Raw genomic sequence first — 52232 nt, 5'->3', positions numbered from 1 at the left:
AAAGAGTCCCAGGCTTTACTGACTGAGCCAGCCAGGTGCTCTGAGAGAATTTTTTTCTCTAATTCATTCAATCAATCATTCATTTATACATTCATTCATTCTTACATCCATTCAAAAAGCATTTATTGAGAATCCAATATATACCAGGCTCTCTGCTAGTCACTGGGGACACAAAAATGGCAGTCCTCGTTCTCAAAGAGCTCCCAGTCACATCCAAGAGATACACAAAGAATTACAATACAATCTGATATGTAGCTCAGATGAGAGCTAGAAGAAGGGTGGTCATGGAAGGAAGCCTTCCTGAAGGAAGGGGCTCTGTCATGGCAAGGACCGGTATAGCAGTTCTACTGTTAAAGTCGCCAAGAATAAATGAATAAATTAATGGGTGAATGAATTCAATTCAGTTCAACAAGCACTTCATAGAAGATCTTACTGTCCAAGGCATTGCACTCTGAACAGGGAGTGTGCAGATGAAGAAGGGGCAGCTCAGGCCCATAATGAGCTTCTAGTTTTACTGGCAGATACAAACATCTATAAAGAGATGTTCTAGGGGCACCTGGGTGGCTCAGTCGTTAAGCGCCTGCATTCGGCTCAGGTCATGATCCCAGAGTCCTGGGATCGAGCCCCGCATCGGCTCCCTGCTCTGCGGGAAGCCTGCTTCTCCCTCTCCCACTCCCCCTGCTTCTGTTCCCTCTCTCGCCGTGTCTCTCTCTGTCAAATAAATAGATAAAAAATCTTAAAAAAAAGAGAGATGTTCTAATAGAATGTAGAGAATTCTATGGGGTACCCAAGCTACTTGGACAATAAGAAGATAGAGGGGGCTCTGCGCTCTATTAGTGGATGAAGGGGGGCTCTAAGGTATATTAGTGTAGGCTTCCTGGAATGAACTCCTTGAGTCTTGGATATATATTCCACAAGTGGATGGAAGTCATTGACAGCTTCTTTTTTTTTTTTTTAAAGATTTTATTTATTCATTTGACAGAGAGAGAGAGAACACAAGTAGGCATAGTGGCAGGCAGAGGGAGAGGGAGAAGCAGGCTCTCCGCCGAGCAGGGAGCCAGAGGTGGGGCTCGATCCCAAGACCCCAGGATCATGACCCGAGCCAAAGGCAGCCGCCCAACCGACTGAGCCACCCAGGCGCCCCTCATTGACAGCTTCTAATCAGGATTAATATGGTCAAATTTGTATCTGTTGGTAGAATGGGGGATGCAAATGGGGAAGGAAGGCTAAAATCAACGCCACCACTAAGGAGGCTGAATTATGAACAGGAGGCTTGAGGTAGACGTTTGATCTGGAGATAGAAATTGAAAGTGGTTGCAATTACTCAGGGAGAGTATGTAGAGGGAAAAGGGGATTGGTGGACTCCTTGGAACCCACAATCTTTAAGTAGCTGGCAGAGAAAAAGCAACCCTGGAAGGACACCTAAAGATTAGAGTCGGGAGCAGAACTAGGAAAGGCTGTGTCCCGGGAGTCGGATGAATAAAGAGAAGGAGGAGACAAGGAGGACCAGGAAGGAGGACCTAGTTGTGTCCAGCGCTGTGTAGAGGTTCCAAAGCATCCCTTTGATCTGGCCTAGGTGACCTTTGCCAGAGCAGTTTCCGTGGTAGTGGTGCAGGCGGGAGTGAATGAGGGAGTAGAAACAGTGAAGTGAGTACGTGAATGAATAAATCAAGAGCTGTGCCCTCACTTGCCCTGGGAATTTCCAGGGCCAACGTCGGGAGCCGGTGCGGAGGCAGGGCCTTCCCGACAGAGTTCTGGGTGCCGCCCGGGAAGCCTGTCAGCCTCGCAGCACTCAGGTAGGCGCGGCTCCAAGGTCAGGGTCACCTCGGGCCTTCAGGCAACCCGTCACCCCGACGACCAACTGAAAAAAAAAAAAAAAAACAAGACGGAAAGGGCGGAAGCATTCAGATCATCTCGCGATATCTGGCAGGCCGGGGCCGGCCTTCCGGGCCTGGAACCCGCGGCCGGCTCTCGCGAGACTTGCCTGGAGTCGGAGCTGGGGGCCCGACCTTAAGAAAAGCGGGAGCTGCGGGTGGGGAACATGTCGGATTCAGAGCTCGGCAGGAAGTGGGACCGATGCATGGCGGATGCGGTCGTGAAGATAGGTAAGGGGCTTCTCGCCCCTGGCAGGCCCCGGCGGGAGCCGAGCGGCCGGCTCCAGACCCCGCTGACCAGGCGGGAGGAAGGGAAGCTCCGGGGGAGGTCAGGCCGACCGCCCTGATCCAGCCTCTCGGGCCAGGGCGAGCTGCCCGAACCGGGCGGGAGGTCACTTGGGCGGCGGCGGCGGGGGCGGGGGCACGGGGCCGACGGAGCCTGGGCCCCTGCGCGAGGTGGGAGGGGAGGAGTCGCAGTTCCGGGGGCGGGGGGGGGGTTGGGCTGGCAGGTGGCAGAGCTCCTCGAGTAGAAAGCGGTCTGCAGGGCACAACCTCGTGCCAGAGGCTGGTCATTCTCTTCCCCGGTGCCACATTGCCCGCAGGGGGCGTGGAGCCCGATCAGGGGTCACAGTACTCGCCCCCTGAAACGAGTGCCTTCTAAAGAAGATCATGGGGAGCGTTTTGTAGACACTGCCAGGCTCTAACGAGCGTCTCTGTCATTCCCGAGTCGTAACCCGATTTATTGGCATCAGAGTAGTCTGCGGCCTGAAATTGGAGACATAGTGATCTGGAACGAGAATTGCCCTGAGAAGTAAGAGACTGGAGACTTTCTGGTCCTTGGTGTAACTCCGCGGAGCCTTTTAACACGTGCTCAGTGACGACACAAATTACGAAGTCACTGCACGGAGGGGAGGGGAAAGATGGAAGCTCATTTATTGAGCGTATACTAAGTGCCAGACACTGTGCTAGGTGTGCAACTCAATACATTATCTCATACAGGTCGTGAAGTTGAGAGTCAGGTGAACGGATTTGTCCAGGGTCGAATAAGTGACAAAGTTGCTCATAAATGGCAAAGTTGGAAATATAACTCAGGTTTTCTGGCTTCGAGTCCCATGCTTTTTCTTTGATACTAATTCTTTTTTTTTTTAAGATTTTTTTTTTTTAATTTATTTAACAGAGATAGAGAGCATAAGTAGGCAGAGCGGCAGACAGAGGGAGAGGGAGAAGCAGGCTTCCCACCGAGCAGGGAGCCCGATGCGGGGCTCGATCCCAAGACCCCGGGACCACGACCTGAGCCGAAGGCAGCTGCTTAACCAACTGAGCCTCCCAGGCGCCCCTTTGATACTAATTCTTACCAAATTTGATACTTTTGTATGGAAAATGAGTATTTAAGAGGATTTAGGATTGTGCCCATTGAATGACGGTGTTGGAAAAGAATGAAGATTGTAAGCACCGTGAGAGCAGAGATACGTTCTGGTGTCACTGCTGTATCCCCAAGCCCTGTCTCGGTTTTCTTGTGCTTAATAAAAATTGTTGAGAAGGAGTTAATAAGAGGAGTACTTACTTGATCACAGCTGTCCCTTCACCCTTGAATTCATTTACCAGCTGTGTGATTTGGGGCAAGTTGTTGAACCCCTCCCTCCGTTTCCTCATTTGTAAATTGACAATAGTAATTATTATCTCACAGAGTTGTTAGGATTACGAGTTAGTTTAAGTAAAGGCTTGGGTATGAATCACTTATTAAGAATGGGTTATTCTGTAAATGAGCCAAGGAATACAGTTTTTCTTACTGTAAACAGCTCACATTTAGGAGAGAAGATTGAACATGTCGGTATTAGTAAGTACTAAGCAACACGATGGCAGTAGTTAAGAGTGGGAGGCAGACGGCTGAGTTTGAAGTCATCACTCTTGCTCTTCACCCCTGTCCTCACTAGCTTTGTAGCTTTGGGTAGGCTCTCTTCCGTCACTGTGAAATGGGGATAGAAAGACAGATTTACCTAAAAGGATTAGGAAGATTGAAGGATAGTAAAATACATAGGAAACTGAGCACAGTGCTTGGCGCTTACATAGTCAGCAAATGGTGGTCATAATAATTGTTGATATTAATACTGTGCCACTGAGGATCACCTGAGGGAGTAGCGTGGCTGTCATTTGTGAGTGGGACATTGGTAGGGGAGGGGTATACACAGGGGAAATAATTAAATGAGGCACAGCGATACATGATTACAGATAAAAGTTGAAGTGAGTGATTCAGGCTCCTTCTCTTGTAGAGCTGTTATAAATCCAGTCAGTGTGGTGATGGGCTGAGGTCATCCAGTGAGAGTTTGCAAGGAAAATGGGCCTTCATCTGACCTTTGGGGAATGACTTGGACTTGGATAGTCAGGGAGGGTGGGAAAACTGGAACAGAGGCCCAGCTGAACTTTTGTAGGGCAGGAGATTGAAGCATGGAGAGGTTAAGAAGCTAGACATGGAGGAGCAGGGGTTAGAACCCAGGCATTCTAAATCCAGTGCCCTTACTCCCTGAAGAAGGCTGGTTTGGCTGGGGTCAGAATTGTAAAATGTCTTAGAGAAATTCCACTTTATCTTAATGGCTCTTGAGTTGCCTTTGGCTTTTTCAGATTCATGGTGTGTATTCAACATGGCTGTCCTAAACACCTATCACTTTCTGCTTCTCGGGCTCATTAGGTCTGAGCTGGTGGGGAATCATGGGATTTTTTTTTTTTTTTATATTTTATTTATTTGACAGAGAGAGACACAGCGAGAGAGGGAACACAAGCAGGGGGAGTGGGAGAGGGAGAAGCAGGCTTCCTGCCGAGCAGGGAGCCCGATGTGGGGCTTGATCCCAGGACCCCGAGATCATGACCCGAGCCGAAGGCAGACGCCTAACGACTGAGCCACCCAGACGCCCCTCATGGCATGGTTTTAAGCAACAGATATTTATTGAATTGTGGGCCAGTCCGTGGGCAGATAGAGAAGCAGAAGGCATTTCACTTCCCTCAACAGGGAATTGATGTGATATAAATGGAATTTTGGTATGATTGTTCTGGCAGTGTTTTATACAGAACAGGTCAGCAGTCGAGAAGGCCAGTGGTGCTGTGAATGTGAAGTGATGAAAGCCTGCTCTGTTAGACCAGAGAGGAATGGGTGTATTTGAGAAACATCCAACTTTGGGCCCCATTTATAAAATGGAGATAGTAATTCCCACCTCCTAGGTTAGAACAGTGCCAAGTTCATAGTAGGAACTCAATAAATGCTATTTTCTTCATCTTTCTCTCCATCTGGTTAACTTTGCATCATTCCGTTTCTTACAAAGATGACTCCAAGGTTAGAATGTGGTTAAGGGGTGATTCAGTGAAGGGAACTTGGACATAAAACTGGAGGGGGGTATGTGCACCTCATTTACACCAAGTAAGGAAAGACTAGAAACTGATCATGGGGGATGGCAGGAGGAAGACCAATGAGAACAGTGATCATGATTTTGGTTGCTCTTCTGCTTACATGATTGAATGGTTTGAGAGTGATAATGAAGTTGAGTAGGGAGTTTTAATTTTGTGGGACAAGCTGAGTTCAGATTTGGAGGGCGTTGTCCCTTTAGTAATGGACTTAGAGAAGGGCATAAGAGCATTGAAGCACAGAAGAGTTACTCGGGGAGCCTGTAGTCTTAGAGGTCTTTGAGACGGTGAAGGGGAGCACACTCTGTAGTGAGCGTATTGGCAGTGAGGTTATGGGACTCTTCAAACCTCCTGGGCTGCTTGCTGCCTGGTCTTTGAGAATGGAGGTGGAGACTCAGAGTGGCCGCCCGCCAGAAGATAGAGGTTTTGTAGGAGATGTAGGCGGGGAAGAGGGGCCAACGCAGGCTTTCAGCTCTGTATTGGTAATTTCATGCTCTGGCTTGACAGAGACTGAAGGGAAGCCAAGGTGGATGGACAGCTCCCTTTGTGAGCGCTTCTCTGTGGTTGGCTGCCTTAAACCTGAAGGTTTTTTTGTTTTTTTTTTTTAAAGATTTTATTTATTTGACAGAGAGAGACAGCGAGAGAGGGAACACTAGCAGGGGGAGTGGGAGAGGGAGAAGCAGGCTTCCCGCAGAGCAGGGAGCCCGATGCGGGGCTCGATCCCAGGACCCTGGGATCATGACCTGAGCCGAAGGCAGGCGCTTAACCAACTGAGCCACCCAGGCGCCCCAAACCTGAAGGGTTTTTGTTCTTTTCACAATGGTTTGCTGAAAAATGACTATTTTCATTGCTCATGTTTAACCTAGATGTAGTACAGCCGAGTTAAAGAGCATATAAGCTTGTACTCAGACAGTAGTTCTTTAAAAAAACTGCTGTTCACGGATCTCTTGCTTTCTTGCTCTGAAGCTTGAGCAATGTCTAAACAGAAAATTCTGTGGTTTTATCCTGTAGAAAGAACTACATTTATTCATAAGTACCTTTTCCCTGCCCTTCACTGTCATAAGAAAAGCATTTGTATTTCCCTCATTAATTTTGGTTTTAAAATATCTATTTATTTTGTGTGTAATAGGAGCATGGTAGGATAGGTGGTTTCTAATACGGTTTGACCTAATATATCGAGCCCATGAATCAAACAAAACAAAACAAAACACATGCCTCCCTGTAATAGACACAATAGGCCATTGTTCTTACACATCTGTTTCTCTCTTTCAGCTCCTGTGCCTTTCCTTTCCTTTCCCCCGTCACACTTTTACCCTTCTCTTTGGCCTGTGTTCTTATTCCTGCTACTCATATGCATTGCCTAGTTCCTCCATAAAGTTTGAGCTTAATGTATCTTTTTTTAAAATAAACTTGTTAGCATTGAATAAGTTCCTAGGTGTTCTGTTTATTTTCCATCACATCACTAATTTTTTTTTTTTAAGATTTTATTTATTTGACAGAGAGAGATAAGCGAGAGAGGGAACACAAGCAGGGGGAGTGGAAGAGGGAGAAGCAGGCTTCCCGTGGAGCAGGGAGCCCGATGCGGGGCTCGATCCCAGGACCCTGGGATCATGACCTGAGCCGAAGGCAGACGCTTAACGACTGAGCCACCGAGGTGCCCCACATCACTAATTTTTAATAGCACATGGCACCCTCTGAAATTTGTGATTTCTTTCCTTTTTTTTTTAGATTATTTATTTATTCATTCATAAGAGTCTGAGAGAGAGAGAGGCAGAGGCAGAGGGAGAAACGGGCTCCCTGCGGGACTCGATCCCAGGACCCCAGGATCATGACCTGAGCCGAAGGCAGACACTTAACCATCTGAGCCACCCAGGCGCCCTGCAGTTTCTTTACTTGATTGTCCGTTCTCGCTAGAATGTGAACTCATGAGACCCAGAGACTTTTTTTGTTCACTGTTGATCCCCTAACCCCTGGCATAGAGGCGGCATACCATAATTGCTGTTAAATGAATGACACGTATTGCTGAGAATTTTGCAGACTACATTCTCTGCCTGTATTTGCTCTTCAGTGTGTATTTGTTAACTGAATGAACTAGCATTTAAATTAAAAAGTCAAGTCAGGTAGATTTCATGTGAATTTCTGCCAGTTCACATGTTTGATCATGTGTCCCTGTAATCTTGGGGCTTGTACCAACTTTTTATTTCATCTGGGGATGTAAGTTATTGTCAGTAGATCTTCATAATAAAGTAGTATTAGAAATGTTTGGGAGTAGTCAGCTAAGAAACATGAACCAGAGAGCACTTTTGTATTTAAACAAGTAGAGGGTGATGTTGGTTTAAGTGGTAGTGCCAAAGCCTTATTGCAGGAAATTAAAAAGGAGTGAAGAATATTACATTTTATGAATGGCATGTTGCGTTAGTTTTTATGTGAATGCGTCATTAATGGTTTTTTGCTAATTTTATGGGTATATTTTTAAGTTTTATCAGATTTATTGAATGCTCTGGTTTTCTTTCTGCACTCAGTTCACGGACTGTGCCGTTCATTTTCCTTGTACATACGGAGTAATTTGTCTTGTGTGTACCCACAGGAATAAATTACACCCTCTTGTTAATGAGAATAGAAGGCAAGGTATCTTGCCAAAATAGAGGGCTTAAAAGCTCTGGGACAGAGCTGGTGCCCTCAGCTTGTGCTTGTCACTCTGGACTGGATGGGCGGTTATATCTGTTTTCTGTTTCCCTGGAAAATAAGATTCCAGGAGATGAGAAAAACCCACTATGAGACTTCGGGAGGTGCTTCCCTGTGATTTGAGAATTTCTAAGCCCTGCAAGTGTGGGTCATGGAAGCACTGCCATTGTCCTCAGAGCCTTGTTATAACTCCCTCTTGAACGCTGGATGTCCATGCTGGCCAGCTGTGACCTCATGACCAAGTCAATGTCTGTATGACATTGGCCAGGGCCTCAGGGTTGCAGATTTGCCCGAGGAGGCTTGGAGGAAAATCTGATCCCAGTACTTCCTGGATTCATACCGAGGTCCTGGGATCCCTAAGTGACTTGCAAAGTTGTACAATGGACTGTGTCCCTTTCCCCTGCATTTCACTCCCACTGGGAGGCCAGAGTCCAGAATATCTGGTCTTACTAACTTGTGAATTGGCCAGAAGATCCAAAAGAGGGGAAGGAGATGTCATGGTTGGGGCAGGGTTTGCCCAAGGCTGTGGTGCTTTCCTGAAAAAGGCTGTCTCTGCAAGCCAGGTATATTCAGCACAGCAGGGTTTTTCATTTTCTTGGTAACAAGGAAAAGTGCAAGGTGTGAGCATTGGGAAGCCGCCCTAGAGTGTGATGCATTCAGTGGACTCTGGGACATTCACGGTCCTGTCCTTTTCTTTTCCCTGGCTCAGTTGGTAGAGTGTGCGACTCTTCATCTTGGGGTCCTGAGTTTGAGCCCCACATGGGGCGTAGAGTTTACTTGAATGAATGAATGAATGAATGAAAAAGAAAGGAAGAAAGAAAGAAGCACCTCTCTGTGCCTCAGTTTCCTCATTTATAGAATGGTAGTATATTCCTCAGGGGGTTGTTACAAGTAAGGATAAAATGAGATATTCTCTATAGAGCAATTAGGATATTACCTTTACTTGATAAATATTAGCTGCAGGCATGTGAATGAAAGATAGCAGTCATAAGTTAAAATAATTACATTTGCTTTTATCTTGCTGCTGTGGGTAGTATGGAAGCCGGATGATCAGTATTCCAGTTTATATATGTAATAGTAATCATTAATGTATGCTCCCCCCCCCAAAATTTAATGCCAGGCATTGTGGAAAGTCTGGGGGGTGCAGTGTACAGATAATCGGCACCAGCCTTACCCTGGAGGGGCTTACCTTCTGGAGGAATGTGCAAAGAAGGTGGTGACATTGGAGTTCCACCTTGGAGAATATGTAGGCATTTAGTAGGTGGACCAGGTAGAGGACTGCATTCTAGGCCTTGGATACTGTCCAGGTGGTGTCCCAGAGGACAGAGAGGCTTTGGCTTCTGCAGGGAATGCTGATAGTGGCTGCCATTTATCGACCACTTAGTGTGTGCTCCCAGATACTGGCATTTTCCATTTTATATACATTATCACATTTAAGCCTTATAGCCTTATGGGGTATTTCCCCCTTTTTTCCCCAATTTTTTTTGTGATAAAATACACATAACAATTTACCATCTGAACTTGTAAAACTGAAACTCTGTACCCATTTAACACTAACTTCCCATTCCTGGCCCCCTCCCCTCCCCCAGCCACTGGCAACCTCTGATCTACTTTCTGTCTCTCTGATTTTGAATTCTCTAAGTACCTCCTGGAAGTAGAATCCTACAGTCCTTGTCTTTTTGAAACTGACTTATTTCACTTTGGGTAATGCCCTCAAGGTTCGTAAGTGTGTAGCATATATCAGAATTTCCTCCTTTTTAAATCTGAATAAGATTCCATTGTGTGTGTATGTGTGTTTGTAACACATTTTGCTTATTCATTCACCTGTGGGTGGATGGACACTACTGTGAATAATGCTGCTATGAACATGGGTAGACACCGGTCTTTTGGAGACCTTGCCTCCAGTTCTTTTGGATACATACCCAGAAGTGGCATTGTTGGATCATATTGTAAATCAACTTTTAACGTTTTGAGGCTCTGCCACACTGTTTTCCGCAGCCGCTGGACCATTTTACATTCCCACCTGGAGTGCACCAGAGTCCTCACCAACAATTGTTACTTCCTTCATGCCTTTTTTTGATAGTAGCCATCCTAATGGGTATCAGCTAGTATCTCATTGTAGTTTTGATTTGCATTTCCCTAATGATTAGTGATGTTGAACATCTTTTCATGTGCTCACTGGCGATTTGTATATCTTCTTTGGAGAAATGTCTGTTCAAGTCCTTTGTCCATTTTTGACTTGGTTTATTGTTGTGTTTTAGGAGTTCTCTCTATATTCTGGATATTAACCCCTTATCAGATACATGTTTCATTTATTTATTTGAGAGAGAGAGAGAGCAAGGGGAGAGGCAGAGGGAGAGGGAGAGAGAGAATTCCAAGTAGACCTAGGGAGCCCAATGCTGGATTTGATCCTATGATGCTGAGATCATGACCTGAGCTGAAACCAAGAGTCGGACACCTAACCAACTGAGCCACCCAGGCTCCCTATCGTGGGATTTTGGTAAGGATTGCACTGAATTTGTAGTTTGTTTTGGGTAGTATTGACATGTATTAACAAATAGAATACTATTTATTAGTTTTTAATGCTATTTATATTAATGATTTATATTAATACTGTTAGTATTAATACCATTTATTCTGTTACCGTAGAATACTATGATATGGATATACCACATTTTGTTTATCCATTTACTAGTTGATGGACATTTAGGTTGTTTGTAGTGTTTTTGTTTTTTTTTTTAAGATTTTATTTATTTTGGGGCGCCTGGGTGGCTCAGTTGTTAAGCGTCTGCCTTCGGCTAAGGTCATGATCCCAGGGTCCTGGGATCGAGCCCTGTATCGGGCTCCCTGCTCTGCGGGAAGCCTGCTTCTCCCTCTGCCCCTTCCCCTGCTTGTGTTTGCTCTCTCGCTGTGTCTCTCTCTGTCAGATAAATAAATAAAATCTTAAAAAAAAATATTTATTTTTGTGAGAGAGAGCATGGGGGTGGGGAGGGCAGATCCCAGGACCCTAGGATCATGACCTGAGCCAAAGGCAGATGTGTAACCAACTGAGTCACCCAGGCACCCAGTTGTTTGTACTTTTTGGCTATTACGAATAATGCTGCTGTGATCAAATATACAAGTTTTTATGTGGAGGCCTGTTTTCATTTCTGTTTGGGTATGTATGTATCTAGGGGTGGAATTGCTGGGTTGTGTGGCAACTCTTTGGGTAGCATTGAGAAAAACCATGGGATGTGAAGGTGAAGAGTGACATGGTTGGATTTCTGACTTCAGAAAGATCACTGAATTAGCACGAGGAGAATGAATTAGAAAGGACCAAGATGGAGGCAGGGAGATTGATAGTATGTGACTGCAAATTCGTGCTGAAGATGAGGTGATCTGATTAGAGGAAACCAAAACTAAGATGGGGACAGAGGAGTGGAATGGAGAGATCCGTCATGGCGCTGTGCAGCGGTCCTACTTACGGAACTTGAAATGCTCACAAGCGGGAGGAGTGGGGATGATGCCACATCGATATGAGTGGAGAATGGTGTTGCCCTTGACAAACAGGAGAGGCAGGAGGGGAGCCCAAGGAACGTTTTGCAGTTTATTAATTTCTGGTACGTCTTGGGATAGGTCACTGGATATATGCAGCTCATTCAACTGAGATGAAATTGCTTTGCCATGCGTTCATTTTCATGAAAAGAAAGGGTTTGCCTTGTTTCATCCTTGTTAAGAAAGTAGGACAGTAAATGACTTAGCAGGTGACCTGCCTTAGAATTAACCAGCAGATTTTGTGTATTCATCCAATAATCAATTAAGGGTAGTTAAATTAATTGTGAAGGCCATTTTCGTGTCAAAAAAATACTATACGAGAAGAGGCCATTGAATAAGGTCATGGAAAAAGAAAGCAAATTATTGTTTGTCTTTAAATTTCAGTTCATCTGATAAATGTGGGTTACCACAAAGTATTGGTGGCTCACCAAAATTGCCTTTTGGTAGCCTGAGTTTGCAAACTGATCTGTCTCCATTTCATAGAGTGATATCACTTAGGCTAAACTAAAATACTTCAAAGGTTTTTGGCTGTTTATAGGTTTCAGGTTTCAAATTAGTACGTTAATTGTTGAATTAGTAGCCATATTTTGTTTGTTATATGTATTTCTAAACAGTTTCTGAGACCAAAAATACTCTTTCCATTTGCGGCAGCATTATGAATAATGGAACATTGTGATCTTGCTAGAGGAGAATTTTGTGTTAGTATTATAGAATAATGTAATTAGGCACGATATGGAACTTGCAAACATATTTAAATTTTTGTTCTGGCTGTGGTTTCATGCTTTCCTGAAATGTGGCCTGAAACAGTTTATTAGCAAATATGCTGAATTGCTTTCTCTGGCAAGTGCATTTCAGTATTGAATCCAAGTGAAAATACAAATATTTACTTATAAAAGTCTTTTTGGTGTGGTAATATTTTTACTGTGGCCATTGACCCACTAGTAAAATGTGAGGGCATTGCTAGATTGGATCTTGTTTACTTAAAGACCAAGAGAGGGAAAGAGAGAGGAAGCTAACTTTAAGTGAATGCCTGGTATCTGCCACCACCGTACTTGGTAGACTAACATATTATCCCCTTTTACCCTCCTAGCAACTTAGTGAGGAAGTTTATATTCTCTCTCTTTTTCTAGCAAGAAAAATAATGCTCAGAGATATTTATAGAAATTGAGAAGCTGCTTTTTATTTTTATTTTTTAAGATTTTATTAATCTGACAAGAGAGAGACAGAGAGGGAACACAAGCAGGGGGAGTGGGAGAAGCAGGCTTCCCGCCGAGCAGGAAGCCCGATGCGGGGCTCGATCCCAGGACCCTGAGATCATGACCTGAGCCGAAGGCAGACGCTTCACCGACTGAGCCACCCAGGCGTCCCGAGAAGCTGCTTTTTAAATCTGTATTCAAGTGTAAACAATCCAAAGTCACCAGAGCAGTTTTTAAAATGAAAAATAAAGTTGGAAAAGTAACATTACCTGACATCAAGACTTACTGTAAAGCTACAGTAAATGAGACAGTGGTATTGGAGAAGGGAGACACATCTAGATTGGTGTCCAGAAATAGTCAATAGTCAGTCAGAGATGCCAAGGCAGTTTAACGGGGAATGGAAAATCTTTCCAACAAATTGTGCTAGAATAGCTGGGTATCCATATAGAGAAAAAAAAGTGAGCTTCATTATCGTGCATAAAAATTAACTCAAAAGAATTACAGACCTAAATGTAAAAGCTAAAACTGTAAAACTCCAGAAGAAAACATAGGAGAAAAATCTCTGTGACCTTGAGTTCAGAAAAGATTTCTTAGGTCACAACAAAAGTCACAAAGAAAAAAATTGATACACGGGATTTGATCAAAATCTAAAACTTCTGCTCTTTGAAAGACACCATTAAAAGCACAAAAAGGCAAGCCACAGAATGGGAGAAAATATTTGCAGTACATATATCTGACAAAGGACTTGTTCCATAATAAATAAGGAACTCTTGGGGCACCTGGGTGGCTCAGTCGGTTGAGCATCTGCCTTGCGCTCAGGTCGTGATCCCAGGATCCTGGGATCAAGCCCTGTGTCAGGCTTCCTGCTCAGTGGGGAGTCTCATTCTTCCTCTGCTTCTGCCCTTCCCCCCACCCCTCAACCCCCTTGTGCTCTCTCATGCATGCTCTCTCTTTCTCTCTCAAATAAATAAATAAAATCTTATAAAAAAAATAAAGAACTCTTAAATTTAATGATAAGAAGACAAACCACCCATTTGAGAAAATGGGTAAGGGCACCTGGGTGGCTCAGTGGGTTAAGCATTTGCCTTCAGCTCAGGTCATGATCCCAATATCCTGGGATGGAGCCCGAGTCTGGCTCCCTGCTCAGCGGGGAGTCTGCTTCTCCCTCTCCTTCTACCCCTTCTCCCTGCTCATGTTCTCTCTCTCAGATAAATAAAATCTTAAAAAAAAAAAAAAAAGAAAATGGGTAAAATGATAAGATTCTTCACAAAAGAAATTATACTAATGGCAAAGAAGCACATGAAAGGATGTTCAGTATCATTGGTCATTAGGGAAATGCAAAATTCAGTCATCATGCGAATACCCCTCCACACCCATTAAATAGTTAAAAAGACTGACCACACTAAAGTCTGACTAGGATGTGGAGCAGCTGGAGTCCTGGGGAGCTGTTGGTGGGGTTGTAGAATAGTACAACCACTTGTAAAACTGTTGGGTAGTTTTTTATAAATATACCATCTAGTCATTCTCGTAGGTATTTACCCCCCAAGAGAAACGAAAACATTTGTTCACATCAAGTCTTATATATGAATATTCATAGCAGCTTTGCTCATAATGCCCCCAAACTGGGAAGAACCCCGAAGTCCATCAACAGGTGAATGGATAAACAAAATACAGACTGTCCATAAAGGGGGCTATTCATTAATAAAAGGAGCAAATACTAATACATACAACAATATCTATACATTTCACAGTCATTATGTTGAGTAATGAGCTAGACATACAAGAGTGTATACTGTATTTCATTTAAAAAAGTGTTTTTTTTTTTTTTAAAGTAGGCTCAACGCCCAATGTGGGGCTTGAACTCACAACCCTGAAATTAAGAGTCGCGTGCTCTACCAACGGAGTCAGCCAGGCGCCCCTACTGTATTCCATTTATATGATGCCATTTGTATGTAAAATTCTAGAAAATGCAAACCAATCTGTAATGACAAAGTAGAGAAGTGGTTGCCTGGGGCAAAGGGTGGAGGGAAGCGTGGACTGCAAAGGGACATAAGGAAAGTTCTAGAGCTGACAGCCGTGTTCTGTCTCACGATTGGAGTGGTGGTGTCACAGGTATATACGCTTGTCAACACTGCAAGTGGCTGCAGTTTATTCTACAGAAATTACACCTCCAAGAGTTATTTAAAACCGGAAAGATGAAAAATACCCCGTGCTGGTGAGGATAAAGGCAACCAGAAGCCTCAGACTGCCTATGGGAGTATTAATCGGTGAACCACTTTGGAAAACTGGCAGTATCCGCTAAAGCTAACCATAGGTATATACCCTGTGACACAACGATTTCATGCCTAGGTATCTACCCAGCAGACGCGCACCCATGTGTTCACCAGGTGACTCTCACTGAAATGTTCATAGAACACTGTTCAGAATAGCCCCGACTGGAAACTACCCAAATGCCCATCAGCAGAGAATGGATAAGTAAATTGTGGTACACTGAGGTGACGGAGTACTCTTTGGCAGTGATAATGAACGACCTACAACTGTTCACAGTGTTAGACTAACATACTCACTGTGTGATTCCATTTATAGAAGTTTAGAAACAGGCAAAACTATACTTATAGAAGTCAGAATATGATTGCCCTCGGATGGAGAGCTTTGAATAAGGGAGCCCAAGACAGGCTTCTGAGGATGTTGGTAATCTTCCGTGCCTTACTCTGGGTGCTGGTATCTTGGGTGTTTTTAGTCTGAAAATACATCCTGTGGTACACCTGATTGTGCAGCTTTCTACCCATATGTTGTATTTCAGTAAAAAGCTTTTGAAAGACATGTGCTGTCGGGGCGCCTGGGTGGCTCAGTTGGTTAAGTGTCCGCCTCTTGATTTCGGCTTAGGTCATGGTCTCACGGTCATGGGATCAATCCCTTGTAGGGCTCCGCACGCAGTGGGTAATCTGCTTGGGGTTCTCCCTCTCTCTTTCTCTTTCCCTCTGCTCCTGCTCATGTTCTCTCTCGGCGTGCACACACTCTCTCTCTCTCAAATAATAAATAAGTAAATCTTAGAAAAAAAGATGTACTGTTACAGAATGGTGTCCTTGATAATTATAAAGTGAGAAAAGCAAGTTGTAAAACATCATGCATGGGGGCGCCTGGGTGGCTCAGTTGGTTAAGCGACTGCCTTCGGCTCAGGTCATGATCCTGGAGTCCCTGGGTCGAGTCCCGCATCGGGCTCCCTGCTCAGCAGGGGGTCTGCTTCTCCCTCTGACCCTCTTCCCTCTCGTGCTCTCTGTCTCTTATTCTCTCTCTCTCAAATAAATAAATAAAATCTTTAAAAAAACAAAACAAAACATCATGCATGATGTGTGATCCCATTTATATAAATGGAATGATAAACTTAATCCAAATTATCTCTTGGGAGTGATGGTGATGCTAGGTGGAGAGGATCGTTAACTTTGCTGGTTTTATAATGTAAGCACATAAACACATAAGAACAGTTTCTGTTTAAAAAAAACAACAACATTATTTAGGGGTGCCTGGCTGCTCAGTTGGTGGAGCATGAGACTCTTGATCTCGGGGTTGTAAGTTTGAGCCCCATGTTGGGTGTAGAGGTTACTTAAAAAGAAAATCTTAAAAAAATTTTTTTTAAGTTATTTATGGAGTCCATTTGGTTCTTGTAGTTGAGGATTATGAATAATCTTCAAATGAGTATATTAGGTCTAGTTTTGTTATTTAACAGGTTAGCACTTTAAAGTGAAATCTTTGAGGGCGCCTGGGTGGCTCAGTTGGTTGGGCGACTGCCTTCGGCTCAGGTCATGATCCCAGGGTCCTGGGATCGAGTCCCACATCGGGCTCCTGGCTCGGCGGGAAGCCTGCTTCTCCCTCTCCCACTCCCCCTGCTTGTGTTCCTGCTCTCGCTGTCTCTGTCTAAAAAAAAAAAATAAAGTGAAATCTTTGAAGCTTTTTGCCAACTTTGAAATTATATTTGTGTCTGTTCATGGAGTTTCTCATTGGGTGACCTGTTAATGGGTTTGCTTTTGGTGGATGTGATGGCCCATTGTTGCCTTGGAAGACCCCAGTCGAATAACCCCCATGAATTCGTAAACTTAAGAGTGAGGAAGCTGAGGGCCTTTAGCTGGAGAAGCAGTGTGGGCTAGTGAAAAGCCAAATGGGCTTGGGACAGTTACTGGCTCTCTCTGAGCCTCAATTTCCTAGTCTGTAGGAAATTGGTTGCCTTTTTTTTTTTTTTTTTTTAAAGTAAGCTACATGCCCATTGTGGGGCTCCAAACTCAGGACCCTGAGGTCAAGAGTCATATGCTCTACCTACTGACCGAGCTAGATGCCCCTCTTCATCTGTACACTTGGGGTGCTAGTCCCTACATGGTTTTGATGAGGCTTAGGATAAGATAATAATCTAAGTGGATGTGAAAGCACTTTATAAATTGTAAACCCCTAGACGGGTGGTTCTCCACTGGGAGGGGTTTACCACTACCTCCTACCCCTGGGGACATCTGGCAATGTCTGGCGACTTGTGTGGTTGCCATATAGGGGATAGGGGAGTGGGAGCGCTACTGACATCTGGTAAGTAGGGCACAGGGATGCTGTCAAACACCCTACAATGCGCAGAACAGCACCAAAGAATTGTACACCCTAAATGTCAGTAATCGAGGTTGAGAAACCTTGCCCCAGGCTTATGTAACTTCCCTAAACTTCTTACTCTCTATGGCTCCCCTGCCACAGCCTTTCAGACTAATACTCACACGACACGGTTCATACATTCATATACCTGTATGCACATACTTTTTCAGCAACTGAAATCGAGGGGGGAAATGAATTAAAAAAAGGAATAAACAGAATAATTAGAATGATTTTAAGGAAAGCATAGCCCATTATTTCTAGGGCCTTTAAAAAAAAAACACCACATGTATGCATATGAGAAGGATATGGGATATGAGAATATGAGTCAATATTAACAAATGATGACAGGGAGCCAAGTAGCAAAATGGTGTGAGGCACAGCTGGGAGAGCGGGCAGATCGTGGTGCTTTTTTTAAAGAACTATACAGACTTTCTAGGGGCGCCTTGGTGGCTCAGTCGTTAAGCGTCTGCCTTCGGCTCAGGTCATGATCCCAGGGTCCTGGGATCAAGCCCCGCATCGGGCTCTCCCTGCTCTGCGGGAAGTCTGCTTCTCCCTCTTCTACTCCCCCTGCTCGTGTTCCCTCTCTCGCTGTCTCTCTCTCTCTCTGTCAAATAAATAAATAAAATCATTAAAAAAAAAATTAAAAAAAAATAAAAAACTATACAGACTTTCCAAAGTCGTTTCAGTTGGATATCTTCAGGTAGAATTTAGAACTATTTGATTAATAGTTAACAGTGTATATGGGGAGGAATTGAAATCCAGTGTGTTTATGTCAAGTTTCTTTATCCAACCTAAAGCTGCATTAGAATGCTTAGGATAATTTATAATTATTGTAACACTCTGACATAATTGTTGACAGATTTCTAGACTTACTTCGACAAATGTTTATGAGTCAGAACAAATGTTTCTGATTGTCAGAACCTGCACATGTAAACCACTCGAAATTTCTGTCTGATAGATTTTAAATGATTAACTAAAGCGAATGATTTAAGCAACATAATTCACCTTTGACTAGGAAGCAGTCCTAAGAAGGCTGCTACTTTCTTGGCATCATCTCAAATGATTAAATTGAAATCCATTAGTTGGAGATTTTTTTTTTTTAACCATTTTGGTACAGGCCTATATGTGACAAACCCTGAACTCGTGAGCTCATAAATATCCCATTCTGACTAGAAGCAAAAATAGAGTATTTTATTTATTCCTGCTCTAGTCATACATCGTCTTAACATTAGAATATGTGCTACCAGTCTTACGAATTCCCAGAAAAGATTGGCTGTGACCATCAAAAACGCACACTTATTTTTTTCTTGTTCCCACTACAACTTGAAATTCATTTTATTTCAGCTCATAGCTGCTGTTTTAGAAGACTTTTTTTTCTTTACTCAGTTTATGAAAATTGAATTCTTGGTTTCTTCTTTTTTTTTTTTATTTGACGAGAGAGAGAGGGGGAGAGAGAGAGAGGGAGGCAGCTAGAGAGGGAACACGAGCAGGGGGAGTGGGAGAGGGAGAAGTAGGCTTCCCGCCGAGCAGGGAGCCCAATGTGGGGCTCGATCCCAGGACCCTGGGATCATGACCTGAGCCGAAGGCAGATGCTTAATAACTGAGCCACCCAGGCGCCCTGAATTCTTGGTTTCTTTATGTATACAAGTCCAGTGATTTGGAGAGTTTTATTTATGGGGCTTTGTAGAATAATGATGCCTTTTAAGAAAGACTGTGGACTACTACCGGAATATAAAGTCAGCTGGGTGCTGTTGGCTGTCTTGGGCCCCTTATTAATAAGAGCCAGATTTGAGTAGCAGAGAAAAAGTTGCTTGCTCACAGAAGGCCCTGAAATTCAGGTGAATTCTTCCAACACCTTTGCAAATGCTGATTTGGGATATCCCCCATTTGCTCCAATAATACCTTAAATGTAGAACCATTGGTATATTTTGCAAATATTTGAGCCCCTTTTCCATCTCTGTTTACCTTTGTCCATGACTGTGTCTTAAGGATCCCTTATGTATTAAGAGTCATGACTGAGTGTGGTCACTCCCACTGCTCAGAAGTTCCTCAGCCCTGACCAGAGTCCTGCTGTAACCTGTCCTGTTCACCTCCAGTACCGTCCTTTTCAGTTCTGCCTAGCAGGGGGGACGGGGGAGGCAAAGGCCACAGTATGTAAGATACCATTTTCCAGTCAGATGGGCAGAGGAGAGTCTGTGGTCGGACCTGGCTCCCACTTGGGCTGCTGTGATGGCTTTCTCCTCGCGGTACCCCCATCTCTGATGGGGGCCTCTTCACATCTGTCCCCATTGCTGCAGAGCAGGCCTGTTGTCTATTGTGTGCTCATTGGATATGTTGTTTCCCCCGCTTAATTCTCTTTATTGCTTCCCTCCCGCTTACAGTAGAGGCCGAGGGGCCTTAGTGTGGCATGAAAGACTTGCTCCGTCGACCTCACACCGGATGATTTGGCAACAAGGAGCTCCCTTACCTTCTCTGCCCCCCAGAATGGCTTGGGTGTCCTCCTCAGTGCTTTTTGTGCGTTGTACCTGCTTCTGTCGTTGTACCCTGCACCTCAAGTTTCTAATTACAGTTGGCTCCAGCCCTGGACCGTGAGCTTACCGATCGCAGGGCCTGGCGTGGCAGCCAGCACACAGTAGGTGCTCAGTTTGTATGATTAAGGAAATGCTCACACATAGTGTTGGCCAGGACGAATTTGGAAAGCTATTTCATTTACTTTAGGGAGTCAAAATTATGATAATAGCTTTGTGTATCTGTGAGGGGGCAGTCAAGGACCAGGCCTCTGGAGTCAGGCTGCCTGGGTTTAGATCCCAGATGTGTGACCTGGGGCAAGTTACTTACCCTTTCTGTGTCTCCGTTTCTTGGCCTGTAAGATGGGGCTAATAAAAGAAGTTTATCATGAGGATTTTTTTTAAAGATTTTATTTATTTATTTGAGAGAGAGAGCAGGAGAGAGAGTGAACATGGGGAGGGGCAGAGGGAGAGGGAGAAGCAGGCTCCCCGCTGAGCAGGGAGCCTGACATGGGGCTCGATCCCAGGACCCTAGAATCACGATCCGAGCCAAAGGCAGATGCTTAACCAACTGAGCCACCCAGGTGCCCCTATCATGAGGATTAAATGAGATAATGGGCTCCTGAGGCTTAAGTGCTTAGTGAATGCTTTTAATGTTATATAGTGTTCCCGAAAACATTGTAGATGTTCCTTTTTTTTTTTTTAAAGGATTTTATTTATTTGTTTTAGACAGCTTGAGTGGGGTGGGGAGCAGAGGGAGAGGGACAAGCAGAGTCCATACTGAGGGCAGAGCCCAACATTGGGCTCAATCCCACGACCCCGAGATCATGACCTGAGCCGAAATCAGAGTTTGACGCTCAACTGATGGAGCCACCCAGGCGCCCCTAGATGTTGCAGTTTTATAAACCCAGTTATATTTTAGATAAAGGGCATTTGGTATTTAAAAGGTTATTTGATGAATGTTATAAATGGTACCCCTGTTTTTCTAGTTATCCAGATAGCAGTTCTCGGCATTTTCTTACAGCCTGCCCCACCGCAGCCCCCAAACCCCAGACCCACATACACACACTTAATCAGTTGTTAAGCCTGTAAATTCTGCCAGCAAAATGTCTCTTCCTTTCCAAGTGATCCTACACACCTTAGTTAGATGAGTCTTACTAAAGCACAGCTTCAGTCATGTTACATATTTTAAAAAACTCTTTAGGCAGCCTCTTGCCCGCTAGATTAAGTGCCGTGATGTTTTGGGGCCCTCAGAATGGCCCTGATCCTTTTCTAGCCTTACCTGCTGCTCTCCAGGACAGGCCTCAGGCTTCAGGCAAGCTGCCCCCGCCCCCCGCCGCCCCAGTTTCCCTGCGCAGCCTTGGGTGGAGCACGTGCCCCTCGAACTCGGCTGTTAAATGTCTACTCCTTAAGACAACTCAAATGACACCTCTTTCTTGAGTATTTAAAAAAATCTTCCCAGCTAAGTGTGTTCCTCCCACCCTCTTCCTCTGGACCAGCAGAACATGGTCCCTCCCAGTTTTCTGGATACCGGACTCACTCTCCTTCCCCGATCACAAGCTCCCCAGGGAAGAGACTCTGTCTTACTTATTTCTGATCCGTGTCCTTCAGCACTCAGTAAGTATTTGAACTTTTGCTTTGTTCTTGAACAATCTTACCACCTTCTCCCCGCTCCCTTCTCTAACCCACCAGGATGGTTTGGCTGGTTGGGAAGGAAGGGAATGACAGTTAACTGTGTGTGGTGAGCCGTTGTTCCAGGCTTTTTACACATACTCTGCTGTGTCATCCTCATCATTCCCCAGTCGGGGACAGGTACTGTTAGTATTCCTGATTTCTGTATGAGGAAATGGATGCTGGGAGAAGTTCTATCATTTGCCCAAGGACTGAGACACACAACTAGTAAGTGACCTAACCTGTATTCTCCTTCGTGTTTAACCTGTCTTACCCCAAGTCCACACAACCTTATCACTGAAGTAGACCTCCATGTAACAATTCCCACCTTCAAAAAAGAAACACCTGTGCCTTCTACTTAATACATGCTCATAAATGTAGCTCAAGTAGATGTGTAAGGAAAGTAAATTATTGGTTTTTGTTTCTCCATTGAATTTTTCATTTGAATCAGGAGTAGATGACAACATAATCTCTGTAATGGTCCATGTCGGGTATCCTGAATCCCCGATTCTTACATTTCCTTTCCCAAAGGTAAGAATCCAGTTACTGTATTGATGGGGATGGGCGAGAGGGATGGGGGTTTTGGGAGGGAAGGGACTCACTGGAAGATACCCTTTTGAGCAGTTTGGATGAATTTGGATTCATCTGATCTCCAGCCGGTGCACAGAGGGCAGTACTTCCCCGCTTGAGTTGTCGACTCTCTTTCTCACTGATTCTGAGTAATTGCAGGTTTTTGTTGCCACTCCTAAAAAGTCAAACATCTGTGGTTTCTGTTGTTTTCTTGAGAGACTGAAGAGTCACATAGTCAGAAACTACCTGTCACAATGCAGAAAACACTTGGCTGTTAACGTAACGTTAGACCAGCTGCCCTGCTGTTCTGCTCAACCTTCCATGAAGTTTACCCCTGTGTATAGCAAAGAGCCATGACTTTGTGGAGTCAGACAGCCTGGCTTTGAATTCTCCTTTTTTAGTTGTGTGTACTTGGATAAGTCAGTTCCAATAAACTGTTTCCTCTTCTGGGAGACAGGATCATAGTACATCTTACAAGGTGGTTCTGTGGATCAAATGAAATAATACATAATAAAACAGTATCAGTGCCTGAAACTCTGTAAGTGTTAGTACCTCCAAAGCACCCTCCCCCCAAATAAGTGTAATGCATTGCGTCTTTTACTGTGTTTATTGAAACTTAGTAATTCTGCATTTTTTTCAGTCTCCCTTAAATTAGTCTTCAGAGCATTTTCTCATTTTCCTGCATGCTATGCCCACATGTGAATTTATTAGCTAATTATATGTTAGTAAAATGTGTACCAAACCTGTTTCTTCCTTTGTGCATTCTTGGAAAGTTGTATGGCTGTCAGAATTCCGAAGTTGGATCATGTGCCACACGCACTCATTTAAAAGGACCCTTTTAGTGAGTTTGGCTTTACTTGAAGCAGAGCACCCCAGTAATGACTTCCACATTTACCTTCCCTATCTTTACTGCTTTCTGCTGACTGGCTTGCTTGTTCTGATCAGGATCCCGGGAATTGATGTCCACCCGAGAAATTCCTGCCGATGTTCCAGCCTCCGTCTAGTCTGGATAGCTACAGAAGGTGGAGGTCTTGTACAAAAGCCACCTTCTTAGTCTGCTTCCTATCTGCCCTGCAGCGATGTTGACTTTTGAGAGGCTGGTTAACACAGACTGAATTTACCATCTCTGGGTCTTTGGTCCGGCCCACTTTCTTGGTTAATTCACACGACTTGGCATTTACACGTGGACACCTGGGACAGTGTGTCTTTGCCTCAGAGCATTAAGTAACACAGTTTGGAGCTGACTTAAAACTTTTTTTTTTCCCTCATAAATTGGGCCCTGAGCATCTTTCATAAATCAGGAATGTTTCTTGGAAATGTAATTCTCACTAAACTCAGTCCCAAGGGTGCTTCTCTATAAAAGCACATTCTTGTTTGGTCTGTCATAACAAATGCATTTGATGATTGTAATAACATTGATCGAAACATGATTGAACAGGAAAGCATGCCCATCATAAATAGATCAGTTTGATACTAATCCATGTTCAAAGCATAACTGGAGGTTTATGAAACACCAGATAGCTCTAGGAAAATTTTTATCATATTTTAAGCAAAATGTTCTAGTTAGCCATGAGTCTGAAGGAATCCCCTATTTTTTTTTAAAAAAATGTCTGTCAAAACCTGAGGTGTTCCTATAAAAAATTGCCGATACCCACGCAGAGTTGGGGTGGGGGAAGGTTGTGACTTTCAGCCGTGGCTCACCCACAGTGTGATCCTAGGCAAGCCAGTGGGTTGTATTTTAATAGAGGATTAACTCTTACATGACACTTTTGATCTGTGTTGAGTTTTATTAGAGAAGTAACAGAACTTACTACCACTTGTTGAGTTCTTTCCTGGATGCTGCCAGATACCTTATATTTCCCGGAAACAGCAACCCTGTGAGATTGTTTTTACTCTGTAGCCCAGTAGGTTGGGGCTAGGTGATGTTAGTGTAGGACGTGAGGTTAGGGAGCTAGCTGCTGAACAGTGGTTGACGTAGGCCCATCTCGTGATGGCACTAGTCCTCTTGCCGTGCCACTCAGCAGGAGACCAAAGCCCTCCTTGCTTTGGAACCTTTGTGTTTTCTTTCAGACATTTACGAATACAGTTGCTTGGCACGTGGCTTCTAGGGATCTGAAAAACTTGCTTGGAATTACTGAAGCTTCTCATACTCACTAAACTGCCAGTTGCAATGATACTTAAGTTTTTGCTCCTACATTTTGATATAAGTTATAGAAATTAAAATGGAGTTGCTTTGCAGGTTTACTTAATTTTTAGATACAGGTCAGATTTTAGCATTGATAGCTATACATTAGGCTTATGAATTTAGGAGCTTCGTTTAACATGTGAAATGTAAGTTTGCTTCTCATGATGAGCACTGAGGAATGTAGAAAATTGTCGAATCACTATATTGTGCACCTGAAACTAATATAACCCTGTCAACTATAGTGGAATTAAAATTAAAAACAATAAAAATGAGAAATCAAAAATAAATAAAAATAAAATGTTAAATGTAAACTGGAAGGAGAGCTTAATTATTGTATAATAAGTTATTGATAAATAAAATGGGCCCATGGTCTCCCCACCCCCCCGGGTCTTTCCTAGACATGTTTTCTAAGTGACTTAATGAGGATTTTTTTTTTCTTTTCTTGTGCCCCTCCAAACAATGAGTCCCTCCTCCTGGCCTAAAGTCTGTTGGCAAGTGCAGCTTTTTACCAGGTCGGTTCTGTGGGAGCATGGGTTGCTCCAGCTTGTTCTGTAGGGGCTCACATCCAAAGTACACTTCTACCCCAAGACTGCAATCCAATTGTGTAGCCTGCTTGTTACTTCTTGCTGATTATGCTTGCTTCTTAGTGATTTGCAGTGAAGTGAAGCTTTATGCTAGGTGGCATGGTGAGAGCAAAGATTTTTCTAAATAAAGTTGGAACCAGAAGTTGTCCACATGTCACAGTAATGGCTGTCAACATATATCTATGTCCTCCCCTTCTTACACAGAACGTGGCTTCAGGCATACACGGGTGTACTGCTCTGGGTTGTTATCCTTTTAAATCTGCTAAAAATCCGCTTGGGCATAAGATACAGCAATATTTTATATGTATTTTACATGTTGTTAGTGGGAGTGAGTTCTTTCTTGTTTTGTTATTAAAATAGTATCAGATGAACTGCTAAGGAATTGGTCCTTCCTAAAAATTTGTTTCTCTACTAGCAAGCTTTATGATGTCCATTTGGGCACTAAACATGCACTGAAGTGCAGGGCTAGATTGATTTGGAGTAATTTCTTTTTGAAAGAATTTGTGCCAATTCTTTTCTGGTTTTGGAGCATGGGCTCCTTGCCTAATGTCAATTCCATAAGGCTCCTCTGTGTGTGTGTGTGTGAGTGAGTGTGTTTGCCTTGCCCCCCTCCTTCCCCTCATAACTGGACTTTGTCACGAGGAAGATGTGTACCTATTATAATCAGGCATTTCTTTCCTTCGGAGGGTGATTTGTCATTCCAGACAGCACGGAGCAAAAGAACAGACTTGAGTGGGGGGAAGGCGAAGTTATATAAACTTTATTCATAGTTAAATATTTGCTTCCAGGGAAGGTGAAAAATGCTTTGTACTTTTTCCTTTGGCTTTTTTCCTCTAAGAGAGCTTGTCATGCAACAACAGAAAAAAGTGGCCAAAGGCAGAAAAAACTCTTCTCTTTTCCATGTTGGTTTGTTTTTATTGTAAGACGAACCTTTCATGTTTTATTGTTATGAAGTTTAAACGTGGCCTAGAGGTGCCAATCTTTAGTGGAAACAGCTGCAGAGTGGGTGTCCCCGGATCAGGTGGGACTTCTTTGAAGCACCATGTTGCCTTTTAAAAGAAATCCAGCATGTGAGAACTTGAGCCTGTAAAACTCATCAGCGGCCCCACCGTTGCTAATCTCTCAAGTAACCGAGATAGCTAAGTTTAAATCAGACATTGGCATTGAAAAAATCAGTTTCTGTATTATTTTTTTCTGAAGAGACGCGGTCTTGTTATTTTGTGTCTTAAAAATACAGAGACCGGGTGGGGGGGCGGGGGGAGTCACTCTTAAGAATGGAAGAGGTAGCAGCCCAATTGGAGACCATCTTTTGCTTAGTCCGAACTGGGATTTTGGTCTCAGACTTGCAGATAGGTGCCTTTGCTGGGAGCAGAACTAGGTGTTGGGCATATCCCTGAGCTTAAGTGTCTAGGGTAAAGATTTCCTGTGCTGTATTGATTGATATTGAGACGTTTCTCATCTCTGTGGTGAGTGATGCTGGTAGCCGTGGGTTACCATCATTCTTGGTCTACTATTTGGAAAAGTTGAGCATCTGAGAGCTTTCTTTCCTTGGGGAAAAATAGGAGAGACAGGCATGGAGTCAGAGGGACAAGAAAAATGCTGAAATATTTTCCTTTTGGGCTTTTGATTTGTTTGCCAAAAAATTGCCTTCCAGATGGAGAAGACCAAAAGCTCTGATTGTAAGCCATTATGTTTTTACTGGCCTACCTCCCCATCCCATTGCCTGGTTTGAAATCTGTAAGCCAGTCCAAATCCTTTACCTCATTTTCTAGTACCAATTTACTGTCTTACTCATCTTCCAGCTGCAAGGGGGTGAGGCAAGTTGCTTTGAAATTGAACCCAGTGCCATTTTATAAACCGGGCAACAGCAGATTCTCACCAAGGAGTATCAGTCGCGATAGCTCGCATTTCTCTGAAGCTCTTGAATCTCACCTACCAGGTGGACTTGTGTCTGTGACATGTGCGGTAGGATCAGTCTGGGAATGAATCTGAACAAGCCCTTTTGGCCTTGTGCAGACTTGTTACTGGCCTGGTTGCCGAGCATTCTGGGCTGTTGCGTGGGAAGCACAATTTGGTTTTTGGCTGTATCTTCACTGGCAGTAGAAATCTTGACACTCCAGCTTTCCCTCGGGAGGTAGTGATTGTGTTGGGGTTGAAATTGTAGGGGACTCCAGTGTCAAGACATAGTGGGTCGAGTGGCTTTGGAGTCTGGCAGACCTGGGCCCGGTTCACTGCTCTACCACTAACTAAACAGAGTACCCTTGAGCAAATTATTTTCTGCATCTGAAAAATGGGGGATAATACCGGATCAGGTTGTCATTTGGTTTGAAAGAGAATTTGGGGGCGGGGAGGGGGAGAAAATGGTGAGTACTCATGGGAAATACCAAAATGTTAGTTCCTTTTCTTTCAGATGATGTTAGCTTTGAACAGGTTTAACTAGTGTGGTCTGTAAGCTGCCTAGCTTTCCACCATATTATAAATTGTATGGACATTAGGGTGACATGAGTGATTTTCAGATACTGCATTTTAGGGGCACCTGGGTGGCTCAGTCGTTAAGCGTCTGCCTTCGGCTCAGGTCATGATCCCGGGGTCCTGGGATCGAGTCCCACATCGGGCTCCCTGCTCCGTGGGAAGCCGGCTTCTCCCTCTCCCACTCCCTGCTTGTGTTCCCTCTCTCGCTGTCTCTCTCTGTCAAATAAATAAATAAAATATAAAAAAAAAAGATACTGCATTATCATAAGAATAAAAAAAAAATTGTACGTAAAAAAAAAAAAAAAAAAAAAAGATACTGCATTTTAAAGTTGAGCACTAAACCTAATGCAGGGTCTGTTGGACAGGGGGCAAAGTCATGGTTTGTAATGAAAATTCATATTTGTATAGGATGCAGCCATATGAGAGGAACCTACACCATGGCCGCATGTATGTGGCACGAGAGAATGATAAGAAATCATTCTGAGTGAGTGGCATAAATACTTTCTTCACGCCACCATCCGCTGGGTGGTTGCATGGGTGGATGAAAACTGATGTGAATTAGCTTGCTTAGTTGTGCCGAAGTTCTGTGTTTAAAGCAGAGACGTCAGGCTGGTGACCAGGGAAGTACTTTGAGTGTTTACACTGCAGTAGCCTAAAATCATGGTTAGACAGAGAAGAATCTCTTAGAATTCCAACAGCCAAAATTGGAAAACTATTAAGGCAAAGTGAGAATCGGGACTTTTTTGTGGTGCTTAATTGTAAAGAGGTTGGTTGGGGGCTCAGTTGGACTCTGGAGTAGACACTTTGTAAAGAGCCTCAGAATACTCTGAAAGGTCTGAAAACAATTGTCAAGTCTGAAAAACAAATATAAAATCAGAGCTTGGCACTCTTCCTTGGTGTGTATAACTTTTTTGATAATGGAAAAATGAGTTTACTTCAATATTTGGGACATGTATTATTATAGTATGGGGGGTGATTCCCCCCCTAAAATGGTACCACAGACAAAAAAAAATTTCTTTTAATGGTTCTACATTCATTTTAACACATTTTTTAAAATGTGTTTGATTTATTTATTCATGAGAAGAGACACAGGGAGAGAGAGGCAGAGAGAGAAGCAGGCTCCCCGAGTAGCAGGGAGCCTAGTGCGGGACTCCACTCCAGGACCCTGGGATCATGACTTGAGCCGAAGGCAGACGCTTAACGACTGAGCCACCCAGGCGCTCCTCATTTTAACACATCTTATGAGAAAGATAAAACTAGCACTCAAAGCTATGATTACACCAATATTATTTAAGTTCAGGCCAAATTCATTTAACTAAATACGTGCATTGATTTTCTTAACTTTTCTTTTTTTTTAAACAAGTAATTGTGAAGGTAATGTAGATTTAGCAAAAATTGTGATGGCAGCACTAGAATGACCAAGGTTTGAGAAATACTGGTAAAAATGAGGATCTGGTCTTCTGGTCTTTTTCCCCCACAAGCTTAGATTCCTGTGAGGTTTGATTGAAAATTAGGTATTTAATTTTTTTTTTCTTCCAGACCATTAAAATAACCTTGCATTTGTTCTTTTATTTTGAAAGATAGTGGGTTGAAAATGCCCCATGAGTGAAAACAAGAGAAGGGGACTAATCTCCACATTCGGGGCTTTTGAGGAGACACTTTCCCTCTGTCTGAGGTCTCTGACTTGTGTCTGCCATGTGACAGCCTTTGGGAATGTTCTGGATCACTCCTTTCCCTATTCCTCAAAAAGTAGCCATCACTCAAAATGCTAAAATGACAAGGGGAGCTTCCAGTTGACATTGTCTACAGTCTGATGTTCTGGCTCAGGCAACCCTATGGAAGAGGACTAGGAGCGCCCAAGGTGCCAGACGTTGTTTGCAAGTGGGGCCCAGAGCGTCTGCTCAAGAACTGTCTCTTGGCTCATTCCCCTACCCCGCCAGACTTGTCTAGACAGAATTGGGAATAAAGTTTCTCTCCCCTGTTGTAGGCAGAAGGACCAAAGGCATCTGTAAAGCCTCTGACGATAAGGTTAGAAATGGGAAAGTCACCTCGGTACCAAATTATTTAAGAAAAAATTTGTTTTATAGATGTTTACATTTATGAAATGTTCATTTTGTTTTTGTTAAGTTACTGTTGTAAGATTTCACATGTTTTTCCTCCCTCTTTGTAGGTACTGGTTTTGGATTAGGACTTGTTTTCTCGCTTACCTTCTTTAAAAGTAAGTGTGACTTTTACTATTACCTTTTGAACATAATGTCCTTGTGCGCGTTTTCTCTGTCTCTCTCTCACACACACACACACGCACACACAGCAGGCACACTTCTGGAGGGCACAACTACGTGGTTGCCACCCCATCCGTTTATGGGTGTAGGTAGGCCACTGTCAAAGGTGCTAGACAGAGAATGTGGACTCAGAAGAGGTCCGAGTGGGTTGGGCACCTCCAGAGTTCCCCGTGGGCGTTGAGTCAGGGTGCCTGATATCTTCAATATGATATCATCTGAAAAGCCTGTACTTTATGCCAGTGAGTCACTTGGCCAAATCTGCATGCTCAAATATTTCTAATTAATTATAATTTTTTCTAAAGGAACTTGAAAATGAGTCTTGCTGGTCACAAAAACAAGTGTACCAAAAATACACATGCCTTTTGGCCAGAAATTCTCCTAAGCAAAGGGCAGACAATATCCCTTTCATTCTGTGGAAGAAATTCTGAAATTTGGTTATTGAATAGAAGCCAAAGGGGTCACTTTGACCGCTTTCCGTGAAGAATGGGTGGGGAATACATTACCAGGGAATTGTAATACACAGTGCTGATGCAAAATCATCACTTCATGGTATTGGCATAAATAAGCTTTATGACTTCAATCAAAATTCACCGACTCCATTTAAAATTCAAAGGTGGTATTTCTGTTAAGGTTAAGAAATTAGTTAAAATGAGCAAATGATTAGAACGTATATATAAAATTAAAAGGTTCGACTGTGTCCACTGTTTTCATATTGCACCACTTGTTAAGACCTTGAACCCTAGGGGCATAGGTACTTAATAAATATTTGCTGAATTGATAAATTCAGTAATAGACTCCCTTTCCTGGTTTTTAACCGTTGATTAAACATTGATAGAAACGTGTGGCATGTTGCAGTCATCAATAAGATGCATGTTGAATATTTATTGAACCCTAAGCAAATAAACGTATTGAAGCCGGAGAAGAAGCTTTATCTTCTCTTAATGGTTCCTTATTGGGATTTTCCTTTTTCTGCTCACTAGGAAGAATGTGGCCATTAGCCTTTGGTTCTGGCATGGGATTGGGAATGGCCTACTCCAACTGTCAGCATGATTTCCAGGCTCCATATCTTCTACACGGAAAATACGTCAAAGTAGGTATAGAACTGATATTTCTCTTTCTTTTAAAAACAATTTCTGGGCGCCTGGGTGGCTCAGTTGGTTGAGCGACTGCCTTCGGCTCGGGTCGTGATCCTGGAGTCCCGGGATCGAGTCCCGCATCGGGCTCCCTGCTCGGCGGGGAGTCTGCTTCTCCCTCTAACCCTTCCCCTCTTGCGCTCTCTCTCTCACTAATAAATAAATTAAAAAAAAAAAAAAACACACAATTTCTGCAGAGTCCCCGAAGAGTTCTTTGGAGCACATATAATTAATAAACGGTGTGTGTCATTGTGACACCACTGAGCTCCTAATTTGCTCTTCGGCCTTTAGTGATGTTGACACCACTTTGGTGCCTAAAGTCTGTCCTTTCCACTGTGGCTTGAGATACACCTGTGCATTCACGTATATAAGCTTATGTGAGCGAGTAGAATGGATGAACCTGCCTGGAAAAGTTTATCATCGCGGTACAGTAGATTTGTCTTAAATTATCTGTAAGTAGCACTTCTGTTCAAGATCTCAGAGTGCCCTGTCAACATCTCACACGTGCTCCAGCTAAACCTAAAGACAGCTGGGACTCAGCATTCTTTCACTTTTTGTTGAAGAGGGGAGGTTCTCCACTCTAAGTCCCATGTGATTCTGCTGAAGTCCTTGTCTACAGGTGGATTTTTAATAATGGGGACAGGATGAAAACCTGTGGCCTGCACCTCAGGAGGGAGAAGGTGGCACGTCTCCTGAGGTTCTTCCCATTGCCTTACTTTAGATGATTGGTTACTGTGGGGTTTGGGGGGAAAGGATCATGGGAGGCTGGGTGCTCAAGGACGGGGGTGGTATTTAGTTTTGTATCCCCAGGGCCTGGAACAAAGTAGACACTCAGATAAATAGGAAATGACTGAGTGAAGTAAACTGCATCTCCTATTAGATGTGTTTGTGGCCTCGGGCTTACTAAGGCACAGTCTTTGTAGCAACACCAGCTTCAGTGCAGAGTGTCCTGTTGCCTGGATGTGTAGATTCCTCTCCCTTCTGGGTTGCCCGTGAGCTAGAGTCGCTATGATCTGGGCAGCAGCAGGGGACGAGGGGGAAGAGCCCAGAAGCCAGGAGACCAGGGTGTGGGTCCTGGACCACCCACCGCTTGCTTCCTCTGTGATCTTGAGTTTTCACTTCTGTCTATAAAATGAGGGTAATAATTTCTACCTACATGGTTGCTGTGAGAATTCAGTGTGAAAATGATTTTAAGCTTGTGAGGTGCTGTATCAATAGGAATGTTGGGGGTAATAGTCGAGGCCGGCCCCGAAAGGGTGATTGACTTACCCCTTCTTCCTCCGAAATAACAAGTAGAGCGGAAAAGGTGGTACCGTCGAGTGTCCCGGTTCTGGTCAAAAGCTGGAGCCACAAGGGTCACCAAAGCTCAAAGGACAGTCCCCACCACAGCTCAGTAGCCTCTGTCTTAGAACCCGCAGACCACCCACTGCCTGCCGGGCCCCCAGCCCGCGCGTGCTCAGCCAGAGAACTGGGAGCAGTGTGAGCTGTCTGGCCAGGGAGCCTGGCCGCCCTCCGCCGCCCTCCAGGTTAGTGTCCTGTCCCTGCGCCAGAGCCCCGGGGAGATCCTCACAGGGACGAGAAGAAGTGCAGCTGCGTGGTACCAAAGCTGGCGACAGGCAGTTTCCACCGCTCCCTGACCCTTTGCTTTCTTGGCACCACAGCTGGATTTGGGGGAGAACAGAAAGGAGCCGGAGAGGAGCTTCAGGTCTTTTAATTGTTCAGAATGTTTTCGTGTTCCAGACCCAGTTGTCATGGATAGTGGCTCAGGGGTGATTATATGCGTATTATACATTTCATGGCTGGGAGCTACTGTGGAAAATATTGTTCCTTTTTAACAGCCTTGTGTGTACTGCTCCAAAATGGCCTTGTAACTGTATCTGGGCTTGAGTCTGTGCCTCTGGGTGGTCACCCTCCATTCTCTGCAGAGGCGGGCACAGCGCAGGGCTATTTCAAGGTAGTCACCTCACGGTCGGGGCCTGTTGAGGGCCCCTCCTGGATGCCTCGCCTTTCTGTTCTTTCTCGAGACCTCCCTCCCAGTAGGTTAGTGGGAGAGGTTTTCCTTGCCTTCCTTCAGCAGATGAGGAACTGCAGTCTTACTGTGGTTAAGAAAGTTGCCCGAGGTCCCATCGGTAGTCAGCTGTTCGATTCCAGAGCCGCGCTGCGTCCGCCCACCTCTGATGCAGCCCTCTGATGAGTGTGAGGAACAGCTGTGCGGGTACTGACTCTGGTCCCCCTGCCCCCGTCCTCCCACCAAGATTAGGGAGCCACTCTTGAGGCCCCAGGAGGGGTGTTAGTTCTCTTGGGAGAGTTTTGTAAAGCAAACCGGGTGTCAAGGCTTGGGGCCCATTGGTCCCTTGGGTCGGAGATGGTTGTCCAAATGCTGTCTGCACACTTCTAATCAGAGTGTCCTTACTTTCTAGGAGCAGGAGCAGTGACTTGCACCTGAGAACATCCCAGTGGGAGGAAAAGAGAAATCATGTTTATTCCTCAGGAATACTGAAGTGCCCTGGAGTAAGCTGACATTCTTCTGTAACAATGTTATCAGTAACGCTTTAAACTCCAGCACACTGTTTATGTATTTGAAACGAAGTCTGTTTCTTGTTTTGTATTTTCTCTCTGGAAATTGCAAGGAGGTGGTCTTAAAAGAAATAAATTAAAAATAGGCAGCCCAGTGCATCGCCTGCGTTTCTTTGCCTGTGGTCTTTGAGCCTCGGGCCGACTGTATTTGCGCTGCCAGCCGCTGTAACCTCCTGGTCCCCGCCACGCAGAGCCTTCCCGAAACCACAGCCGTTGTGCGTCCCACCCCCCTCGTCCCCTGACGGGTAGTGTTCGGAACTGCGTCCACCTCACTCGGTGCTTGGAGCGTCTGCTGACGATGACAGACGTCTTGAGGAGCCTCGCCTTTGCCGTAGCAGCTCCTTAGGATCCGTGTGTCCTTCTCACCAGTAGGCCCGGCGGGGCACGTTTCAGCCGCACCTGCTGCACGAGGGCAGGGCTTCTGTGGGGAAGGGTGTGCATGCGGGTGGCGTCCACGGCTTCCTCCATCCATGGCACGGTGTCTTGCAGCTTCGGGGAGCGGGGGGGTGTGTGCTTCGCCCTGGGGGGCGGGGTGAGCTCGTGGTGTACCCACCCGGCTCGAAGGCCACGTTTGGAGGTGATTTTATCTTCACACAGCAGCTGAAGGTTGAGGACAGAGGGGCTGCTTCTCATGCCCCTCAGTGAGTTTATTCCTTTGGTTTCACTTGAACCAGGGAGGCTGGACGCAGAAGTAGTATTGCGGCAATTTCTTCTAAAAATGTATAGAAACCCGGAGGGAGCTCCGTCTTTCCTATTGTGTTTCTCTCTCTACAATAAAATGAAGATGCACAGCGCTTGATCCCACTGGTCCCTTTATCCTGTATATATTTGGTGGTTTTTTTTTTTTTTTTTAAGATTTTTTAGTTTATTTGACAGAGAGAGACACAGTGAGAGAGGGAACACAAGCAAGGGGAGTGGGAGAGGGAGAAGCAGGCTCCCCGCAGAGCAGGGAGCCCGATGTGGGGCTCGATCCTAGGACCCCGGGATCATGACCTGAGCCGAAGGCAGACGCTTAACGACTGAGCCACCCAGGTGCCCCTATCCTGTATATGTTGATTGAGCATCTTGTGTGAGCCAGGCACTGTTCCAGGCCACAGAGATAGATGGAAAGGGAAGACATAAGATGCTTCGAGTGTGCTGGAAGGCTGGGCCTGCAGATTCTTGACCCTAAAGCGGAGGGGTGTAGGAGAAGTGCAGTGAGAACCAAGGAGAAGGAACAGCTGAGTGTCCTTCAGATGGCCTGGCGGAGGAGGGATACTGTGGGCTGGTACTTGAAGTGGACGTGGACATTCAAGCCAGAAGAGGAAGAGCAGGAGGGTGGCTTATGTGAAGGCGCGGAGTTACGCAGTGCATATGGTTGTTGGGGAATGACACGGAGGTCCGCAGGGGCCCGGAGAGGTGTGGAGGGTGAGGCCAGGCACCGGGGTAGAACTGGTGTCTGACGCCAGTTCTGGAACACAGGTTAGACGGTTCTTGCAAGTATCGCAATGAGTAGATTCAGGGTAGAAATACCCTCTCTTTTTTCCCTCCGTCATCCTTCACCCCACCCCCCTTTCCAGAAAGGGGTGCTAAGCTCTGGACCAGAACAGGAAGCAGTGGCTCTCTGCCCTGCAAACTGTCCAGACTCCTCTGCTCTCTGGGCCTTTTTGTTGATTTGAATCACTTAAAGCCCAAAGGGGGCCTGAGCCCAGGACTAGAAGTCATGGCCATGGCTAACCATAGCCGTTCTGCTGTTTTTCACTCTGCTCCTTTCATTCCATGATCAAAATAACCCATGTCACTAAAAGAAAAAATGCCTTTGCAACCTGTTTCATTCCTTACTCTTGTCTTCATATTTCCTTTAAAAGTTATTTCCCTCTAATTTTTCTGTCTTTATTCAGGCAGAGAAGAGTAACAGGTCCCTTTTCAAAAAAGAAGAAAACACAAAGCATGCCCACTGGTTCTCTGGATATTCAGAAGCATATGGAGTGGAAATGGACACTGGAAGCAGGCTTTCCTATCTTGCTTAAGTTATTGGCTTGGGCATGATATTTGGAGGGTCCCTTTGCCCAGCGTCTTTGAAACGCCACTTCTGTGTTTGAGAAACTGGCCAGCTCTGTGAGGGAATGATTCCGGGCAAAGGTCGGCCAAAGGAAGCATTGGCTGTTTGCTTTAATTCCAGAGCACTTCGTATTCCTGCCTTGGACCTCTTAGCAGAGACTGGCCTGAAGCACAGTGCTCAATTTTGTCCCCACTCCCTGCCCCCATCTCAAATCAACCTTCAGAAAGTTCCAGCTCGTTGGCAAAGGCACACATTCTGTTCTACTTTAAGTTTCATTAGAAATTCAAGTCCTCTGGGGCTCTTTTCCCTTGTGGGGCTATGAAACTTTGACTTTGCTTCTTGTCTGCCCTTCTGGAACCAAATACAAGGAAATTCATGGGTTTGGGGAGAGAGTGATGGGAACCCAACTGGGCACAGGATACTGGGATAAGGCTGTGGCGCCCCGAAAGTGGCCTGCTCTGCCAACATATATAAATTCATACAGTCTGAGCTTGACACTGTGTAATTTGGCCCAGAACAATATGTATTTTGAACTCATTTAGGTGAATGACTTTGGCATTCCAAGTACCCACTGGGGGAGCCTTTATCAGGCTGCATTTGCCTTATGCAGCAGTAGGCCTTTGTTCTGAGACATGGCCTCAGAACACACTCTTGTTGAGCTGTCTCCTTAAGCGAGTGTCATCCTCTCATCCATTTCAAAAGATCCCAGGACGAAGTCTTGAAATCGTGCTTGTAGGAAATGCCAAGACTGGGAACAGAGGAGAGATCTATGTAGATTTGCTTTTAGTTTTCCCAAGCCTCACTGTTTACATTTTTTTTTTCTTTTCTTTTTTTTTTTTATGTAACCAAGCCATAATTACATTTTACTTGTCGTGGTTCAATCTGATTGTATTGTTGAAGGACTATTTTTGAACCTGTCCAAATAAACTCTGCAAAGTATTTCCACAAGGATGTACTCCATGGGGCTGGAGCAGCCTTCCTCCTGAGTGGTCTGGAGACACAAACAAGTTTCCTGTTGCATGCTTTCTAATTACATAAACGCGAAGGGGTGGAAGAGAGAAAGTGGAAATTCTAAGTACCAAAAGGAATGTTAAGTTTAGAATAACAAGCTCATCTGGAAGCTATCACCACTTTTTTCTCTTAAGTGTGCTGCAAGCACCCCTTTGCCTCGGACACCAAAGGATGAGGTTGGTTGGGGTGAACACTGACCTGGGCAGGAGAAGGGCGGAGGTTCCCGTGTTCACTGAGCAGCGTCTGTGTGGAGCCAGGGTGAGAGTCCGTGATTGCCGTTAAAGCCGGAAAGATGTGGAGTCCGAGGAGCTGGGTCCAAGCTCCCATTCCATCACTTACTCGCCGAGTGACTCCCTTCGCTGTAAAGGGAGCAAAAAGAATTCCTACCTTATAGGCTTGGAGAGAGAAATACATGTGCTAACACGAGCATTAAAAAGAGGTTGTTGCTCTTTGAATCAGAATGGAGTACGGGGTATTACTAAGGGTGGGTAGGGGACTGTTCCCGAACAGAAAGGGCATAATCCTTGGGCTCAAGGAGTCCGGTTCTTAGAGTCGTAAACGAGCAAGATCTAAGAGAGAATGGATGTCTCAAGTGAGTTTCTCGTAATAAAGTAGTTAGAAAACACTGCATCTTCGTAAGTATTAAATATCATGTTTTCACTCTGTTCCATTGAGATACACATGAGTCCAGCCACTGTGGCGTCTCTTCTTCCGACATGACCCGAGCTAAAATTCAGTTAGTGGCTCAGCACGCGGTACGCTAGCGGGGGCAGGCAGACAGGGGACACTAAGGAAGTGGAATGGGAACCTGAGACCTCCTCACGGAGCTTCGGGCATGGTAGGAAACAGCACCTCGAGTGAACATTTGTATTCAGGGTAATTGGCTTCCATTGTGCGATCCTCACTTTGGAGCTCGGAGCCAGCCAGGAGATGTAAGTGGGGGAAGGCGATGTCAAGAATTCTTGGAGGAATTTGGGAGTGGGCAGAAGAGGAGTCTTTAATAGGGAAGAAACTGGGACTAGAAAAAGGAGCTCATTATCAACTGTCAGCCAAGTCATCTTTCCCTCTTCCTGGTCCAGCCGGTCTGAGCCAGGCAGAACTTAATTTGATCACTTCGAGTGAATAGTATTTATGGGGCACGTGCTTGGTGCCGGTTACTGTTCTCAGGCTTTACATACATCACGATGCTTCACTTTTATAACTCTCTATGAGAGAAGTACTTTTACCTCATTTTATAGATGAAGAAGCAGATTTGGAAAGGATAAATTAACGTGCCCAAGGACTAACAGCCAAGAAGTGATACAGGCAGGGTTTTTACCTGATTCCAGAACCCAAGCTCTTAACTACACAGTTGAAAACAGTTGAAACTGGGAAGGGTCATTCAAAGGGGCTTGATCCAGTTTAAGTCCGATTTGAGACACTTGAACTAGTTGAAATCGATCAGTTTCATTGAGTTTAAACTGGTAAGAACAAGTTGATTCAATTTCAAATCAGCTGTATTTATTTAAAAACAATCCCTATGCTTATTAATCAGAAACACAATGGTCAATCAGAGCTTCAGGTCAGTGTTACTGATGAGTTTTGCTAAATCCTTGCAAATGTGATAAAGCATCATGACATTTTATTGACCTATGCATCTTAAAAACTACATTTTTCAATTAGTTTTTTTTTTAAAGACATAATTTACAAATGGTAAAATGCACCCATTACCTGGTTCAAAAATGAAAACCTTTTTATAATGTATAGCTTTATATTTTCCTTTTAAGAGGCTAAATATTGTTGTAACTTGATTAGATAGAATTTTACATTTTACCCATGCTCACCAATTATTCACACTTTCCCTCGTCTGCTTTACCCTCTGTATCTGGGTGTGTGTATAGTATTTTTTGAGCCGTATGAGAGTAAGATGGAGACATCATGTCCGTTGACACACAAATACCTCAGTGTATGTTTTCTAAGAATAAGGAAATTCTTAGATAACCACAGTACAATTGTGTAAATCAGAGAATTGATGGGCGCCTGGCTGGCTCAGTCAGTAGCGCATGGGATTTGATCTCGGAGTCGTGAGTTTGGGCCCCATATTGGTTGTAGAGATGATTTAAAAATAAAATCTTTAAAAACAATAAGGGGCACCAGTGTGGCTCAGTCGGTTAAGCATCCGACTCTTGATTTCATCTCAGGTTATGATCTCAAGAGTTGTGAGATAGAGCTCTATTTGGGGCTCCTGCTGAGCATGGAGTCTGCTTAAGATTCTCTCCCTCTCCAAAAAAAAAAAAATTCTCTCCCCCTCTCCCTCTGCTCCTCCACTTGAGCAGGTGCTCTCACTCTCTCAAATAAATGAAAACAATCTTTAATAAAAACAATAAATCAATCAGGGAATTAACATTGATACAATAGTATCATCTAATCCATAGTACATGTTGAAATTTTGTAAATTGTTGGAACAATAACACTGTCCCGCTCTTTGCCCAATCCAAGATCATGCAGGATATTTATTTAGTTGTCAAGTCACTTTCTTTAATCCAGAACCGTGCATCAGCCTTTCTTCTTGCTTTTGACATCTTTGAAGAGTACAAGCCAGTTATTTTGTAGAGTGTTTCTCAGTTTGGGTTTGTCTGGTGTGTTTACCCATGATTAGATTCAGGTTTTGCAGTTTGGGCAGAGGTGTATCTTTTTCAGTGACCAGGATGTCCATGTGTCTTAATAGTGGTGTGAACTTTGGTTACTTGGTGTTAGTGCTGCCTGCCTGGTTTCTCCAGTGCACGTTGATTATTTTTCTTTCTAATTAATAAATTGTGGGGCGATACTTTTGAGACCGTAAATATCCTGTTCCATATCAAGCCATTGTGAGTTTTAGCATCCAGTGGCAATTTTCAGAATTCATTATTCCTTACGACCTGGAGTCACTATGAGGAAGAACTTTCCCTTCCTCCCAATTTATTTGTTCATTTATTTCTATCATTATGGACTCATGGATTCTCATTTTATTAAATTGATTATAATCTGTGATTGTCAATATTTATCACTCAGATTGTCCAGATATGCCTGTTAGGAGCTCTTCCGAACCGGCGCCTGGTTACCTTTAGACTCACCCACTCCATTCTTTGAGGACAAGATAGTCCAGACCCTTCCAGTATTTTCTTTACCCCAGCCTTGGAATCCCTACTTCCTTTTAGAGAAGAATGGTAGTCTGAAACCGAGATCCGCAGGTGCACGCGTTGCTGTCCATGTGTCATTGTTCAGCAGAGCTAGGGAATAGGTAAGGGTGTGTGTGCGCGTGTGCGCGCGCGTCTGTAACCTTGAGTTACTGATAACCAAAGTCCAAAACCTAGGGTTTTGTCTGGCCTTAGCCCATCCCTTATCTAACAGTGAGAAACCTGGCTTTGGGGATTTAATTTCTAGAAAGTAGTATTATCAGTGATAGCTGAGTGGAAATATGCTGGGATTCTTCGACAGGGAGTCAGTGTGGGTGCCCTCTGGCCTCTCGGCGTGTCTTCCAGTTCCGCTTTCCTTACCTTCTACCTCTTCTGCTGTCTACACCTCTGGATGCCATCAAGGCCCAGGGCACATTTTTCTCGTCGTGGTGTTTATGAAACAGTTTTGTCCTTACTAGCTTTCAGGTAGGCAGTTGAGTTTAACGTTTCGTATATTTTCAAAACTCCTAAATTAACTTGCTTTTTTAAGTGGGTGGCCCTCACTGATCATTTGTATGGGTCAGTGACTTTCAATGGGAAGAAAGGCTTCCCCAAATTCTGACTATAGGGCATCCTCTGTTCTCTTCTGAGCTGCTTCCCTGGGTCACTGTGTCATCATGAGAAAGTCACTTGATCTCTCTGGGCCTCATTGTAAGATGGTGGTAATGATCCCTTCCTGGCACACTGTACAAATGTGAGGTCGCGCACCCTGTTATTTTGGAGAAAAGTGGAACAGCCAGCTGAATATTATGATATAATCAACTGTGCAACAAATTATGATCAAATGAATCACTTTCCCATTTAAAACGAGGGCCTATCAATTGTGACATCACACGACAGACTCTTTTATAAGCACAGAAAGAAAGGCCTACCCCTATTGCAGACTTCACTTCCTCTTCCCTCTGTGGGGTCTTCATGCATAAAACTCAAAGTTCCACTTGTTTTACCAGGAAAAGTCCTCCTGTCGAGGAATATAAGGTAATTACAGACCTTCCCTTGATCCCTTTAGATACCCTTCTTAAAGACCAGGAGGTAGAGCCGTTGAAGGTGCATGTTAGAACGAGGCAGTCAGTATCCACATCCCTCCAGGTTTCTTGACTCCTCACCCTGGGCCCCAGAAACCAGCCATAAAGCTGCTTTTTTGGCCCAAACCTGTGATCTGTAGAGCCTTGTTCAGTCAAGGCAGGGGAGTCTTGGGGATTTCTTTTACCTCACCAGAATCTCTGTAAGACTTCCAGTGGCCTCTCAGCCTCCAGCCTCACCCCCCTCCCCCAGCTCTTTAGGTTTTTTTTTTAAGATTTTATTTTTAAGTAATCTCTACACCCAACATGGGGTTCAAACTTACAACCTGGAGGAGGTGCCTGGCTGGCTCAGTTGGAAGAGCACGCCACTCTTGACCTCAGGGCTGTGAGTTCAAGCCCCACGTTGGGTGTAGAGATTACTTAAAAATAGAACCTTAAAACAACAAACAAAAACTTAACAACCCCGAGATCAAGAGTCGCACGCTCCACGGATGAAGCCAGCCAGGCGCCCCCTGCTTCTCCACCAGTTTTAACACTTTTATGCCTGTTCATAAATTTCCAGTGGTTCCCCACTCATGCACAGAACTCAGTCCAAATTTCTTAGCTTAGCATTCAAGGCTGTTCACCAACCAGCTCCTACCTCGGCCTCCTACTCTGCCCACTGCTCTCTCCACAGAGTAAGTTAAAGGCTAAGAGCAGGAGCTCTGGAGCCACGCTTTCGGGGGGCGGGAGGTTGAATTCCAGTTCCGACACTTACTTGCTATGGGGTCCTCCTGGAAGTTACGCTGTCCGTGCCTTGCTTCCCTCGTCTGTAAATGGGAATGATGATGATTCCTTCAAAAGGCTATTATGAGAATAAATTCATCCACATATGTCTTCATTACTATAAAAGCAGCCTTTTGCACGGTGCCTTGACCTATAGTAACGTTGGATTATATCATTATTCCCCCCTTTATTCTCCACACGGCAGCCAGTGTTAAAACATAAATTGGATTATGTCAGTCATCTGCTCAAAACCTTCCAGTGGCCTTTCATCCCATTTGGAGAAAAAGCCAAAGTCAATCCAGTGCACTCCAAAGACCTTGCAAGTTCTGGCCCTCCTGGTACCTGTCTGCCCTTGACTCTTCCCACCCTCTCCCTGCTCCTCTGCTCCAGTCCTTCTGTCCTTCTGTGCCTGAACACTCTGGTGTACTCCCACCCTGGGGCCTTGAGACTAGCTGTCCTCGGCTTGTGGTCTCTGCCCTCGCCTCGCCCAGGTACCCCCAAAGCTCATGCTCTTGTCTCCTTCCAGCCTCTACTCAATGTCTCGTGCTCAGTGAGATCTTCCCTGACCAGTCCGGTCTTTCTAACCCTACACACACCCTAACCACACCCCCCTCCCGCCTCAGCTCTGCTGGATTTTTCTCTCCGGCCTTTCCCTGAATCTTGCCACAGTCTGTATCTTTACCTACATCGTCTGTTGGTTGGTTGTCTGTCTCCTCTCACTAGAATGTAAGCTCCCTGAAGGCAGGGACTGGCGTTTGTTTTACTGCTGTATCCTTAGCACCGGAACAGGGCTGGCACATGGTGGGTACTCAATATCTATTTGCTGAGTAAGTGAACAGTAGTCCATTAACTCTGTTTCAATCAAACTAGTTATTTATTCCTAAGACACATTTTCCTATGGGTGGTACATTCATTCAACCAAGTTTCATCTCACAAGCCAAATGTATCCATTTGGTGGTGACTTGTAGAGGAACTGTGTTAAGAAGGATTCTGGGCTGTGTCTGGGCCCATCCAGGCGTGTTATGTTACTGTTGTCCGCTGGAGCACTGTGGAGGCCCGCGGGCCACGTGTTGGTCAAATACAAACCCCTTTCCCTGGCTCGCTCTTCCTTCCTTCCTTCCTTCCTTCCTTCCTTCCTTCCTCCCTCCCTCCCTCCCTCCCTCCCTCCCTCCCTCCCTCCTTCCCTCCCTCCCTCCCTTCCTTCCTTCCTTCCTTCAAGATTTTACTTATTTCACAGAGAGAGACACAGCGAGAGAGGGAACACAGGCAGGGGGAGTGGGAGAGGGAGAAGCAGGCTTCCCGAGGAGCAGGGAGCCCGATGTGGGGCTCGACCCCAGGACCCTGGGACCATGACCTGAGCCGAAGGCAGCCGCTTAACGACTGAGCCACCCAGGCGCTCCCCTGGCTTTTTCTTTCTTAGTATGAACTACTTTCCTGACTTGCTCAAGCCCCTGTTCAAATCCTGTCTCCTCCAGCGAGCCTTTCCTCCAGCCTTTCCTCGTGAGCCCCCTGGGACTTTGCTACTTCTCATTGTCTGTGTGTCTGCCCTTTTCCCGTACGGGGCAGGCTTTCTGCCTTATTTTGTCCCTAGTACCTGCCACTGTGCTGGACACTTAGGAAGTGCTCACAGAAAGACATTATTTCTATCAGACTTTTGGGGGAGGTAAATGATAAACTTCTGCAAATTAGCTTAAGATTGTAAGACACTTGGGCGCCTGGGTGGCTTAGTTGGTTGGGCGACTGCCTTCGGCTCAGGTCATGTCCTGGAGTCTCGGGATCGAGTCCCGCATCGGGCTCCCTGCTCGGCGGGGAGTCTGCTTCTCCCTCTGACCCTCCTCCCTCTCATGCTCTCTGTATCTCATTCTCTCTGTCTCAAATAAATAAATAAAATCTTAAAAAAAAAAAAAAAAAGATTGTAAGACACTTGAGAAATGCAGAGATTCCAAGGACAGGTGAATGTCAAGGATGTACGAGAACCAAGCCCTTGTTGGCTTCTTCAGGAGCCCAGAGTTCTCTAGAATCCCACTCTGACCGGGATTCAGCTGCCCAGCATGGCCCCTGGGCCTTACAGTTCAGATTCCTCAGAGAGCATCTGATTGGCATAGCCTGGGTCAGCTGTCCACTCTGGTCCCACTGCTCTGGCCAGGAGGGCAGGTTCAAGGAGAACCACTCACCGCGAGTAGTCAGTGGTCAGTAGTTGGAGGCCGTCACCCTAGTAGAGGACAGACACCCAGATGATATTCTTTTGTGCCTTCTTTTTCTCCCCCAATCCCCACGTTCCTAAAAGGGGGATTTTTCTTTTCTTTTTTTTTTTTGATTATTTATTTGAGAGAGAGACAGAGCACAAGAGGGGGAGAGGGAGAAGTAGGCTCCCCGCTGAGCAGGGAGCCTGATGCAGGGCTCGATCCCAGCACCCTGGGATCATGACCTGAGCTGAAGGCAGACATTTAACTGACTGAGCCACCCAGGTGCCCCTTTTAAGGGGATTTTTCAACAAATTTATCTGGAGCACCAAAACCTTAAGAAAAAAAGCTGTTCTGTAGGATATTAAATATGCATCAACTCTTGAGGAGGGAGAAAAGCTCTGTTCTCTGTAGATTTGTGTGGCCGCTGGCAGCTGAAACACTGTAAGAGAACAATGGACAAGTGACATTGTCAAGGAGTTGGCGTGCCTGGTGTGGCCCCCGCCACGGCAACCTTGTTTAGTGTTTACCACGAGCAGCAGGGTGAGACATGCATGCCCCTTTCTGGACAGCCCAGCTCTGGTGTGGCCACGTGGAGGTGGCGGTTTGGGGAGGGGGGTGAAGGGAGGGAGAAAGCAAACAAATGAGGGGTAAAGGGGTGGTTGGGGACAGCCCCTGGCACCCCCTCCCTGGCAACATCAGGGTGTTCAGCTGTTATAGCCATGACCACCATGTTAGGCTGCCCCTCTGGAGTGGAAAGGGACAACCCCTGACAGAGAGATAGACAGCGAGAGAGGGAACACAAGCAGGGGGAGTGGGAGAGGGAGAAGCGGGCTCCCTGCTCACTGGCTGGGCAAACTGAGGCAAATCCTTTCCTCCACGGGAGAGGATAATACACGAGCATCTCCCACTTCCTGAGAAGGGAGCATGTTTCAGGCTCTGCACTTCGTGTGCACGGCTTTCGGTGAGTCTGTAGTTGGGCACTGTTAGAATTCCTATTTCACAGATGAAGAAACTGAGGCTCAGGAAGTGTATTAGTTGTGTTCAAGCCTAGGTGTGGCCCAGGGACACCGCCCCCCGCCTTCCCTCTGCTATGTACGAACCTTCCTAAGATAGCTTTCAGTTTCTGGAGCACGTGCTGGTTTCCAGAAACTGTGCCGAGCACTTTGCATCCATTTATCTCGAGTCCTGGCTCCTCGTCACAACTTTCCCTTAAACGTCACCTCCGAGCTGTCTTCTGCGCCCTTCTCTCCTCCCCTCACCCCCTCTGGCTCACTTCGTTCCCTCAGAGCACTTAATGATGAGAAACCCATTCATCTGTTCCCTCGAACTCCGCTCCCTGTCCCAGAACACACGCGTCTCAAGGGCCGGGACCTTATTGGTCTGGTCCGCTGCTGTGGCCTCCACACTCTGTGCCCGTCTGACACACAGTAGGCACGATAAATATCTGTTAAATACATGAATGAGTCCTGACCAACAACCCTGTGGAGTACCATGACCAGCTAGCTGCACTTTGCAGAGAAGGAAACCGAGACCCAGGCAGGAAACAGCTTGCACGGAGTCCCAGAGTCAGCGGGTGATGGAGCAAAGATTCGGACCCAAGCAGGAAGACTCCGGAACCTTCTGTGATGAGTCCTAGCGGCCCCTCCCAACTGCAAACGTGCACGTGTGGAAATGCTTGTTCCTTATCTCATAGAAGAGGGAAGGACTGTGCCTCTCCCGGGGTTGGGGGGGTGGGCAGTACCAACCCTCTGACTGAGTGGGCCGGACTGGGAAGGAAGGCCTTTTGCTTGTTTTCACTCTCCAGGAGAGCGCAGAGGTTTGCACCCCTGTCGAGGCCAGGCTGACTGGATTAGAGTTAACAGCTGGCCCGAGCCCGTGCCCGGCGGGAGGGAGCTCACATTCCCGGGACTCAGGGAGGGAGCAGCTCCCCACAGCCCCGGCCACATTCCAGGTCGGTCATTTTCTTGAGCCCAGATGTTTGCTAATGAGCTGGGGAGAGAGGCTTTCAGCCCTCTACCCCTGCTCTGGGCCCCACATTACTCGGCCCCAAGAGGCTGGCCTAGGGCCAGCAGGCTCTGGCTTCAGGCCCGTGCCCTGTGCCAGCCAGGCCTGTCGGGGCAACTGGCTCGCTGCTGCCAACCAGGTGCATCTGCGTGAGCTCGGGGACTCTGGTGTGACAGGTTCTGCCTTTCCTGCAGGGGCCCCGTCACCCTGGCTCCCAGTGGGGTAGCATCCTCACCGCAGCCTGATGGGGAGAGGCTCTGAGGCAGCCAAGAGGGTGTGGCGGGCGAAGGAGCACAGGTTTTGGGCTTGTCGGGTCTGGGTTCAAGTTCGACTCTCAGTCACTAGTGGTGTGATCTTGGATGGGTCACTTAACCTTTTGAGGCCTCGATTTTTCTCACCTCTAAAACAGGGATAATGTTGAGACTGTGGTAAGGATTCGATATGATAAAGCGGGCAGAGTGCTTGGCATGATACCGGGCACATACTGGTAGCTGCTGGTATTATTATTATTATTTTTTTAAGATTTTATTTATTCATTTGAGAGAGAGAATGGGAGAGAGAGCACGAGAGGGGGGAGGGTCAGAGGGAGCAGCAGACTCCCTGCTGAGCAGGGAGCCCGATGCGGGACTCGATCCCTGGACTCCAGGATCATGACCTGAGCCGAAGGCAGTCGCTTAACCAACTGAGCCACCCAGGCGCCCCTGGTAGCTGCTGGTATTATTGACAAGTCACCTTCCAGACCCCCTACGCACATTGTAGTCCTTCTGTGATGACCAGTCTTCCCCAGGCAGGGGTGACTCAACACCAAGCCCCGTGTCGTTGATTAGGTGGTTGGGATTGTTCTAGAACCTCCCTGTGTTTGAGAGAGTCATGGCTGAACTGTCAAGGACTACTAGTCCCTGATCTCTGTGCGATCTGACAAGCTCATGAGGCTACACAATTAGCTTCCTGCGGTGTTGGAGTGGCTTCTTTCAAAATGCAGACATCCACTGCCCACCCTGCCTGGAGTCTGCATTGAGAACGGCGGTGGTAAGCACAACGGTAAATATTCCCTGAGTGCCTACTGAGCACCAGGCAGTGACACTAGGCTTTTCAGGACATGGTCGTCTAACAGACAGTAGCTGGCCTCGTCTCCTGCTGTGTGACTTTAGGCCAGTTACTTAACCTCTCTCTAGGTTTTGCTTCTTTCACTTATAAAATGGGGATAACAGTACTGTTAATCTTACAGAATTATTGTGCCAGTGGCAAGTGCCTAGAATGGGAGCAGGCACCCACTGAGGTGCTCAGTATGTGTGAGCTCTTACGATTGTTATTATACATACAAATACACACCGTAAGTAATATACATATTATATTGTTATTCTTGTCACTCTCCTGGGAACACTTATCTATGGCGGTTAATAATTACTTCCATTCAGCCAAATATATCAGACACATCCTTAGGCACTGGGGACACTGAAATAGGCCATCACTGCCCTCAAGGAGCCCACGGTCTAAAGGGGGAAAGAGACACGCACAACCAGCATAGAGGGAAATAGGCCCTGCCAGACGTAGGATTCCAAGCCCAGCGTCACACCTGAGGAGGGAGAGGTTTACGCTACCCGAGGGTCTTGGGAAGTCTTCCCAATCTGGTGCTTAAAGAATGCCTTTGCCAGGAGAGCAAAGGAGAACGGAACCCCAGGCTGAGGGAACAGCATAAGCAGGAGCTGGGAGGCATGGGGATGCGTCTGGGTTTGGAGCAATTGGAGCACACCTTGGAGTTACCGGCAGGCCACTAGGAGCCACTCAAGATGCTCAGCTACCTGTGACACCGATCGGTCCGGGGTAAAATACACAGACACGCCCAACTCTGATAGAAAGCAAAATCTGCAAGTCCCCCGATTGTGTCCTGGGCTACTACTTTCCAGGAGCAAAGCTGTTTCCCCATTCCCCTGAGAGCACGCAGAACCGAGGGCACAGCCGCCCCCCGCCCAAGTGCGGGCTGATTAGTCGGACGGCCGAGGCGACGCTGGGCGCCGGGCCTGCGCTCTGCCCTTCCCGGGAGCCAGAGAAGTGAGTCCGTTGGTCGGCGCTCCCGTTCTGTAGAGTCCTTCCGGGGCTCTCACACCCGTCTCCGGATGCCGAGACCGGTGCCTGAGCTGAGAGGAGGCTGGGCGGACGGCGAGGGACAGCGGGGTCCCAAGAGCCGGACCTGACCCGGGCCGTGCCCGAGATCGGATAGGTTGGGCGCACCGCGGGACTGCGCAGCCGGGACGGTCGCCTGGCGTCGGGACTCGGTGGACTGGAGCGCCACAGCCTCGCAGCAAGACCGCAACGCCTCGGTCCCCAGAAAAGGGAAGACCTCCATCTTTGTCACCCCGAGGCCCGGCCAGTGTCAGGAAAAGTGAGGCGGAGGGAAGTTCGGAGCGCAGAGAAAGCCGGCGGAGGGCGCTTTAGGACGGGCCGGGGCGCCGGGCTCTCTGCCTGATGCCCGGGGCGCCGGCCGGGGCGGCCCCGCAGCTCCGCCGCGCCGTCGGATCGCCGCGAAGGCCGGCCCGAGGCTCGCAGGCAGGGAGAAGGGCCAGGCCGGGCGGCCGGGGCGCCCCCTCCCGCGAGCCCGGAGGGAGCGGCCGTGCGCGCCCGCCCGCTCTTTCTTTTTCGCGTCCCTCCCTCCGCTGCCCCCGCCCTCGCTCCCTATTTGGAGCGGAGACACCCCTGACGTCGGAGCCGCTCGGCTCGCCGCTCCCCCGCACCGCGCGCCCGCTCGGGGCCGCAGACGGCGCGCAGCGCAGCCCAGCCGAGCCTCGCGGGGCCGCCGCCAGCCCTGCCGGCCGCCTCCCGAGCCTCCCCGGGGGCGCCGGGCCTGCCGCCCCCGCGGCCCGCAGACAGCTCCGCAGGAACCGGCGGGCGCGCCGCGCTCCCGGCCGCCGCTGCCGCCGCGCGCGCGGTAAGTCCCGCCCGGGCCGGCACGCGGGCGCCCGGCTTCCAGAGGCTTCGGCCGCAGGGGCAGCGCCGCGCCCCCGGCCCGTCCGGCGGCCCGGGGCCCGGGGCGGAGGCGCCTCCGGACGCCGGGGCTGGGGACGTGGGTGCGGCAACGGGGTGGCTGGGGGGCACCGCTGCGCCCCGAGCCCGTGCCCGGACTCGCCGGGGGTTTCCACTGCTCGGTGAGAGTTTCGGCGGCCGGGAGAGAAAGGGAGGGAGGTGCGTGGCGAGCGCACGCCGGGCGGGTCGAGGGCGGGTCGGGCCGCGCGGGCGCCGGGGCAGCGGCCGAAGCTCGGCCGTGGGGCTCGCGCGTCTCCCCGGCTCTGCCCGGGCCTCGCCGCGCCCGCGAGCCGCTCCGCTCCGGTACGTTTCTACCTCCTTTTTGTCTCGCTCCCTGTCTTTCGGTCTCCCCATCCGACTGCCCGTGTCTCTCGTCTCTCTCTTTCCGTCCCCCTCTCTGTTCGGTCCCTTTCTTTCTGTTTCTTCTCCCCTTCTGCCTTCGTGTTCAGTCTCCCTGGGTTTGTGCCTCTGCCTTTATTTTCTCTCTGTCTCTCCGTCCTGCCCCTCTGGGGGAGTCCCTCAGGGTCTGTGCATCTCCCTGACCCCCCACCCTCAAATTCAGACAACCCCCCAGTGTCGGAGGCACGAACCCCCCCAGTGGGGTTCATGAATAGTTTCCTAGACCCGGTGAAAGAAGCGAAACCGTTCCCCTCCCTTCCGCCTGCCCCCGGGGCCTGGCCTGGGTCATCCCCCTGGAATTGAGTCTGGGGCAGGGGGAGCCAGCCTTTCCGGGGGCTCAGTTTTCTTAAGAATTCCACCCCCGCGAGGCGGCCCGGACAACGGGGCCCCGCTGCCGGCCACCTGCCCGCCCCACTCCCTGGGCGGGGCGGTTCTGATCTTTTACAAGCCGCTGTAAAGGGGGCAGCTGCCTGCCTTGGCGAGGCCAGGGGCTTGGCAGGCATCAGGGGAGAAGGGCACATTTTCAGGCTTTCTGAGGCCCTCGCCCAGCTGGAGGACACCAGCCTGTAACTACGGGAACCCCAGGAAAACAGAGGTCAGGGCTGGAGGCCAAAGGCTGGGCGCTGGCTGGGGAGGGCGGTGGGGAAGCAATTTGTCAACAAGGAGCCCCTCACCCTTTGTTACTGTGGAAACCACCAGCCTCCAGAAACTCCCCCAGATGCTGCGACTGTTTGGGTGTGGTTTGCCTTTAGTTGGGGCCAAAGAAAAGGCGAGACTGGAGCATTTCCTTGGTGACCCTGCCCCCCCCCCACCCGCCGCAAGCTGGACCTCTTTTCTCCTGGGCCTGCGCCTTGGAGGGGTGGATGGGGGGAGTAGGTGGTCTGCATTAGCCATGGGTATATCCTCATTCTTTTAAAGTGAGATTTCAGACTGAGTTTGGCTCTTTCTCCCCACCCCCAGCCCCAAGGGTCGGAGGCTGCGGAGTGGGCAGGGATGCTGGTGAGGTCTGCAGTGGGACTTCTGCTGAGCAGATGTGCGGCGGGCCCTGCAGCAGCTCATTAGCATAGATTTGTTTTGGAGACCGTTTTTGGTCTGTGGGCAGGAGGGTCTGCAGGTGGGAGAGCCGTGGCCTGGGTCTGGGGGCTGTAGCCCGGAAGCTGGAGCCGCCTGGCAGAGGCGGGCAGGCCTTTGGAGCATGGGCCTGGCCCTGCGTGTCAGCCCCCTGGACAGTTAGTTCATGCTCTGCCAGCGCAGGGAGGAAGGAAGCCACCCTGCGGTGAGACTGGGGTCATGGAATCACAGTGGCCTTAAGCAACACGCTGGAGCCAGACTGCCCTTGAGGGAATCTGCTTAAATGGACATTCCCAGGCCATGCTCCCTCTTCTAGAGCAGGCAAACGTGGGGCTCAGGAAGGCAAAGCAAATGTTCAGTGGCTCCGTCTGTAACTATTAGACTCTCCCGCACCCAGGCACACAGTGAGTCAATGGATGAGCTTGGGCCTGAACTTGTCCTTGGACCCCAGGGTGGGCCCGGGAGAGCCTGCTGAGCGGATCAGGGCTGGGGTCTGACGCCTCTTGGCCTGCATCCCAGAGCGACCTTTCTAGCTGCACCATTCAAGGAAGTCCCTGTGCTCATTCCAAGACCTGCAGGGACTGCCCCAGCCTGGCTGAGCCCAAGCCTAGGGCTGTGGCCACAGAGGCCACGCCCTCCGCACCCGCAGCGGGGACAGCCTGGCAGCCAAGCCCAGCCTGTTTCCTCGGGGGGCGGGGGGGGGGAGGGTCCTAAGGGGTTGATCTCTCCAAGACCCTGTCTCTTCAGTCAGTGGCCCCAGGGTGAGAGTCTGAGTGAGTTCTTCCTCTCGGCTCCCGCCCTGTCCGGTCCAGGTGGGGGGCAGCACTCTACAGTTTATAAAACCCTTTCTGAGCTATCATCTCATATGGTTGAGTTTCCCCTAAATCCACTCTCATCAGGGCAACTGCAACCCCGGACTTAGATATTTTCAGGACCCGCCCAGGATCTGGTGGGAGGAGGTGAGGGAGGGGGAGGGCAATGGGCATCTTGCAGGAGGCAGGGGGGTGGGGGCAGAGTTCAGGGACCCCAGGCTAGCCCTAGGGGTGACGTCACGGAGGCTTTATTCCGTGGCAGCCACCCTCTGCAGGCCTTTCTGTGCACTTCGTGTGCCCACCTTACAGATGAGGAAATTGAGGCACAGAAAGTTTAAGTTGGCTGAGGTAGGATGTGAACCTGGGTCTGTGGCAGTCAGTGGTGGGGAACCGAGAGCTGGCCCTGTGTGTATGTGGACAGGAAAAGCAGGGTGGGGTGCTGGGGTCATCTGGTCTGATCAGTTCAAGAACAACACACCACAAATGCCATGTGCTTGCTGTGCGAATCTCCATGTCGCCCGGATGCTGGGCCCACAGATAGAAGCCTCCATCTGACTCAGGTGGGGCTGTAGGTGGGAAAGGTGCCAGGAGAGGTTATGGGAGCAGGAGTTGAAGTTGGGGAGAAGCTGCCTTTGCCACCAAGGATTTGCCAGGCCTGCCCTCACCTGCTCCCACACCAGGCTGGTTGCTGTAGGGAACGGTGACGCCAGGGGCCTGTGTGGATGTGTGACTGGCGGTGAGTGGACCATTCTAGCAAGAAAATCCTGGTGTACGTGGCCTGAATATTCAGGTTTGCCCCAGAGAGGAAACGGGCAGCAGTTGTTCAGTTCTTACAGAAAATCGACTTTGCTCTACGAAGGGTTTCACGGTAGGTGTGGGTGGGCTAGAGGTCTCCCTGGAAATCTAGGCCCCTCCAGGGACTTGAAGACTTCATTCCAGGCCCTAGAATCCAGGAAGCGGGGGTGGGTGGGTGGCTCCCGTCAGCAGCGCTCTTATGGGGGCCACTTCCCTGGGGAGTTTGGGGGGCCATAGCTCCTAACCTGGCTGGGCCTCAGAATCACGTGAGAGCGCTTGTAGGTGATGCCCAGGCCACGGCCTGGACCTGTGGGGTCAGAATATCCAGGGCTGGGGCCCGGGCATGTGGGTTTTGGCAAGCATCTCCGGGAAGATGCTAGGTTCTGGGAGGGGTGGAAACAGAGAGAGAGGACCCCGAAGGCCCAACCACGAAGCCTGTTCTTGCTGCCCCACCCCCGGCCCCTCCCCAGGGACCTTCTGAACCAAGGATCCTGAGAAAGCCACCCAGCGGCTCTGCTGTGTTTGTCCACTGCCCTGTTCTCTGGTGTGAGAGATCTGGGTGCTCACCTCCTTGGTCTGTGCCTCAGTTTCCACGGTGCTGGCGTGGGTCAGCCAGCGACCC

The 52232-nt window shown here is 47.3% G+C and overlaps 1 protein-coding gene across 1 annotated transcript; it reads left to right on the top strand.

Moving 5' to 3' along the window:
• Positions 1-1951: 1951 nt before the first annotated feature.
• Positions 1952-33383, top strand: MICOS10 (mitochondrial contact site and cristae organizing system subunit 10). The gene is made up of 4 exons (XM_006732453.3): positions 1952-2105; positions 29468-29515; positions 30560-30669; positions 33133-33383. The coding sequence occupies exons 1-4, from the start codon at positions 2042-2044 to the stop codon at positions 33145-33147; spliced, it is 237 nt and encodes a 78-aa protein (XP_006732516.1). The 5' UTR covers positions 1952-2041; the 3' UTR covers positions 33148-33383.
• The last annotated feature ends 18849 nt before the right edge of the window (positions 33384-52232 follow it).

Source organism: Leptonychotes weddellii, chromosome 4 (genome assembly GCF_054177405.1).
Source record: "Leptonychotes weddellii isolate Sample4059 chromosome 4, ASM5417740v2, whole genome shotgun sequence".
Lineage (NCBI taxonomy): Eukaryota > Metazoa > Chordata > Mammalia > Carnivora > Phocidae > Leptonychotes > Leptonychotes weddellii.
Note: the sequence above shows the minus strand (reverse complement) of the source record. Positions and strands in the feature narration are given on the sequence as shown.

Coding starts and splice junctions, on each gene's coding strand:
- MICOS10 (XM_006732453.3), top strand. CDS start 2,042: ATGTCGGATTCAGAGCTCGGCAGGAAGTGGGACCGATGCATGGCGGAT. Junction 2,106..29,467: donor GGATGCGGTCGTGAAGATAG/GTAAGGGGCTTC, acceptor CCCTCTTTGTAG/GTACTGGTTTTGGATTAGGA. Junction 29,516..30,559: donor CTCGCTTACCTTCTTTAAAA/GTAAGTGTGACT, acceptor TCTGCTCACTAG/GAAGAATGTGGCCATTAGCC.